The following is a 72,089-nucleotide window of genomic DNA, read 5'->3' on the forward strand; positions in this document are numbered from 1 at the left end:
GAATTGCTCTGGCTAGGACTTCAAGTACAATGTTGAATAGGTATGGAGAAAGTGGACAGCCTTTTCTAGTCCCTGATTTTAGAGGGATTGCTTCAAGCTTCTCACCATTTACTTTGATGTTGGCTACTGGTTTGCTGTAGATTGCTTTTATCATGCTTAGGTATGGGCCTTGAATTCCTGATCTTTCCAAGACTTTTATCATGAATGGGTGTTGGATCTTGTCAAATGCTTTTTCCGCATCTAACGAGATGACCATGTGGTTTTTGACTTTGAGTTTGTTTATATACTGGATTACGTTGATGGATTTCCGTATATTGAACCATCCCTGCATCCCTGGGATGAAACCTACTTGGTCAGGATGGATGATTGTTTTGATGTGTTCTTGGATTCGGTTAGCAAGAATTTTATTGAGGATTTTTGCATCAATATTCATAAGGGATATTGGTCTGAAGTTTTCTATCTTTGTTGGGTCTTTTTGTGGTTTAGGTATCAGAGTAATTGTGGCTTCATAGAATGAGTTGGGTAGAGTACCTTCTGTTTCTATTTTGTGGAATAGTTTGTGAAGAACTGGGATTAGATCTTCTTTGAAGGTCTGATAGAACTCTGCACTAAACCCATCTGGTCCTGGGCTTTTTTTGGTTGGGAGACTATTAATGACTGCTTCTATTTCTTTGGGGGATATAGGGCTGTTTAGATCATTAACCTGATCTTGATTCAACTTTGGTACCTGGTATCTGTCTAGGAACTTCTCCATTTCATCCAGGTTCTCCAGTTTTGTTGAGTATAGCCTTTGGTAGAAGGATCTGATGATGTTTTGGATGTCTTCAGGATCTGTTGTTATGTCTCCTTTTTCATTTCTGATTTTGTTAATTAGGATGCTTTCCCTGTGCCCTCTAGTGAGTCTGGCTAAGGGTTTATCTATCTTGTTGATTTTCTCAAAGAACCAGCTCCTTGATTGGTTGATTCTTTGAATAGTTTTTCTTGTTTCCACTTGGTTGATTTCACCCCTGAGTTTGATTATTTCCTGCCGTCTACTCCTCTTGGGTGACTTTGCTTCCTTTTGTTCTAGTGCTTTTAGGTGTGTTGTCAAGCTGCTAATGTGTGCTCTTTCTAGTTTCCTTTTGGAGGCACTCAGAGCTATGAGTTTTCCTCTTAGAAATGCTTTCATTGCGTCCCATAAGTTTGGGTATGTTGTGGCTTCATTTTCATTGAACTCTAAAAAGTCCTTAATTTTTTTCTTTATTCCTTCCTTGACCAAGGTATCATTGAGAAGAGTGTTGTTCAGTTTCCACGTGAAGGTTGGCTTTCTATTATTTATTTTGTTATTGATGATCAGCCTTAGTCCATGGTGATCTGATAGGATGCATGGGACAATTTCAATGTTTTTGTATCTGTTGAGTCCTGTTTTGTGCCCAATTACGTGGTCAATTTTGGAGAAGGTACCATGAGGTGCTGAGAAGAAGGTGTATCCTTTTGTTTTAGGGTAAAATGTTCTGTAGATATCTGCCAGATCCATTTGATCCATAACTTCTGTTAGTTTCACTGTGTCCCTGTTTAGTTTCTGTTTCCATGATCTGTCCATTGGTGAAAGTGGTGTGTTGAAGTCTCCCACTATTATTGTATGAGGTGCAATGTGTGCTTTGAGATTTACTAAAGTTTCTTTAATGAATGAGGCTGCCTTTGTATTTGGAGCATAGATATTCAGGATTGATAGTTCCTCTTGGAGGATTTTACCTTTGATGAGTATGAAGTGCCCCTCCCTGTCTTTTTTGATGACTTTGGGTTGGAAGTCAATCTTATCTGATATTAGAATGGCTACTCCAGCTTGTTTCTTCAGACCATTTGCTTGGAAAATTGTTTTCCAGCCTTTCATTCTGAGGTAGTGTCTATCTTTTTCTCTGAGATGAGTTTCTTGTAAGCAGCAAAATGTTGGGTCTTGTTTGTGTAGCCAGTTTGTTAGTCTATGTCTTTTTATCGGGGAGTTGAGTCCATTGATATTAAGAGATATTAAGGAAAAGTAATTGTTGTTTCCTGTTATTTTTGTTGTTAAAGTTGGCATTCTGTTCTTGTGGCTGTCTTCTTTTAGGTTTGTTGAGGGATTACCTTCTTGTTGTTTCTAGGGCGTGGTTCCTGTCCTTGTATTGGTTTTTTTCTGTTATTATCCTTTGAAGGGCTGGATTCGTGGAGAGATAATGTGTGAATTTGGCTTTGTCGTGGAATACTTTGGTTTCTCCATCTATGTTAATTGAGAGTTTGGCTGGGTATAGTAGCTTGGGCTGGAATTTGTGTTCTTTTAGTGTCTGTATAACATCTGTCCAGGATCTTCTAGCTTTCATAGTCTCTGGTGAAAAATCTGGTGTAATTCTGATAGGCTTGCCTTTATATGTTACTTGGCCTTTTTCTCTTACTGCTTTTAGTATTCTATCTTTATTTAGTGCATTTGTTGTTCTGATTATTATGTGTCGGGAGGTATTTCTTTTCTGGTCCAGCCTATTTGGAGTTCTGTAGGCTTCTTGTATGTTCATGGGCATCTCTTTCTTTAGATTTGGGAAGTTTTCTTCTATAATTTTGTTGAAGATGTTTACTGGTATTTTGAGTTGAAAATCTTCATTCTCATCCACTCCTATTATCCGTAGGTTTGGTCTTCTCATTGTGTCCTGTATTTCCTGGATGTTTTGAGTTAGGATCTTTTTGCATTTTCCATTTTCCTTGATTGTTGTGCCCATGTTCTCTATGGAATCTTCTGCACCTGAGATTCTCTCTTCCATCTCTTGTATTCTGTTGCTGATGCTTGCATCTATGGTTCCAGATTTCTTTCCTAGGGTTTCTATCTCCAGTGTTGCCTCATTTTGGGTTTTCTTTATTGTGTCTACTTCCCTTTTTAGGTCTAGTATAGTTTTGTTCATTTCCATCATCTGATTGGATGTGTTTTCCTGTTTCTCTTTAAGGACTTCTACCAGTTTGGTTGTGTTTTCCTGTTTTTCTTTAAGGACTTGTAACTCTTTAGCCATGTTCTCCTGTAGTTCTTTAAAGTCCTTCTTGATGTCCTCTACCATCATCATGAGATATGCTTTTAAATCCAGGTCTAGTTTTTCAGGTGTGTTGGGGTGCCCTGGACTGGGCGAAGTGGGAGTGCTGGGTCCTGATGATGGTGAGTGGTCTTGGTTTCTGTTAGTAAGATTCTTACCTTTACCTCTCGCCATCTGGTAATCTCTGCAGTTGTTATAGTTGTCTCTGTTCAGAGGTTGTTCTTCTGGGGATTCTGAGTATCCTCTGTCAGCAGACCTGTACAGACTAAGTTCGGCGGAGTCCCGGAGCCAAGATGGCGCTCCCTGCAGGGCAGGTCACTGTCCTCCGACTGGGAGGGTGCCGGATGTCTGCGGCCCCTAAAGGGTGCTGCCTCAGCAGCTCTGTGGCTCCCGCCTGTCCCAGAAGCCGTCTGCCCCCGTGGTCCCCACTCTGACCTGTAGAGACTAAGCTCGGCGGAGTCCCGGAGCCAAGATGGCGTTCCCTGCAGGGCAGGTCACTGTCCTCCGACTGGGAGGGTGCCGGATGTCTGCGGCCCCAAAAGGGTGCTGCCTCAGCGGCTCTGTGGCTCCCGCCTGTCCCAGAAGCTGTCTGCCTCTGTGGTCCTCACTCTAACCTGTAGACTAAGTTCGACAGAGTCCCGGAGCCAAGATGGCGCTCTCTGCAGAGCAGGTCTCTGTCCTCCGGCTGGGAGGGTGCCGGAAGTCTGCGGCCCCAAAAGGGTGCTGCCTCAGCGGCTCTGTGGCTCCCGCCTGCCCCAGAAGCTGTCTGCCTCTGTGGTCCCCACTCTGACCTGTAGAGACTAAGCTCAGCGGAGTCCCGGAGCCAAGATGGCGCTCCCTGCAGGGCAGGTCACTGTCCTCCGACTGGGAGGGTGCCGGATGTCTGTGGCCCCAAAAGGGTGCTGCCTCAGCAGCTCTGTGGCTCCCGCCTGTCCCAGAAGCCGTCTGCCCCCGTGGTCCCCACTCTGACCTGTAGAGACTAAGCTCGGCGGAGTCCCGGAGCCAAGATGGCGCTCCCTGCAGGGCAGGTCACTGTCCTCCGACTGGGAGGGTGCCGGATATCTGCGGCCCCAAAAGGGTGCTGCCTCAGCGGCTCTGTGGCTCCCGCCTGTCCCAGAAGCTGTCTGCCTCTGTGGTCCTCACTCTAACCTGTAGACTAAGTTCGGCGGAGTCCCGGAGCCAAGATGGCACTCTCTGCAGGGCAGGTCTCTGTCCTCCAGCTGTGTTTATTTTTAATGCTGAACCTAAGGAAAAAATGTGCTCTGAATAGGACTCAGGCATGAATATCATTATCACACAAATAATCTTATGACTCCAGAAGGTAGAAACAGATATGACTATCATTTTCCAGAGGGATAATAACAGAGAGTTCTTTAATCATTCTGGTGGTACATAATACAACCACATCATTTTCAATACACAGACAACTATTCAGCATCTCTGGGTCCTATATTTGAAACATCTATATTGTAACTACTCAGTCTCTATAGTCACATGCAACACATCTGGGCCTCCCTGATGTTAGGCTAAACATTTCTTTCTTTATTCTTATTTATTTGTTTGTTTGTTTTTTTGTTTGTTTTACACTTATATTTCATTCCCCACAACCACCATCCAACAGTATCACATCCCATACCTCCTCTTCACTACCCTGTCTCCATGTGGATGTCCTCACCTCCTACACCACCTGAATTCTAAACTCCCTGGGGCATCCAGTCTCTTGAGGGTTAGGTGTATCCTCTCTGAATGAACACAGACTCAGCAATCCTCAAATGTATGTGTCTTGGGGGTCTCATATCAACTGGTGTATGCTGCCAGTTTGGTGATCCAGGGTTTGAGAGACCTCAAGGATCCAGATTAATTGATAATGCTGGTCCTCATACAGGGTTGCCCTTCTCCTCAGCTTCTTTCAGCCATCCTTAATTCAACATCATGAGTCAGATGATTCTGTCTTATTTCTTAAAGTACAGAATCTGTAACAGGTTTTGAAACATCATTGTAATTAAAACCCAGAACAATTCTAAGCTCTTTCATGACAAGATAATTCCCAGTTTGTATGGCAACTACTTCCATTTGGGATTGATTTCAGTAACTAAATCTATAAAGCCACAGCTTTATAGATAGTTCGGTCATAATATTTTCTTTCCATTCAATGCCATCTAAGCTTTCACTAAGAACCTGTATGCTCAGAACTAAAGGGGAAACATTTTCTCAGAATGTCTTTGAGGGCTTTTACTTTGAGGAATTTTAATAAGTTTCTTTTGCTGCAAACTGAATTAACACAAAATAGGACTGTGAGTACCCTTTTTGTCATAGCATAGTCTACACCTGGCATAAATATGTTCTTTTTTCAAGTGAAGCAGAAGAGGAACCTGGAAGGCAGTTCCATCCTCATACCTAGGATGTCTTTTTCATGATTCACACAATTCCATCCTGTATCATAGTGCTGAGTGGCCAAAATTGGGTTTATTTATATTTAATGAACAAGAAGTAACAAGCTTCTGAGTGGGATTTTCATATTCTAAATCAGTGGATTTACCTTGACCTCACATTAGTCTCCCCCAACCCAGACCCATAATCCTCTTAGGCATACTGGACTATGTGTACTCAGTATCATTTTTTTATGTCTATTGAATTCACACCAGTTTCCCATAAAGTTTATATTTTGATTTTAAAAGAAATATAAAATAAAATTCAGAAACACATGTTGAACTGGAAAATGTAGTAAGCACAGTAACCCATGCTCAGAAGACAAATACCATGTATTCTCTCTCACTTATTGGACTGTAACATCTATGAGTACAACAAATTCAGATTAATTATGTGCAAAGGCCAAGACAGTAGAAAGGGGAATTGAGAAGCATCCCTGGTTTTTGTTTTGTTTTGTTTTGTTTTGTTTTTTTTTGGGGGGGGGGGGTATCATGACCCAGAGGCCACTCTGATCTTATATAGCCTAACTGTCATATGCTTCTCTTTGGTACAAGAACATGTATTATAAGTCTAAGGACTTTTTTCTGCAAAATTAAATCTCTAACTTTGTCTGCTTCCAGTGTTAGAGAATATTTTTTAAGAAAATAGCTGATTACCCCGGGACAGCCTGTGTCTTGGAAGAGCAGGTCTCTTAGAGGCCATCTACAATTACACCTTGCTCAGAAAGTATATATGCTAAAAATGCACTCTGAAATATCTAATCTAAAATTGTTTATTTTCTTTCATCCACAGTCTGTTGAGTGTCACAGAGGACCCAGAGGACAAAATGATCCTAGAAAACGACTAGCTCCTTCAACTCATCATCCTCACAGTCATCACCCTCAGCCAGATCCCAATCATGTACAATTTGGTCTATCACCCTTTCTACCCACTAGTTCAGGATTTGGTAAAACAAGTTATTTTACCCTTTATAGTCCTCCCTTTGAAATAGAAATACATCCTCCTAGTTATATAGTTCATATTCTTGGTAGTATTTTAGGACAAATGAGAACTCTTAGCCCTCAAAGAAATTCTCCTGCCCGACCTCCTCCCACAGTACAAGCAAATACAATACCAGAGACAATAGCTAAATAACTACTGTTACTGCTCCAAATTCCACTGGTAGTTTTTGATGATAGTGGAAAATAATAAATTCCTTTTGGCAGTCAGGATAGTATAAACCTAAGCACTGTGGGATTTGGGAGAAATAATCTTTAAAGGTTTAAGAAACAACTTTTACCAAGCATTATACAAAATGAAAATAAAGAGATGATCACCATTATAAAGCATGTCCTGCTGTCCTCATTGTGACTACCATACCTCCTACTGTGTTATTTGCCTAAATTTAATCCTTCCAGAAACCTAACCTTGTTCCAGAAGACATAGTGTTCCTTAGGGGAAATACAACTATAATATACAATCATGAAAACACACCTCATGAAAATCTAATGGCTATGGGGAAGCAAGTGACAAGAAAGGGTCTGGGAAATCAGAACACTAACTACTACCTGCTTCCTGTTCTCTTGGAAACACAAACCCTTGTCCTTCCCTCTTAGGTTCATGTCATAGATACTTTACAGTCTCCTTCTTTTCCCTTTTGTCTCCTCTTCTCCTAACCACCCAAGGATCCAACACTGCAAGCCACCTGCTCAGCTCACAATGTGGAAGCCACTTCTGCTACAACCACTATGGTTGCCATCACAACCAATTCTTCTGCTTCTGTCAGCAAATGTAGAGATGCCAATGCCATCACTCCTCCTAGAAGCATCCAGCCTGATATTTCCACAAATGTTGTGCAGCTGAGACTAACTCAACTACCAAAGATGATAGTGAGGCAGGAGGCAATACCACATATGCTTCAGATAACATCACTCCAACTTCTACAAACAGTAATCCAACTGCTACAAGTAACAATACTCCAACTGCTATACAAATTACCTTCCAGTGTGCAACAGGTAGAGATTTCATCATACGTTCTGTGAATGGCAGCACTAAAGGGTATGTTTCTCTACAATTTAAGATGGTCAGTATACAGGCAATGGGACAAATTTTAGTTTAAAAAAACTTCCACATATATATTTGTCAGGCTCTGGCAGAGCCTCTCCAGAGACAGCTGTATTAGACTCCTGTCAGGAAGCACTTCTTGATGTCTGCAATAGTTTCTGGCTTTAGTGTCTATATCTGGGATGGATCTCTAGGTGAGGCAGCCTCTGGATGGACTGTCCATCAGTCTCTGCTCTACCCTTTGTCCCTGTATTTCCTATATACAGAAGCAATTTTGAGTTAGAAATTTGGATATGACTGGGTGACATCTTCATTCAAACAGGGACATTGTATATTTTCTGGATATGGTCTCTACAGGTTCTCCCTGCCCTTTGTTGTGTATGTCAGCTAATTTCATCCTTTTTGGGTCCTGGGAGTCTCTTGCTTTCCTGGTATCAGGAACTTTCTAGTGGCTATCCCCAGTTCCCCATTCTCCATTGCTACAGACCTCTGGTCAAACTCCTGACCTTCTGTACATCTCCTCTATCTCCTCCCATACCAGATTCTTCCCCTCTTTTCCCCCTCCCACTCATTTCTTCCTCCCAAATCCCTCCTACCCTCAACCTCTTGTGAGTATTTTGTTCCTTTTAAGAAGGACTGAAACATCCACTCTTTGATCTTCCTACTTCTTGGGAATCATATATTTTATGACTAATATCATGGGTATTCTGAGCTTTTTGCCTAATATCCACTTATCCGTGAGTACATACCAAATACAGATGTGGATGCTTGAAGCCAACCATTAGACTGAGCACAGGAACCCCAGTGAAGGAGTTAGGGAAAGGATGGAAGGAGATGAAGGGGTTTGCAACCCCATAAGAACAACAACAATATCAACCAACCAGACACCTCAGAACTCCCAGAAACTAAACCACAAACCAACAAGTACACATGGGAGGGACCCATGACTACAGGTGCATATGTAGAAGAGGATGTTCTTATCTGGTATCCCCAGTGTAGGGGAATAATAGGGTGATGAGGTGGGAGTGGATGGGTAGATGTGGGGCACCCTAAAAGAAGCAGAGGAAGAGGAGTTGGCATTAGGGAGTTTTGGAGGGGAAACCAGGACAGGAAATAACACTTGAAATGTAAATAAATAAAATACCCAATAAAAATTCCAACATATTTTCTAACTAGATTTCTCCATTCATACACAGTATATGTTTGAGGTATATATGTTCATATGTGCTTTTGTGTCAACAGATTCCTTGGCACAATTAATGAAAAGAAAATGACAGTACCTTGGCACATTATCTAAGTGAGGAGCTCTTGTTAGCCTTTCTATTTGAAAAATTCTAGTCTTTAAAATTCATAGCCACTTTTTATTTATTAACTTGTTTTTTATTAGATATTTTCTTCATTTAAATTTCAAATGCTATCCCAAAAGTCCCCTATACCCTCCCCACACCCTGCTCTCCAACCACCCACTCCTGCTTCCTGGCCCTGGCATTAACCTGTACTGGGGCATATAATCTTTTCGAGACCAAGGGCCTCTCCTCCCATTGATGGCCTACTAGGCCATGTATGCAACTAGAGACACAAGTTCTGGATGGTACTGGTTAGTTCATATTGTTGTTCCTCCTATAGGGTTGCAGACCCCTTTAGCTCCTTGGGTACTTTCTCTAGATCCTTCATTGGGGGCCCTGTATTCCATTCAACAGATGTGAACATAAAATTAAGGCTTATATAAACATTTAAAATATTTCTATTTATTTTTGTATTTCTAACAATTATAATATATATAAAATATAGCTATATAAGATACATACAGATATTTCACATTAACACAAGAGAATATACCTTTTTCACAGTGCCTCACAGAATATTCCCAAATTTGACAACATACTCTGTCACAGAGCAAGTCTCAACAGATACAAGAAAATATTGACATATTACAAACTCATAGAAACTGAACAATTCTCTAGGGAAAGACTACTTGATCAAGGAATAAATAAGAAAGAAGTTAAAGGTTTCCTAAAATACAATGGAAATTAATACAAAATATTGAAACTCAAAGGAAGCAGTGCTAAGAAAATTTACCTAATTCATTTTATAAGGTCATAGTCATCATTATACCCAAACTATACAAAGACTCAACAACAAAAAAATGAAAGAAAGTTACAAACCCATTTCTCTTGTGAGAATGATACAAAAATACTCAATAAAAGACTCACAGGAGCCGGGCATGGTGGTGCACGGCTTTAATCCTAGCACTCGGGAGGCAGAGGCAGGAGGATTTCTGAGTTGGAGGCCAGCCTGATCTACAAAGTGAGTTCCAGGACAGCCAGGGATAAACAGAGAAACCCTGCCTCGAAAAAACAAAAACAAAAACAAAAAACAAACAAAAAAACCAAAAAGACTCACAGACTGAGTATTTTATATATAAAATACCATCCATAAAATATCATCCATCATGATAAATAGGCTGTATTCAGATATGCAGGGATGCTACAACCTATGACAGTTTGTCCATGTAATCCATCATATAAAGGAACTTAAGAGAGAAAAACCACATGATCATCTCATTAGAGGCTGAAAAGCCTTTGACAAAATCCAACACCCAAGAGAAAAGTCTTGGAGATATTGGAGATACAAGAAACATAACTAAACATAAGAAAGGCAATTTACAGAAATCCAATGGCAAATATCAAATTAAATGTGGAGAAACTCTAAGCAAATCCACTAAAATCTGGAACAACACAGGGCTGTCCACTCTTTCCATATCTATTCAATATTGTACTTGAAATTTTTGCTACAGTAGTAAGAAGGCTAAAGGAGATCAAGTAGATGAGAACTATAAAGGAAGAAAAAATATTATTTACAGCTGATATAATAACATACATAAGTGACCCAAAAATTCTACCACAGAACTCCTACAGCTGATAAACACCTTCAACAAAAAAGCTGGACACAATATTAACTCAAAAAAATCAGTAGCTCTCCCAAATATAAATGAAAACTGGGCTAAGACAGAAATCAGAAAACAACACCCTTCACAATATATACAAATAAAATAAAATAAAATATCTTGGAGTGAAATACCTATATAACCAGAATTTCAAGTCTTTGAAGAAAGAAATTGAAGACTATAACAGTAATGGAAAGATCTCCCATGTTCATGTATCAGATCTGGAGAATTAATATTCTACAAAAGCAATGTAGTGATTCAACACAATCTCCATATAAATTCAGACATAATTATTTACAGACCTTGAAAGAAAACTATTTTATTTTATATGGAGAAACAAAATCCCAGGAAATGTAAATTAATACAGTACAATAAAAGAACTTCGGAGATTTCAAGCTGCAGTTAATAAAAAAAAAAAATGCATGCTATTAGCATTAAAACAGAGAGGTAGATCAGTGGAATAGAGTAGAAGACCCAGACATAATTCCATAAACCTAAGGACACACAAGGATAGAATTTGATAAAGATGGCAGACTTTTGCAATGAAAATAAATGGTATTGATCTAACTAGAAGTCTGCATGGAGAAGAATACAAACAGATCTATATCTATCACCTTGAACAAAACTCAACTGCAAATGGTTCAAAGAACTCAACATAAAACAAGATGCACTGAATCTAAAAGAAAGTAGTGAAGAGCATTGAACACATTGTCATCGGAGACACCTTTCAAAACAGAACACCAATAGAGCAGGCAGGAAGAACAACAGTTAATAAATGGGACATCATGAAACTGAAAAGCTTCTGCAAGGATAAAGAAACCATCAGTGGCACAAAATGGCAGCCATCCTACAGAAAGCTAATTTCCAAAATATATAAAGAACTCAAGAAACTAGACATCAACAAACTACAAAATGCTAAACAGGGTTCTCAACAGAAGAATTTCAAATAGACATGAACTGTTAAGGAAATGCTCAATACTATTAGCCATCAGGGAATTGAAAATCAAAACAACTCTGACAGTCTATCCATCACCTGTCAGAATAGCTAAGATAAAAAATTCAAATGACAGCTCATGCTGGCAAGCATGTAGACCAAGGGGAACACTCCCCCAACGCTGATGGCAATGCAAACTTGTACAACCACTTTACTTACCAATATGCTGGTATCTCTTAAAATTAGGAAGCATCTAACTCAAGACTCAGCTATAGTATTCCTGGGCATGTATGCCAAGGATAGTCTATCCTGATTCAAGGACACTTGCTTGACTATGCTCATAGAAGCTTGATTTGCAATAGCCAGAAAGCTGAAACAAAATTTTTGTTCTTCAACTGAAGAATAAAGAAAATGAAGTACATTTTCACAAAAGAGTATTACTCAGCTGTTAAAAATAATTACACAATAAAATATGCAGGTAAATTGATGGAACTAGAAAAAAGTCATCCAGAGAAATGTAACCCTGACATGAAAAACAAACATGATATGTACCCACTTATGAGTAGACATTAATTGTAAAGTAAAAGACAATCATGCTACAGTTCACAAACACAAAGATTGGAATGGGAAGGCGGCCTCAAGAGGGGAGCTATATTTAGGGTTAGGTGTGGAGAGGGGGAGAAGTTATAAGAGGGGTAGGGCCTGATTGCCATAATGAATGAAAGTCTGCAGATTGGGACATAGAGAGAGTATCTCAAAGAAGAGAGAGACCTGGGAGAGAGGAGGTGCCCAAGAATCTATGGAGGTGTCATTAGCTCTGACTCACAGCATTGGAGATATGAAGCCTAAGGAGGTTGCCTTATGTGTCCAGGAAGAAACTCTGGTGGATCAAAAAAAAAAAAAAAACAACAACAACAAACCCACCCACAAAATTCTGACGCAAAACTTATCATGTCTACAAGAATTGCAGGGATTGGGAATAGAGCAGAGACTGGGGGAATGGCAAACTAATAATTAGTCCAACTTGAGACCCATCCCATGGCCAAGCACCAATCCATGACACTATTAATGATACTCTGTTATGCTTGCAGACAGAAGTCTAACATGCCTGATCTCTGAGAGGCTCCACTCGCCTAACTGACTCAGATGGATGCAGACACCCACAGCCGCAGTGGATGGAGCTTGGAGCCTCTTATGGAAGAATAGGAGGAAGTATTGCAGCCCCCTAAGGGGATAGCACCTCCATAGGAAGTCCAATAGAATTATCTAACCTTGATCCTTGGGGATATCAGAGATGGAAGCACCACCAATGAACATTGGCTGGATCTAGACATCCTGCACATAAATAGCAGATATGCAACTTGGTTTTAATGTGGGTTCTGAACAACAGGAGTATACAAAGCTGTTGACTGTCCATGGATTGTGCTTTTCTAGCTGGGCTGCCCTGTCTGACCTCAGTGGGAGATGAAATGTCTAATCTCACAAAGGCTATAAGTGCCAGGGCTGGGGAATAGGCAAGGAGAAATCCATGCACTCACAGAAGAAGAAAAGGAGGGGTGAGGGAAGGAATGATGGCATGGGTGACTGGTAGGGAGGCAGTGAGAAGGATGGAAAGTGATGAGAAAAAATTAATTAATGAAGAAAACTAATAAATGCTGTCTTCAATTCGGAAAAGATATTCTCTGTATATAAGCAGAGAAATGGCCAGTAATCTCTTGAGTATTTATTACATGCAATGCTCAGGTGATTGTGTGTGATCTCATTTAACCCTGATAGTTAAGATGAGAAAATGGCAATTTTTGAGATTAAGATGAAAATGTATATCTAATGAATCTGTGTATTAACTATATTGTTCTTTAATGTAAAAGAAAAGTATTACCTTCAATAACAATGCATGTGATAGAATTTTTTTCCAATAGCAATCTTTCATCATACTTAAACCATTACCTTAATCCACAAATGTGAGTTGAGGTTAGCACCGCAAGTGCTCAAAGTATGAAGAAAATAATAAGCTATAAAGCCACAATTACTCTGATTCCTAAACCACAGAGAGACCCAACAAATATAGAGAATTTCAGATCAATTTCGCTTATGAATATCGATGTAAAAATACTCAATAAAATTCCTGCTAACTGAATCCAAGAAAACATTGAAAAAATCATCCATCCTGAACAAGAAGGTTTCATTCCACGGATGCAGGGATGGTTTAATATACGGAAATCCATCAACATAATCCACTATATAAACAAACTCAAAGACAAAAACCACATGATCATCTTGTTAGATGCAGAGAAAGCATTTGACATAAGCCAACACCCACTCATGATAAAAGTCTTGGAAAGATCGGGAATTCAAGGCCCATACCTAAACATGATAAAAGCAATCTACAGCAAACCAGTAGCCAACATCAAAGTAAATTGTGAGAAGCTGGAAGAAATCCCACTAAAATCGGGTACTAGACAAGGCTGCCCACTTTCTCCCTACCTATTCAATATAGTACTTGAAGTACTAGCTAGAGCAATTAGACAGCAAAAGGAGATCAAAGGGATACAAATTGGAAAGGAAGAAGTCAAAATATAAGTATTTGCAGATGATATGATAGTATATATAAGTGACCCTAAAAATTCCAACAGAGAAATCCTAAACCTGATAAACAGCTTCAGTGAAATAGCTGGATATAAAATTAATTCAAACAAGTCAATGGCCTTTCTCCACACAAAGGATAAAGAGTCTGAGAAAAAAAATCAGGGAAACAACGCCCTTCACAATAGTCACAAATAATATAAAATATCTTGGTGTGACTCTAACTAAGGAAGTGAAAGATCTGTATAATAAGAACTACAAGTCTCTGAAGAAATTAAAGAAGATCTCAGAAGATGGAAAGATATCCCATGTTCATGGATTGGCAGGACCAATATAGTAAAAATGGCTATCTTGCCAAAAACAATCTACACATTCAATGCAATCCCCATCAAAATTCCAACTCAATTCTTCAACCAATTAGAAAGGACAATCTGCAAATTCATCTGCAATAACAAAAAACCTAGGATAGCAAAAACTCTTCTCAATGATAAAAGAACCTCTGGTGAAACACCATGCCTGACCTAAAGCTGTATTGTGATAAAAACTGCATGATACTGGTATAGCGACAGACAAGAAGACCAATGGAATAGAATTGAAAACCCAGAAATGAACCCACACACCTATGGTCACTTGATCTTTGACAAGGGAGCTAAAACCATCCAGTGGAAAAAAGATAGTATTTTCAACAAATGGTGCTAGCACAACTTGTTGGGGCTGGCCTGCAGCTCTCATGTCTGGGTTCGAGCCTGGAAGGCATCTTGGAGTCTGGAATAAATGAGAGAGCCTAGGCGGGTTGAGAAATAATGGAACCAAGACAACTAGTCTGCTCAAGGTTCAAATTTTTAATGGCGGACATGCTTTATAAAAGCAGGGGTAAAGTCCATTCTGCCAATTCATCCTTGGAGCCTGGAATTAGCTGCAGGTGATGACAGATGCAGGATAGATCCAGAATAGCTCTGGGGCCTCTCCGCAGGTAGAAGTATCTTGAAGAGGAACAGCAGCAGTGGCAAAACAATAGAGTGATCTAGGGAGGAAGGCTCCACACTAGATAATCTCCTAAATGGCAGCAAGGTCAAGTTCTGGCTTAGCCTGCTTCAGGCTTATGGGAGGCTATATCTCCTCCCTGTTACTCTGAAGAGGATGATGGGAAATGCAAAGAGGAGCAAAAACAGTCTTTTTAAAGGAACAGTATGCCGGGCGTGGTGGCACACACCTTTAATCCCAGCACTCGGGAGGCAGAGGCAGACAGATTTCTGAGTTGGAGGCCAGCCTGGTCTACAAAGTGAGTTCCAGGACAGCCAGGGCTATATATACAGAGAAACCCTGTCTCGAAAAACTGAAAAAAAAAAAAAAAGAACAGTATTTTTTCTTATGAGTAGCATAAGCAATTGTAACCTCTGAGATATATATTAATAAAGATATAAATTAATACAAATTAATAAAGATATAAATCAACATTTTAAAACACCATCTACAGCACACAATTTAATTATCTCTGTTGAAGCAGGGGTCGCTCAAAAGAATAAACGTGTGATCCAATTCACATATACTTTTCTCCCATAAGAGGGCTGATTTAAAACACAATAATTGGGATGTATGCATGCATGAATTTATAGAGGATACAAAAGCAGGCATAAAAACAATTTTTTAACTTGTCTTTGGGATAATGATTGTTAATTTTGTTTAAAATGATGATATGCAATAGATCAATATTAATATCCTGTAATAACCAAATTAATTGCTGTTTGGAACAAGGAACAGACACTTAGGTTTTTAAGACACAATTTTTGTTATAGTTTTTCTAAAATATATGAATTTATCTTACAATTCATTGTTAGCACCACAGCGGCTTAATAGGATGCTGAAACTTTCCTTTGAGGTAAAGAAGGATGATTTGACATCAATGTTTTCTCTAGCCAAGGAATTGTTGTGGGCACATTTAATAACCAATAACTAAAATAGGCAGCTAAGGTTTAATTACCATTGATTATAATTGATAACAACTATATTAAACTATATTAAAGCTTTCTTTAATTTCTGCAAGGCCTTTTGTTCTTTGCCAGTTAATTTGTGTCTCACTTAATAACACCTGACAAAAGCTTAAGTTCTCCTGTGGTGAGTTTAAGGTGAGGTCTTAGCCAATTAACATCTCCTGGAAGCTTTTGAAAATAAAATTTTGAAGCAAATCAAATTTTCCTTCTTAGATTTTCTGGACCATTATTTTCTAGTATAGGTAAAAACCTAAGTATTGAAAGATATTGCCCCTGAATCTTAAGGAATCTTCCCTGAAGGCAGGGAGAGGTGAGGTTCCCCAGTCACAGTTTGCGAAACAAAAGAAATGCCACACAAACCTCCCTGAGGCTGCTCAGAGCTGAGCTCTGCATCTACCCAAGGGCAAACATTTCCCAATCTGAGCACTCTGCCAGAGTCCTGGCCCAAAGCTTATCCCCATTTTGAAGTATCTTTAAAGACCTGTTTTCCTGGGTTCACTCCTGCCACATGTTGTTTAGAATGGCTCTAACTCTGAGTTACCAATTTTAAACTAACTTTCTCTTACAAGCAAAAGGCTGCCTGACCCTTTAGGAGCTGCATTTGCAATCAGCTCCCAGCAGGGCTTTTCCAGTCACACTAGAACTTCTCTAAATTTTCACATAGCTCTAAACATATACACAAACCACACAAAACAGAAACCAACAGATCCAGACACATGCGACTCTTACTTGTCCTCCATGAGCAAGCAAAAGAATTAGAAGGGTAAGCTTCCATTTCATGAACAAAACTTGGTCCCTCTGACCAATCTCTGGAGACTGCCAGACATCTCTGGCTCTCCCCACTCCCCAGGGCTTCCCCTGGTGAGGTGATGGTCTTCCTAGTGAAAGATCCTGACAGAATGTAAAAGGTCACAGAAGCCCTGAAATTGGCAAAATAGATTTCATTGCTAGCAGAACTAGCTTCACTGATTTAGAAAAATAGAGGTGCACAATGCTCTGGCCACTCCTTGAGCCTGTGTGTCTGCCAATGTTTTGACCATTCCTTGAATCCATGTGTGTGCCCACTGATGAAGCCCATTGCCAGGTGTTTGTGATATTGGTTGCTGGGGAAGAGTCAGAAAATCTCCCCAACAACCATAGCCCTGCCAATCCTGAGATGCTATACCTGCACCAGACTCTTTCCTTTTACCACTCCCATACCCATTTCTTGAGAATAGACATTGTTTAGATCTGGAAATCACTTACTCCACCATTCTCCTTTCCCCCCTGAGGGCCTATAAAAAGTGGGACCTCTTTCCCCTAAAGGTCGACTCCTCTACCCCTGTGTGGGATATGAGTCATCCCCAGAGCTCTGGCTTTCCCGAATAAAGCCTCATGTGGTTTGCATCAAGCTTGGTCTATCCTAAGTTCTTGGGTATCTGCTATTGTCCCAAGGCCTGAGAGAGGGGCTCCTCTCGGAGTCTTTCACTAGCACATCTGCTGACCACAGTCCTCCGGTCCCTATAGCCCTAAGGGACAGCTGCAAATACCAAGTGCATGTTTCAGAAAACCCCATCGTCTATAAACACCAGAGAAACCAAACTCAGCCAGATCTAAACTCAGAATGTGCCATGTTTCAGAGACACGGGACGAAACACAGACATCAAACCAACACAACAAGCACATGTTCCTTTCTGGAAACATAAGACAGACACTCAGAACGAAGACACCGGACAGCACACACACAAGAGGGGATTCCTCAATTTTCTCTCTGTCCCTGGGAGAGTTTCAAAATCTACTTTCCTCCTGCCTGATGCAGTTTCCAACTGCAGCCATCCACCTGATTATAAAATCCCTTTTATTAATCCCTTATATTTCTCTTGCCTAAAAAAGCAGCTTCTGGAAGCTTCAGCCGACTGCCTGCCTGTTGAGTTCCTAGTTCCCAATAACTCACTGCTGAACCTAAGTGAATCCAGCGCACGGGTTTAGTGCTGATCTAGCTTAGCCCGGACCAACCTTCTCTGAAAAGAATTGTCTTTAATTCTTTTCTTCCTCCATAGAGCTCCAAACAAGCAGTGCTTCTTCCAAATGTGCCTTTCTCAGGCCCCGCGTTGGTTTGCCAATTTGTTGGGGGCAGCCTGAGGCTCTCATGTCTGAGTTTGAGCCTGGAAGGCATCTTGGAATCTGGAATAAATGAGAGAGCCTAGGCAGGTTAAGTAATAATGGAACCAAAAGAACTAGTCTGCTCAAGGTTCAAATTTTTAATGGCAGACATGCTTTATAAAAGAGGGGGGAAGTCCATTCCACCAATTCATCCTTGGAGCCTGGAACCAGCTGCAGGTGATGACAGATGCAGGATAGGGCATAGTCTCCAGAATAGCTCTGGGAACTCTCAGCAGGTAGAAGTATCTTGAAGAGGAACAGCAGCAGTGGCAGAACAATAGAGTGATCTACAGAGGAAGGCTCCAGCCTAGATAATCTCCTTAGTGGCAGCAGGGTCAAGTTCTGGCTTAGCATGCTTCAGGCTTATGGGAGGATACAACAACTGGCAGTTATCCTGTAGAAGAATGCAAATTGATCCATTCTTATCCCCTTGTACTAAGGTCAAATATAAGTGGATCAAGGAACTCCACATAAAACCAGAGACACTGAAACTTAAAGAGGAGAAAGTGTGGGGGAAATTTTCATAAATACAACAGCAATGGCTTGTGCTGTAAGATTGAGAATGGACAAATGGGACCTCATAAAATTGCAAAGATTCTGTAAGGCAAAAGACACTGTCAATAAGACAAAAAGGCCACCAACAGATTGGGAAAGAATCTTTACCAATCCTGAATCAGATAGGGGACTAATATCCAATATATATTGAGAACTCAAGAAGGTGGACTCCATAAAATCAAATAACCCCTTAAAAAATGAGGTACAGAGCTAAACAAAGAATTCTCACCTAAGGAATACCGAATGGCTGAGAAGCACCTGATAAAATGTTCAGCATCCTTAATCATCAGGGAAATGCAAATCAAAACAACCCTGAGATTCCACCTCACACCAGTCAGAATGGCTAAGATCAAAAATTCAGGTGAAAGCAGATGCTGGCGAGAAAGAGGAACACTCCTCCATTGCTGGTGGGATGATGAGCCAGTAAAATGACTATGGAAATCAGTCTGTCGCTCCCTGAGAAAATTGGACATAGTACTACCAGAGGATCCCGCAATACCTCTCCGGGGCATATATTCAGAAGATATTCCAACTGATAAGAAGGACGCATACTGTATTATGTTCATAATAGCCTTATTTATAAGAGCCAGAAGCTGGAAAGAACCCAGATGCCCCTCAACAGAGGAATGGATACAGAAAATGTGGTACATTTACACAATGGAGTACTACTCAGCTATTAAAAAGAATGAATTTATGAAATTCCTAGGCAAATGTATGGACCCGGAGGGCATCATCCTGAGTGAGGTAACCCAATCACAAAGGAACTCACACAATATGTACTCACTGATAAGTGGATATTAGCCCAGAAACTTAGAATACCCAAGATACAAGTTGCAAAATCATGAAACTCAAGAAGAACTAAGACCAAAGTGTGGTCACTTTGCCCCTTCTTAGAATTGGGAACAAGACACCCATGGAAGGAGTTACAAAGTTTGGAGCTGAGATGAAAAGTTGGATCATCTAGAAACTGCCGCACCCAGGAATCCATCCCATAATCAGCCTCCAAATGCAGACACCATTGCATATGCCAGAAAGACTTTGCTGAAAAGACCCTGATATAGCTGTCTCTTGTGAGGCTATACCGGTGCCTGGCAAACACAGAAGTGGATGCTCACAGTCAGCTATTGGATGGAACACAGGGCCCTAAATGGAGGAGCTAGAGAAAGTACCCAAGGATCTAAAGGGGTCTGCAACCCTATTGGTGGAACAACAATATGAACTAACCAGTACCCCTAGAGCTCGTGTCTCTAGCTGCATATGTAGCAGAAGATGGCCTTGCTAAGAAAGTGTATATGCTAACAATTCTTTGTGAAAATATCTAATTTAAAGTTGTTTATTTTCTTTCTCCCACTCTCTGGTGAGTGTCACAGAGCATCCAGAGGACAACAAGGAAGGAGAACAAGATCACAATCACCAAAGACAAGAGCCTCTTGAGCAAGGAGGATATTGATTGCATGGCCCAAGAAACTGAGAAGTACAAAGCTGAGGATGAGAAGCAGAGATATGGTTTCTTCCAAGAATTCACTAGAGTCTTATGCCTTGACAGAGGGACAGACAGACAGACAGACAGACAGACAGACAGACAGACAGACAGAGACACAGAGAGAGACAGAGAAAGAGACAGAGAGACAGACACAGAGAGGCAGAAAATGAAACAGGGAGACAGAGAGATGGAGACAGAGAATATGTGACTAGCAATAGAGCAACAACTATTCAATAGTGAGCTTACTGCTCTTTATCTTTATTCTTACTGAATACTTTCTTACAATCACAAGAAAATTCAACTTTTTAAATGTTTGTACTTCCCACATACCATTTATTTTTAAAATAACATATCATAGATCATGAGATTAACACATAAGAAAAGATGTCCTATAAGACCAATCAGAATACAGGAGCCTGATATAGTTGTCTCCTGCGAGGCTCTGCCAGTGCCTGGCAAATACAGAAGTGGATGCTCACAGTCATCCTTTGGATGGAGCACAGGGTCCCCAATGAAGGAGCCAGAGAAATAACCAGGGAGCTGAAAGGGGACTGAAGCCCCATAGAAGGAACATCAATATGAACTAACCAGTACCCTCAGAGCTCTTTGGAACTATACCACCAGTCAAAGAAAACACATGGTGGAACTTGTGGCTCTAGCTATATTTGTAGCAGAATATGGTCTAGTTGGTCATCAATGGGAGGAGAGGCTCTTGATCCTGTGAAGGCTCTATGCCACAATATAGGGGAATGCGAGGACTGGGAGTGGGAGTGGGTAGATTGAGGAGCAGGGGGAGGGGGGAAGTGATAGATTTTTTGGAGGGGAAACTAGGAAAGAGGATAACATTTGCAATGTAAATAAAGAAAATATCTAATAAAAATAACAATCAGAATAAATAACTCATCTCCTTTTTCTTTTTGTTAATATTTTATTTATATTATAAACATAATATAAATTTATATTATATGCCCAAGAGTATTTTGAATCTTCAGGTAGATCTATTTCTAATTTTCTGAGGAACCTCCAGAAATATTTACTTATTTATTTATTTATTTAACACTCCAGATTTTATTCCCCTCATGGGCCATCATCTGACTGTTCCACATCACATACATCCTCCCCGCATCCCTGTCTCCACAAGGATGTCACTACCATCAACCCTACCAGATCTCTAAACTACCTGGGGCCTCCAGTCTCTTAGGGGTTGGTGCATCATATCTGAATGAACACATACCCAGAAATCCTCTGATGTATACATGCTATATATGTATACGTGTTAGGGGCCTCATATCAGCTGGTGTATGCTGCCTGGTTGGTGGTCCAGTATTTGAGAGATCATGGGTGTCCAGGTTAATTGAGACTGCTGGTCCTCCTATAGGATCACCCCCTCCTTGGGTTCTTCCAGCTTTTCCATAATTCAACCATAGGGGTCACCAGCTTCTGTCCATCGGTTGGGTGCAAATATCTGCATCTGAGCCTTTCAGCTGCTTGATGGTTCTTTTCTAGGGCAGTCATGATAGGTCTCTTTTTGAGAGCACTCCTTAGCCTCATTAATAATGACAGGCCTTGGGGCATCTCCTCCAGCTGTATGCAACTTTGGGCCTGTCTGTGGACATTCTTTTCCTCAGACTCCTCTCAATTTCTATCCCTGCAGTTCTTTCAGACAGGAACAATTATTTGGCAGTTTTGACTGTGGGATGGAAATCCCATCACTCACTTAATGCTCTGTCTTTCTGCTGGAAGTGAGCTCTATAAGTTCCTTCTCTCCACTGTAGAGCATTTCATCTAAGGTCCCTTCCTTTGAGTCCTGAGAGCCTCTCATCGCCCAGTTCTCTGGTATGTTCTGGAGAGTCCCCCCAACCTCCTACCTCCCAAGGTTGCCTGTTTCCATTCTTTGTGCCAGCCCTCAGGGCTTTAGTCCTTTTTCTGCACCCAATACAAGATTACATTCTCCTCTTACCCCAACACCTGTCTACTTTCCCTCTCAGATCCCTCACTCCCACCCACCTTGTGATTGTTTTCTTCTTCCTCCCAAATGGAACTGAAGCATTCTCACTTGGGTCCTTCAGCTTGTTAACCTTTTTGAGTTCTGTGGACTGTATCTTGGATATTCTGTACTTTTTGGCTAATATTCACTTATTAGTGATTACATGCTATGCATGTCTTTTGGGTATGAGTTACAGCACTCAGGATGATATTTTCTTATTCAATTCATTTGCCTGCAAACCTCAGGTTGTCCTCAGTCTTACTGGCTGAGTTGTATGACATTGTGAAATGAATCACAATTTCTGTATCCATTCTTCTGTTGTGGGACAACTGGTTGTATCCAACTTCTGGCTATAACAAACAAGGCCTCTATGAGCATAGGGGATTAAATGCACCTGTGGCATGGTGGGGCATATTTTGGGTATATGCCCAAGAGTGGTATTTTGAATCTTCAGGTAGATCTATTTCTAATTTTCTGAGGAACCTCTAGATTGATTTACACAGTGGCTTTTAGTGAAATTGCTTCAAGTGTCTCTACATTTAATTTGATATTGCCTATTGATTTACAGCAAATTACTTTTATTACGAATAGGCATGGGCCTTGAATTCCTGATCTAATACTTTTAACATGAAGGGTGGGGGTTGTGTTTTGTCAAATGTGTTTTCTGCATCTAAGGAGTTGATCTTGGGATTTTTTTCCTTTGAGTTTGTTTATATAGTGGATTACATTGATGGATATTCTTATATTGAACCAACCTTGCATCCCTGAGATGAAGCCTACTTGATTATTGTGAATGATTGTTATGACGTGTTATTGGATTTGGTTTGCAAGAACTTTATTGAGCTATTCCGATTGGCGCCAGCTCCAGGACACCTGGGAAGTAAATTCTGAGGACAGTCCCACCGTCCCCAGAGGACTCTCCACGTGATCTTAGGATCACTGGTGAGTGGAAAACAACATCAGTTCCAATACAATAGCACTAGGCTTAAGTCAGCAGCTCGGAAGCAGAAAACCTGCCTGACCAGGGACACAAATCCCTTCTGGTTGGTGCCAGCTCTGGGTCACCTTGGGCGTGGACTTGGGGGAAGGTCCCACAGTCCCCAGAGGACTCTCTATGCGATCTTAGGATCACTGGTGAGAGGAACACAACATCAATTCCAAACCAATTTTGACAAGCCTGCGATAGCAGGAGCAAGGACACAGAAGCCTTGTTTGACCAGCGGATCAGGTTCCTTCTGATTGGTACTGGTACACTTTGGTTTTGAACACACCAGAAAGTCCCACAGTCCTCAGAGGAGACATCACTTCCCGGTGTTGTAACATGCCCAGGATCTTTGACAACAGGATCCCAGGATAACAGCAGCTTGGTCACATGAGGATCTCAGGGTCTCAGAGGAAGCTTGAGTGCCAAGAACTCTGACACACCCAGAATCTCAGGTTCACAAGAGCCCGGAATCACAGGATCACAGAGAAAGTTAGAATCTGAGGTGTCCTGAATCAACTGGAATTATAGGAAGGACAGGTTCCAATCAGATATATTGAAGGCAGCTGGAGATAATCAAATGGCAGGAGGCAAGCATAAGAACAGAAGGAACAGAAATCAAGGTTACTTGGCGTCATTAGAATCAAACTCTCTCATCATAGCAATTCCTGAATACACCATCACACCAGAAAACCAAGACATGGATCTAAAGTCATGATGATGATGGAGGACTTTACGAAGGAAATACAAATAAGAAGCTTTGCCCCTTCTTAGAATTGGGAGTGGAACGCCCATGGAGGGAGTTGCAGAGACGAAGTTTGGAGCTGAGATGAAGGGGTGGACTGTCTAGAGACTGCCATATCCGAGGATCCATCCCATAATCAGCCTCCAAACACTGACACCATTGCATATACTAGCAGGATTTTGCTGAAAGGACCCTGATATAGCTGTCTCTTGTGAGACTATGCTGGGGCCTGGCAAACACAGAAGTGGATGCTCACAGTCAGCTATTGGATGGATCACAGGGCCCCCAATGGAGGAGCTAGAGAGAGTACCGAAGGAGCTGAGGGGATCTGCAACCCTATGGGTGGAACAACAATATGAACTAACCAATGCCCGCCCCCCGGAGCTCATGTCTCTAGCTGAATATGTATCAGAGGATGGCCTGGTCGGCCATCAGTGGAAAGAGAGGCCCATTGGTCTTGCAGACTTTATATGCCTCAGTGAAGGGGAACGCCAGGGCCAGGAAGTGGGAGTGGGTGGGTGGGGAAGTGGGGGATGAGAGGGTGTGGGGGACTTTTGGGATAGCACTGGAGATGTGAATGAAGAAAGTACATAATAAAACAAATTTTAAAAAGAAGGAAATACAAGAAAACACAGGTAAACAGCTAGAAGCCGTTGAAAAGGAAACACAACAATCCCTTAAAGAGTTAAAGGAAAACACTACCAAACAGGTGAAAGAATTGAGCAAAACCATCCAGGATGTAAAAATGGAAGTAGAAACATTGAAGAAAACCCAAAGGGGGACAACTCTGGAGATAGAAATCCTAGGAAAGAAGTCAGGGACCATAGATGCGAGCATCAGCAACAGAATACAAGAGATGGAAGAGAGAATCTCAGGTGCAGAAGATTCCATAGGGAACATGGACACAACAATCAAAGAAAATAAAAAAAAATTTAAAAATATCCTAACTCAACCCTCCAGGAAATCCAGGACACAATGAGAAGACCAAACCTAAGGATAATAGGTATAGATGAGAATGAAGATTGACAAATTAAAGGGCCTGTAAATATCTTCAACAAAATTATAGAAGAAAACTTCCCTAACCTTAAGAAGGAGGTGCCCATGAACATACAAGAAGCCTACAGAACTCCAAATAGACTGGACCAGAAAAGAAATTTCTCCTGACACATAATAATCAGAACAACAAATGCCCTAAATAAGGATAAAATATTAAAAGCAGTAAGGGAAAAAGGCCAAGTAACATATAAAAGCAGACCTATCAGAATTACACTGGATTTCTCACCAGAGATTATGAAAGCCAGAAGATCATGGACAGATTTTATACAGACCCTAAGAGAACACAAATGCCAGCCCAGGCTACTATGCCCAGCAAAACTCTCAATTACCATAGATGGAGAAACCAAAGCATTTCATGACAAAACCAAATTCACACAATATCTTTCCATGAATCCACCCCTCCAAAAGATAATAAAGGGAAAACTCCAAAACAAGGAGGGAAATGATGGCCTAGACAAAGCAAGAAAGTAATCATTCAACAAACCTAAAAGAAGATAGCCGCAAGAACAGAATCTCAACTCTAACATCAAAAATAACAGGAAGTAACAATTACTTTTCCTTAATATCTCTTAATATCAATGGACTCATTCCTCAATAAAAAGAAGAATTCAGTATTGGTATAAAAGAATTCAGACCATCTAGCTCCAGAAATTTATCACAACCCTTGAGACACCTGAGAAGAAAACAGACCTAAATGACAATGTTTGTTTCTGTCCTAGTTACTGTGGAACACAGTTGCATAAGAGAACGCAGATTTGAGAACATTCATTATACACAAAATGACTTAGCACACTGTTAAAGTTAGTCTATGTATGAAGTCAGGCTTTCATCTTTTCCTCTATTCAATAGGAAGATCTCTCCCTTATCTATTCTTTGTCATGAGAAAATAAATGTGATCAAGTTAAAGTGGTATCATCTCAAATATGACGTTAGAGGAATTTGATGCCATAGAACTGCAATTGTAAAATAAAACAAAATGCACAACTGAAAATGTCCATTTCAATATAATTATTCTTAAGCCAAAGCTTTCTCTTTTAAATCCTCTGTTGCTCAGACTCTTGAAGGACAAATATGCAGCACTTTTCCTCCATCTGCTCACAAGTCGAAACGAAAATTATCTCCATTGTTTGAGAATCAAATGTTATGAGCTAAAAATATTATGTTACTACAAGGTAAAATTCAGAAAGTTATTTTAAGATACATGACACAACATATATGCCACGTCTTGGGACATGTTCCAAATAATGCCATTTCATTTTTAAAAATAATGCTAACCAGCCATTGTGCTAACTTTCAGGGGCTACAGAAAGATGAAGTCACTGTATTTAGTCTTTAACCTCTGGGGTCTTCTAGGATGCTTCCTGGTGAGTATCAATTTATGTTGTGTCCGGCCAGCAGATCACAGGTCTGGGTTCTAGCCTGGAAAGGCATTTTAGAAACCTGGAAGAGAAGAGGGGCTAGGCTGCGTGAGATAAGAATGGAACCAAGACAAGGCTCTTCTCAAGGTTCAATTTTAATGTCAGCAAACACGATTTATAAAGAAAAGGGGAGGCCCATCCCTGGCCAAGCAAAGTTCCTTTGAAGTAGATAGGTCAACCTTTTAGTGGGAACTCTCAAAGATCGAAGTTTGGTGCTAACTCCGGAAAGTCTTGGAAGAGAGGCCTCAGGCAGGTTGGGCCTAGGGCAGGTAGTGGCACATCAAAGGAGCAGCACAGCAGGTGGCTCCGCTTAAGAGGCAGATGGTCACAGCCAGCCTTGCTAGGCTGGAAGGAGGTAACATTTCCCCCCTTTAAAGAATATTAAACAAAATGGACTGAGGCAAAAAAATTATGCTCTATAATTTTGTCTGAATTCTTAGGCTCTAATGAAGAAACCTGTTTCAGTGGGAATCTCTAACTTTTCTCATGGTAAACCCTTATTTGGATAAGACTGTCCTTTCTGTCCTAGTAACTTCTTTGTTGAATTTTAAGTAGGGCGTTGGAACCCTGGTGAAGGTTAACTGTACGAATTTGAAATGTACTTTATTATGAATAACACTGAGTTGATATTCCTCGGCATTTTTGGATGACAGGCAGGGAACAGGGAGGAGGGGGTTATGACTGGCTCCGTAGTACAAGGCCAATTGGCTTTTTTAGGGTGGGAGGCTGTGAAGGGCTTGCCCTTCTAACAGTACGATCACTAAACTCTCTCCCCCACCTATTAATTAAGTTTAATAAGGCCACACTTAACTGAGGTGATCAAACAATTTTCTCATCTGTAGATGAGTGGGCTTTTAACCCTGGCTTGGGTGGAAATTGACTTGAATCCTCCCGTGGGTGCTGTCACGACCCACACCTGTGGCTCTTGGTATCTTTTGGGGAGGGGAGGCAGAGCCTTAGAATGATATTTTTGGTTGTAACTGGAAATAAATACTAACCTCCATCCAAACCGGGTGTATCTCACAGGGAACTTAGAAATGGTCAAACTGGACCTTTTCCTGCAGTAAATCTCTGCACCAAGCGATACCCATACTGTATTTGTATGATCACGAACCAGTATGCACAATTCTGAGTATTGTGCAGCTCCTAAAGAAGAATTGTTAACCTCAGATTTAGCAAGGCCTAGACAAGAATTATGTCACTAGTAACACCACAATTTGTGGCTAAAATAGGAGCTGGAAGTCATCCTCCTCATCTCTGTTATTCCCACAGCCTGAGGAACTAAGGGGACCTTGCAGTAACAGCAAGGGTGGAAAACCAGAGGCCAGCTAAGGGACTAAGCCTGTCTATCAGAATAAAAACCAATCTCTTTTAATATTTGAAATATGTCTTACTAGCCCTCTTAGTAAACCTAAATCTCAACTTAAACCAAAAGTCACAAAACGTGCTGAAATGAAAATAGTAGCTGCCTTCTGTATGCTCTAGGGGGCGGGGATGCATGCCCACTGCAGTCTGGCTAAAGGTGTAGATTGACCTGCTTGAAAGACAAAAATCTTAGACAGTGAAGAGTAACAATACAAAGCTTCTTTTGGGGAAGTTCAGGTACTTTATTCAGTTGCAAATTAGCAAGACACAAGCTCAGTCTCTGGGCTGGTTTTAGAATAGTAAAAAGGCCAGAGACTCTCTGGAAGTGGGGGGTGTACTCTGAATTAACTTTGCTAGGTAGTTTAGAATATAGGAATATCTAATATTGGATTGAATATTAGACCAGTCTAAGATTGAGTTAGAATGACTGGTCACACTGAACAAAAGAGAAAAATCATTATGACTCTATTAAATGACTGATCTCACTAAGTCAGAATATACGGTCTCTGATGTACTATTGTCATAAAGTTAAAAGGCTTGAAGCTAGTCTAAGCTGGAAAAATGGCACGCAAGGATGGATCTAAAACATGAATCTAATTTAGTTTCTTAGTCATTTTAATCAGGACACTGAGTCAACTTACCTGCCAACCCGTCAAACGAATTAACCAATATGCTTTTGCAGCATTCTGTGGAGAGAACCTGTTTTTCCCTTTCCTACTAAGGTAGGTATTTAGGATTAATCTATAAGCCAAAAATGTAGATCCTTTTAAGATACTATAAAGCATTTATTAAATTATTTGACATTTAAATTTCAAATTTTGAAAGTAAAGGTATGATTTAAATAGTGTGCATGGGAAAATACTAAATAGTATGTATGGGGATACAATTTTTCTCTTTTTTGTCTTTTAAGAAGTTAAAGTTCTAAAGTTTTACAATATCTAATTTTTTGAATTAATAACTTGCTGACAAAACATTTTAAATACTTGGCTGTAAAGGGGCAGTGACTAATTGCACTTTCAATCTTTTCTCTTAAGGAGTGGTTGTAACTAGAAAGCTTGAAAAGTTATTAAGAGTCACATGTGCATGATTTATTTATTTATTAACTAGAAATAAGAGCATTTATTTGTAGCAAATTATTAAGTAAAAGTCCTCAAGAATTAACACTATTATGTGGAAACAAGTAGTAACTGAGGACACTAAAGGGAATTATATACATGCACAATTTTTAAGAATACTAAAATATTATCTTAAACCATAACTGTTATGAATATATAAAGAATGAGGTTATATATCTAATCTATTTTATATGGACGGCCTATAGATTGAGATATAAATTTATCCTGGCATTGTTTTAAAAATGTCCAGGCAATTAGGACAATTTAATAAATGTCTATAAGCCGCCTTCTTAAAAGGACAGCATTTTTTTTCTATGAGTTGTATATGCATAAGCAATTGCAAATTTGAGAATTAATAGCATCTGAGGGATGAACAATCTTAAGCAATTGTGAACTCTGAGATATAACATTGACTATACAAATTAAGGTTTGATTGTTCAGCAATTAAAAACACCATCTACAGCACACAACTAGATTATTTGTGCTGAAACAGGGGAAACTGTGTGTCTCAAGGCTCGCCCACAGCAGCTAGTTGGGCCCACATGGACCAACGATCAGCTGGGGGGATGAGAAAAATGATTTTACAACAATGTTTTTTCTGGCCAAAGAATTGTCTTGGGCACAGCTAATATTTAATTACTAATGAATATAATTAATAACAATTATAAAAGCTTTCTTTATTTTTTGTAAAACCTTTTGTAGTAAACTAAAACCGTAAAACCTAAGTAATAAAAGGATATTGTCTCTGAATCTTTTAGGTGAGAGCAAGGATTTAAGGTAAAATTCCCTTGAGAAGCATTAGTTAATAAAATACTTTTCACTTAGGAAACAATATATACTGAAAGATTAAAACTTTTTGTTCCTTGTATAGAAGCACAGACAATAAAAATTTTTCTTACATAATGTAAAGCTACATTAGCCATTACCTAGAGGCAAAATTTTCGAGCGATTACCAGTTCACTAGAAGCAGAACGCTTTGAATTTAAGCATTATTTTAAACATCTGAATAGATCTGTAACACTGTTAAAAAGAAATTTTCTTGAACACAGGGAAAAACTTTCTCAGGCACTGTTTGCAAAACACAAGAAGGCCACAAGCCGCTCTGGGGCTCCCTTGAGCCCTGCATTGACTCAAACGTAAAATATATTTTAATTTGAGCATCTTGGCCCTCCTGCAATAAGGACCGATTCTAGAGGAACAATTTAACTATCTATGCCTCTAATTTTTGATACTCTTTTTAAAGATGATTTACAGTTAAAACGTTTTTCACAACTTTAGTGTTGTGAAAAAATTGCCCATATTGTAGTTTTCTGCCAGGCAGCAACTATAGCCAAACTGATTGTCTGAGGATTTAATCCATGCACAAAGACAAACATAGCTAGGTAACTCTGTCCAAGTTTCGTATGAAGTGAACTGTATTAGCGCTCTCATAAAATGATTACTCCTATAATTATCTTAATTAACAATATATGGGTGAGTAGAAAATCTTAAATTTACAATCAACCTGCAAGTTGCAGTCAATGGAACACTGGCAGTTTTAACCATAATTTTCAAGTTTCTTTTGCAAAGTCAGGATAATATCTACAACCTTGGGAAAGCAAAACCCAAGTTTCAAACAATTTATCATCTTAAAATCAATATTAGAAGCGTTACCATCATATTACGAAGTTTGGCTGCCAATTAATACCTATGAATACATGCAAGCTTTAATGCTTTAATAAAGAGGCATTGCTTTAAATCTTATCTTAAATTTTACTTTTTAAGATAGGAATCACATTAATTATTATCTAAACTAGAAATATCTTTAGAGACCCAGCCTCTTGGCCTGCCTTATGCCACGTGTAGGAAGGACTCTAAACTTGAGTTATCAAATTTAAGACAAACCATCTGTAGCAATGTAACAATTATTAATCTTAACCAACAACTTATCAGCTGAATGTGAAAACACACAGAGCACATTACCAATAAAAAGGAACCAAATGAAGCAGTTACATTTAGACCAATCAGAGAATATTACTTTTTGTAGCTACAATCATAGAATAAAAGGCACCTTATCATTTGTCAAACACATTAATCACGAACCATTTATCAGCTTTTTTAACCCAAAACTAAGAGGCTGTAGACTCGCCCTGTTTTCCTAAAACGAACAGTTTTTCTAGCAGGGACCCTCTTGCCATGTGTCTGATTCTTGGCTGAAGCACGTGGCAGCTCTCAGCTTTGCAGATAAAGTTTTTTATACCATCTTTATTATCCAACATAAAACATAGAACATTCCTTCATACAGACTGGACACAAACATACATGAATTGAACATTGAACAGATTGGTGCACCAGACTTAGACAAGACACAAAAGGGGCAGAGTACTACTGCTGTAAAGCCCAGAGAGAACAAAGCAAGACACTCCTGAAATTTCTCTCTGCTTTTTGGGACAAACGTTCACGCTCTAACTAATTTTTGTGTCAGAATTTTTAACTTTATATATCTGCATTTCCTAAAATATACAAACTGCAAATTACTGATGAAATGCCAATCAAGTGCTTTAATTTCTAATTTGAAATCTGTTTTCATTTAATAATCACAGAGATTATAATAAATCATTAGGAAAATAATAGATATACCCAAGAAAGTTTACGGCATGATACCCAAATCGATATCAGTACATCCAAAAGGAAACACAAAAATATTCAGGGAATTCTTTGTTGCATCAAAAACAAAAATAATGTGAACTATATTTTACTATACTTCATCTCTAGATAATTAATAAGAAAATTCTGAATTACCTTGCATGTAGATCAACATTTAAAATGGAACATCTTGTATCTAATGTCTGCCATGAGTCATTGAACTAATAAGATAGAGAGAACACTAGTAACATAGATATGTCTCGAAATAATATAGTTGATCAATAATATGGATAAAAGTTATACGGCATTAGGAGGAAAGAGACAAAGAAAACTGTGAGGGGCCATAAAGAGTGAGAAAGGCATGCATACTTGACCTTTACTACAGAGATGCAAAGAGAGAACCAAGTTACAGAAAAAGGAGGCAGTATAAAAATCCTGGGGTGTCCCCAATGGAGGAGCTAGAGAAAGTACCCAAGGAGCTAAAGGGAACTGCAACCCCATAGGTGGAACATTATTATGTACTAACCAGTACCCCAGAGCTCTTGACTCTAGCTGCATTTGTATCAAAAGATGGCCTAGTCGGCCATCACTGGAAAGAGAGGCCCATTGGACTTGCCAACTTTGTATGCCCCAGTACAGGGGAATGCCGGGGCCAGGGGGTGGGGGTGGGTAGGTGGGGAAATGGGGGGGGGGAGTGTATTGGGGACTTTTTGGATAGCATTGGAAATGTAATTGAGGAAAATACCTAATAAAAAAAGAAAAAATAAAAAAATTTTTAAAAAAGATGAAGAAACTTTTAAACGTCTGCACTAAACTGTCCCTAAAATACTAGCCTCAAATTATTCCTAGTCCAGAGGAAATTCAATATTTCAGCAATTTCATTTTTAGACATATGAGTACACTTGGCATTGATTGGCCCTAGCCCAAAAATATATTAGGTCTGAAATGCCAGAGGTTTGCAAAAGGAAAAATGGTTTGTCATGTTCTTCCATGAATATTTTATTTTAAGCCCCCAGGATTTCAGCGGCAGGGAATGCTGAATCCACCACACTCTGGGCCAACAGCCACTGGCTCTGCTCTTTGGATGCTTCTGATGCCCTGCAGCTGTTGCACAGCTGCATTGGACCAGTGCTGCTGGAAGGGCAGTTCCTTTCCCCAGAAGGGACAAGCTACTGAACAGGGATGGCAGCCAACCAAGGCCCTTCACATTTCACACCACACATCAAAATAAGTGTTGCCGAGTAGCTATATTTTAAAAACTGATTTTGAGCAATGATTCAAAAACCACAAATTTTAAGACAGGGAGGGTCATCCAAGGGGGCGCTGGTGGACTTTAGGGGGGCTGGGAGGCTTTAGGGTTATATAGGATTCTGAGAAATTCACTCCACAGATTCCTGCTTCAAGTCATTAGACCACATATCTGAACTCCTCTCAGCCTGTGTTTTCCTCTGTACAATGAAGAACACCCTGCCCTCCAAAATGCTCTGAAGGCACATGAGTTGTGTCCCTTAGACTGTTCATGTTAATTTAGTATTACATCATCCACATTGAAGTCATAATATTAACAAGAAGACAGTCCTCCACCACTCTAAGGCTTCTCATGTATTTATCTGCTTCTGCTTTCAAGGTCTTTCTCTCTCTGCTTTTTTTTTCCTACCAGTACTTTATAGGGTAAAAAAAAAAAAAATCCTGGGGTGCAATAATTTTAAAGTACGTATGATGTTACTTGATGTTCATTTTCAGAGGAATGTCTTCAATCTCTATGCAAAGTACTTAAGAGGAAAGCAAAAAATAGAAGGCTCAGTTCAGGGTTTTTTTTTTTTTAGGTCATTATAATGATACAAATGAAAATCAAAAAAGATGAGAGATGATGAGTATAGGCAAAAGAGAACTGAGAAGTGGGTACAAAGCTCTGGGATGGTGTTCAATGATTGGACATACCTGTGATTCATTTCTTTTTTTTTTATTATTACGAATTTTCCTCAATTACATTTCCAATGCTATCCCAAAAGTTCCCCATAACCTACGCCCCACTCCCCTACACACCCATTCCTACTTTTTGGCCCTAGCATTCCCCTGTACTGGGGCATATAAAGTTTGCAAGTCCAATGGGCCTCTCTTTCCAGGGATGGCCTACTAGGCCATCTTTTTTTTTTTTTTTCATTTTTTTAATTAGGTATTTTCCTCATTTACATTTACAATGCTATCCCAAAAGTCCCCAATACCCACCCACCCCCACTCCCCTACCGACCCACTCCCCCTCTTTGGCCCTGGAGATCCACTGTACAGGGGCATATAAAGTTTGCAAGTCCAATGGGCCTCTCGTTCCAGTGATGGCCTACTGGGCCATCTTTTGATACATATGCAGCTAGAGATAAGAGCTCCGGGGTACTGGTTAGTTCATATTGTTGGTCCACCTATAGGGTTGCAGTTCCCTTTACTTCCGTCGGTTCTTTCTCTAGCTCCTCCATTGGGGGCTGTGTGATACATCCAATAGCTGACTGTGAGCATCCACTTCTATGTTTGCTAGGCCCCAGCATAGTCTCACAAGAGATAGCTATATCTGGGTTTTTTTCAGCAAATTCTTGCTAGTGTATGCAATGGTGTCAGCGTTTGGAAGCTGATCATGGGATGGATCTCTGGATATGGCAATCACTAGATGGTCCATCCTTTGTCACACTTCCAAATTTTGTCTCTGTAACTCCTTCCATGGGTGTTTTGTTACCAATTCTAAGAAGGGGCAAAGTGTCCACACTTTGGTCTTCACTCGTCTTGAGTTACATGCGTTTAGGAAATTGTATCGTATATCTTGGGTATCCTAAGTTATTGAGCTAATATCCACTTATCAGTGAGTACATATTCTGTGAGTTCCTTTGTGATTGGATTATCTCACTCAGGATGATGCCCTCCAGGTCCATCCATTTACCTAGGAATTTCATAAATTCATTTTTATTAATAGCTAAGTAGTACTCCATTGTGTATATGTACCACATTTTCTGTATCTATTCCTCTGTTGAGGGGCATCTGGGTTCTTTCCAGCTTCTGTCTATTATAAATAAGGCTGCTATGAACATAGTGGAGCATGTGTCCTTCATACCGGTTGGGACATCTTCTTGATATATGCCCAAGAGAGGTGTTGCTGGATCCTCCGGTAGTACTATGTCCAATTTTCTGAGGAACCGCCAGACTGATTTCGAGAGTGGTTGTACAAGCTTGCAATCCCATCAAAAATGGAGGAGTGTTCCTCTTTCTCCACATCCTCTCCAGCATCTGCTGTCACCTGAATTTTTGATCTTAGCCATTCTGACTGGTGTGAGGTGGAATCTCAGGGTTGTGTTGATTTGCATTTTCCTGATGATTAAGGATGTTGAACATTTTTTCAGGTGCTTCTCTGCCATTCAGTATTCCTCAGGTGAGAATTCTTTGTTCAGTTCTGAGCTCCATTTTTTACTGGGGTTATTTGATTTTATGGAGTCCACCTTCTTGAGTTCTTTATATATATTGCATATTAGTCCCTTATCTGATTTGGGATAGGTAAAGATCCTTTCCCAATCTGTTGGAGGTCTTTTTCTCTTATTGACGGTGTCTTTTGCCTTGCAGAAGCTTTGCAATTTTATGAGGTCCCACTTGTTGATTATCAATCTTACAGCACAAGCCATTGCTGTTCTATTCAGGAATTTTTCCCCTGTGCCCATATCTTTGAAGCTTTTCCCCACTTTCTCCTCTATAAGTTTCAGTGTCTCTGGTTTTATGTGGAGTTCCTTGATCCACTTAGATTTGACCTTACTAGAAGGAGATAGAAATTGATCAATTTGCAATCTTCTCCATGATAACAGCCAGTTGTGCCCGCACCATTTGTTGAAAATGCAGTCTTTCTTCCACTGGATGGTTTTAGCTCCCTTGTCGAAGATCAAGTGACCATAGGTATGTGGGTTCATTTCTGGGTCTTCAATTCTATTCCATTGGTCGACCTGTCTGTCACTATACCAGTACCATGCAGTTTTTATCACAATTTCTCTGGAATAAAGCTTTAGGTCAGGCATGGTGATTGCACCAGAGGTTCTTTTATCCTTGAGAAGAGTTTTTGCTATCCTAGGTTTTTTGTTATTCCAGATGAATTTGTAGATTGCTCTTTCTAATTCGTTGAAAAATTGAGTTGGAATGGGGATTGCATTGAATCTGTAGATTGCTTTTGGCAAGATAGCCATTTTTACAATGTTGATCCTGCCAATCCCTGAGCATGGAAGATCTTTCCATCTTCTGAGATCTTCTTTAATTTCTTTCTTAAGAGACTTGAAGTTCTTATCATACAGATCTTTCACTTCCTTAGTCACGCCAAGATATTTTATATTATTTGTGACTATTGAGAAGGGTGTTGTTTCCCTAATTTCTTTCTCAGCCTGCTTATTCTTTGTGTAGAGAAAGGCCATTGACTTGTTTGAGTTAATTTTATATCCAGCTACTTCACTGAAGCTGTTTATCAGGTTTAGGAGTTCTCTGGTGGAATTTTTAGGGTCACTTATATATACTATCATATCATCTGCAAAAAGTAATATTTGGACTTCATCTTTTCGAATTTGTATCCCCTTGATCTCCTTTTGTTGTCGAATTGCTCTGGCTAGGACTTCAAGTACTATGTTGAAGAGGTAGGGAGAAAGTGGGCAGCCTTTTCTAGTCCCTGATTTTAGTGGGATTGCTTCCAGCTTCTCACCATTTACTTTGATATTGGCTACTGCTTGCTGTAGATTGCTTTTATCATGTTTAGGTATGGGGCCTTGAATTCCTGATCTTTCCAAGACTTTTAAAATCAATGGGTGTTGGCTCTTGTCGAATGCTTTTAATATTCTCTCTTTATTTAGTGCATTTGTTGCTCTGATTATTATGTGTCCTGAGGAATTTCTTTTCTGGTCCAGTCTATTTGGAGTTCTGTAGGCTTCTTGTATGTTCATGGGCATGTCATTCTTTAGGTTTGGGAAGTTTTCTTCTATAATTTTGTTGAAGATATTTTCTGGCCCTTTAAGTGAAAAAATCTTTATTCTCATCAACTCCTATTATCCGTAGGTTTGGTCTTCTCATTGTGTCCTGGATTTCCTGGATGTTTTGAATTAGGATCTTTTTGCGTTTTGTATTTTCTTTGATTGTTGTGCTGATGTTCTCTATGGAATCTTCTGCACCTGAGATTCTCTCTTCCATCTCTTGTATTCTGTTGCTGATGCTCGCATCTATGGTTCCAGATTTCTTTCCTAGGGTTTCTATCTCCAGCAATGCCTTACTTTGGGTTTTCTTTATTGTGTCTACTTCCCTTTTTAGGTATTGGATGGTTTTATTCAATTCCTTCACCTGTTTGATTGTGTTTTCCTTCAATTCTTTAAGGGATTTTTGTGCTTCCTCTTTAATGTCTTCTACCTGTTTAGCAGTGTTCTCCTATGTTTCTTTAAGTGAGTTATTAAAGTCCTTCTTGATGTCCTCTCCCATCATCATGAGATTTTCTTTTAAATCCGGGTCTAGCTTTTCCAGTGTGTTGGGCTGCCCAGGACTAGATGGGTTGGGAGTGCTGCGTTCTGATGATGGTGGGTGGTCTTGATTTCTGTTAGTAGGATTCTTTCATTTGCCTTTCCCCATCTGGTAATCTCTGAAGCTAGTTGTTATAGTTGTCTCTGGTTAGACCTTGCTGGTGTCTGGAAACTCCACGTGCAATGAATCCCAGTGCTGTAGTGGGCCCGAAGGGAATTGTGCCCTTGATCAGGCCAGATTATCTGCTTCCCTAGTTAATGCAGTCTTTGGTCCGGCTTGATTGGATTGGAGCAGACGCTGTGTTCCACTCACCAGAGGTCTTAGGATCCCGTGGGGGATCCTGTGTGGGTCCTTGCAGGTTTCTGGAGACTCAGCGGGCAAGGCACCCTGGTGCTGGAGTGGACCGGAAGGGCGTGTGATTCATTTCTAAGTGAAGTATAGTAGTTGCATAAAGTGACATACAGTTACGGAGGGAAAAAAACAGTCAAGATCCAAGGAAACAAGAAAGAAGTCCTTCTCTTAATTCATAAGATATTTTACATACTACATGGTCTAGGACAGGGGAGATCATTCCTACCTACTGCAACCTCTTTGTGATGTAAGAAGGGAGCCATCTGCAGATAAATATGGGGGCTCAGAATGAGGTAGGAAACTGAGAGAAAGATGATGTCAACTAGGATCATTATAAACATCTACAAAACTGGAGAGGGCAGACCAAAGAAATGTGAGAGGATTAAAAGAACATTCCTAAACATATAAAAGAACGGGCATAGATGGCCCGCAGTACCTTGTACCGCTGCTCACAAAATTAACCTTGAAGGGACAAGTTTTTAGAGTTAATCTAAACTTTGGAATTGCTGATGGCAATGTGTCAGATGACAAATTAGGAAATGAACTCAAGAGATGAGTGAATGAATGGGTATTAAAATATCAGCTTGACCAGCTTGACTTAGGATCATCAGCACAGGAACAAGAGCACATACTGTCCCTCTGGCTGACATGGTCCTTTGTGTTCTAAAATCTCCCTACCTCATTTCAAAGACTTCCCTGCCACTGAGGCAATTCTTAACCTTTCATCTATCCAAAGCACTCCAACTTCCTACTGCATTGGTTTGCCGCAACACTTTTCAGCTGTGTTCATTGTTAATATGGAAGCTTAGGAAAAAAAATCACTAAACTGGGGGTTAGCCTAGCACATGAGACATTGAGTGCTCATCAAGTGCTGTATCTAGGCAAGCACTGCCTAGACGTCTAGGCAACATTAAATAACTCACAATGAATGGGCTCAGGCATGAATATCAGTATCACACAACAAATCTTATGTCTCCAGGATATGGAAATACATATGATTGTCATCATTCTAAGGACCAAAAAACCCAGAGTTTTATTTAGTCATGCAGGTGTTACAGGATACCACCACAGCATTTACAGTACAGAGACTACTAATCTGCCTTTCTTTGGCCTATATTTGAAACATCTGGCAGTATAACTACTCAGTCTATACAGGCACATAAAACACATCTATACCTCCCTGCTAAACTTATTCTTTCAAGTACAAACTCTGGAACATATTTTGAGACTTATTGGAATTAAAACCCAGAACAGTACTAAGATCTTTAGTGACAGAGACATTTCCAAATATTTATGGCAAGTACTTCCATTTGCAATTCATTTCAGTGACCACACCTACAAAGACCCAGTTTAATAGTTTGTTCATAACACTTTCTATCCATTCAATGTCATCTAAGCTTTCACTAAGAATCTGTACACTCAGAAGAAAGGGGAAACATTCTCTCTGAGAGTTTTGAGGACTTTTACTTAAAAATATGTTACAGGTCTCTGTTGAGGCAAAATAAATTACCACAAAATAGGACTGTAGGGAACCTGTTTGTCATAGCATAGTCTATACTTGGCATAAACATTTCCTTTTCTCAAGTGACTCAAGAGGCAGAAGAGGAACCTGGAAGGCAGTTCCATCCTTATCCCAAGGCCATCCTTTCACACTTCATAAAATTCCATCCTGTATCATAGTATTAAGTGGCCCCAATTTTGTTTATTAATATTTAATTAACATGAAGTAGCAAGCTTCTGTGTGGGATTTTCATATGCCAGTTGATGGATATTTGCTGACCTCACACTAGTCTCCCCCAACACAGATCCATGATCACCTTACCCACCAGTTTCCCTTCAATTTTATTTTTGATATAATGTGAAATTTTCAGAAATGCAGGTGGAATTAGAAAAAGTAGTTAGCACAGTAACCCATCCTCAGAAGTCAAATACCATGTATTCTCTCCCACTTCCTAGACTATAATGAAAATGAGTATATCAAGGTCAGGGACAATATGAGTAAAGAACAATATTAGTACAGAAAAAATATGACTAAATATGAGTAAAACTGACCAAGTATGAGTAAAGACAAAAGGGGGCCATAAGAACCATCCCTGCTTTTTGTGGGTCATGAGCCAGAAGCCACTCTGATCTCATATACTGATATGTCACATGCTTGTCTCCACTACAAGGAACTTTATTACAAGTCAAAATACTTTTTTCTGCAACATAAAATCTCTAACTTATTATGCTTCAAGTGTTACAGAATTTTTTAAAAGAACACAGCGGATAAATTCAGGCCAACATATTTCTTGGGAAAGTAGGACTTTTAGAATCCATCTAAATTTACTCCTTTTACAGAAAGAGTATATGCTAATAATTCTCTGTGAAATATCTAATTTAAAGTTGTTCATTTTCTTTCTCCCACAGTCTGGTGAGTGTCACAGAGGCCGCAAAGGACAACATGATCCTACAAGACCACTCTCTCCTTCAAATCCTCCTTCTCATCTTTATCCTCAGCCTGATCCCAATCATGTACAAATTGCTCAACCAGGCAATATCCCCATTTTCATATTTAGACAACCACCTCTTGTTCCTGTTCCTATTCCTTCTTTGTACAATGGACCAGAATTTGATTAACAACCTCCCACTACTGAATTTGATTATCATTATATACCAATTCCTCCACATCCTAGATCTCCAAGCAAACCTATTCAACCTGTTTCCAGAAAAAAAAAAAAATCAAATGCAATGGCAGCTGCCAATATCTCTATAACACCTGCTACTGCCGCAAATTCTACTGATACCTTTTGAAGATGCTGGCAAATAAAAATGTCCTTTTTGCAGATGGAATAATATAAACCAAAGCTCTTTAGAATTTTGTGAGAAATAATCTTTAAACGCTTAAGAAACAACTGTTATCAAAGCATTATAGGAAGTGAAAATAAAAAGCTGAGCAGCTTTATAAAGCATCTACTGTTGTCATCATTGTGACTACAATATCACCCACTGTACAATTTGTATAAAAGAAATTCTCCCAGAAACCTAACCTTGTTCCAGAAGGCAAATTGTCATTAAGAAAAATAAAACTGGAGACTGCATTAGTTAGGGAAGCAGAAAACCGGCCTGAGTAGGGCCACGGGCCTCTTCCAGCCTGAACAGCAACGAGGTAGCTAGAGCTCAGGGTCGGCTGACACCCACCAGCTACCCACAACACCCGCCACAGGATCTTAAGAATTCTGGTGAGTGGAAGACAGCTTCTGCTCCAATCCAATTGCACGCAGGACCCGAGACTGCATTAGTTAGGGAAGCAGAAAACCGGCCTGAGTAGGGCCACAGGCCTCTTCTGGCCGGACCAGCACCGGGGCAGCTAGAGCGCAGGGTCGGCTGACACCCACCAGCTACCCACAACACCTGCCACAGGATTTTGAGACTTCGGGTGAGTGGAACACAGAGTCTGCTCCAATCTTTAAACAGTGACAACGATAACAACTAACCCCAGAGATTACCAGATGGCAAAAGGTAAACGAAATAATCTTACTAACAGAAACCAAGACCACTCACCATCATCAGAACCCAGCACTCCCACTTCGCCCAGTCCAGGGCACCCCAACACACCGGTAAAGCTAGACACGGATCTAAAAGCATATCTCATGATGATGGTAGAGGACATCAAGAAGGACTTTAATAACACACTTAAAGAAATACAAAGGAACACTGGTAAACAGGTAGAAGACATTAAAGAGGAAGCACAAAAATCCCTTAAAGAATTGCAGGAGAACACTGCTAAAGAGTTAAAAATCTTTAAGGAAAAACAGGATAACACAAACAAACAGGTAGAAGTTCTTAAAGAAAAACAGGAAAACACATCCAAACAGATGATGGAAATTAACAAAACCATACTAGACCTAAAAAGGGAAGTAGACACAATAAAGAAAACCCAAAATGAGGCAACACTGGAGATAGAAACCCTAGGAAAGAAATCTGGAACCATAGATACGAGCATCAGCAACAGAATACAAGAGATGGAAGAGAGAATCTCAGGTGCAGAAGATTCCATAGAGAACATCGGCACAACAATCAAGGAAAATGTAAAACGCAAAAAGATCCTAACTCAAAACATCCAAGAAATACAGGACACAATGAGATGACCAAACCTACGGATAATAGGAGTGGATGAGAATGAAGATTTTCAACTCAAAGGACCAGCAAACATCTTCAACATAATTATAGAAGAAAACTTCCCAAACCTAAAGAAAGAGATGCCCATGAACATACAAGAAGCCTACAGAACTCCAAATAGACTGGACTGTACCAGAAAAGAAATACCTCCCAACACATAATAATCAGAACAACAAATGCACTAAATAAAGATAGAATACTAAAAGCAGTAAGAGAAAAAGGCCAAGTAACGTATAAAGGCAAGCCTATCAGAATTACACCAGATTTTTCACCAGAGACTATGAAAGCCAGAAGATCCTTGACAGATGTTATACAGACACTAAAAGAACACAAATTCCAGCCCAGGCTACTATACCCAGCCAAACTCTCAATTAACATAGATGGAGAAATCAAAGTATTCCAAGACAAAGCCAAATTCACACATTATCTCTCCACGAATCCAGCCCTTCAAAGGATAATAACAGAAAAAAACCAATACAAGGACAGGAACCACGCCCTAGAAACAACAAGAAGGTAATCCCTCAACAAACCTAAAAGAAGACAGCCACAAGAACAGAATGCCAACTTTAACAACAAAAATAAGAGGAAACAAAGAACACATCAAAACAATCATCCATCCTGACCAAGTAGGTTTCATCCCAGGGATGCAGGGATGGTTCAATATACGGAAATCCATCAACGTAATCCAGTATATAAACAAACTCAAAGACAAAAACCACATGGTCATCTCGTTAGATGCGGAAAAAGCATTTGACAAGATCCAACACCCATTCATGATAAAAGTCTTGGAAAGATCAGGAATTCAAGGCCCATACCTAAACATGATAAAAGCAATCTACAGCAAACCAGTAGCCAACATCAAAGTAAATGGTGAGAAGCTTGAAGCAATCCCTCTAAAATCAGGGACTAGACAAGGCTGTCCACTTTCTCCATACCTATTCAACATTGTACTTGAAGTCCTAGCCAGAGCAATTCGACAACAAAAGGAGATCAAAGGGATACAAATTGGAAAAGATGAAGTCAAAATATCACTTTTTGCAGATGATATGATAGTATATATAAGTGACCCTAAAAATTCCACCAGAGAACTCCTAAGCCTGATAAACAGCTTCGGTGAAGTAGCTGGATATAAAATTAACTCAAACAAATCAATGGCCTTTCTCTACACAAAGAATAAACAGGCTGAGAAAGAAATTAGGGAAACAACACCCTTCTCAATACTCACAAATAATATAAAATATCTTGGCGTGACTCTAACTAAGGAAGTGAAAGATCTGTATAATAAAAACTTCAAGTCTCTGAAGAAAGAAATTATAGAAGATCTCAGAAGATGGAAAGATCTCCCATGCTCATGGATTGGCAGGATCAACATTGTAAAAATGGCTATCTTGCCAAAAGCAATCTACAGATTCAATGCAATCCCCATCAAAATTCCAACTCAATTCTTCAACGAATTAGAAAGTGCAATCTGCAAATTCATCTGGAATAACAAAAAACCTAGGATAGCAAAAACTCTTCTCAAGGATAAAAGAACCTCTGGTGGAATCACCATGCCGGACCTAAAGCTCTACTACAGAGCAATTGTGATAAAAACTGCATGGTACTGGTATAGTGACAGACAAATAGACCAATGGAATAGAATTGAAGACCCAGAAATGAACCCACACACCTATGGTTACTTGATCTTCGACAAGGGAGCTAAAAACATCCAGTGGAAGAAAGACAGCATTTTCAACAAATGGTGCTGGCACAACTGGTTGTTAACATGTAGAAGAATGTGAATCGATCCATTCCTATCTCCTTGTACTAAGGTCAAGTCTAAGTGGATCAAGGAACTTCACATAAAACCAGAGTCACTGAAACTTATAGAGGAGAAAGTGGGGAAAAGCCTTGAAGATATGGGCACAGGGGAAAAATTCCTGAATCGAACAGTAATGGCTTGTGCTGTAAGATCGAGAATTGACAAGTGGGACCTCATGAAACTACAAAGCTTCTGCAAGGCTAAAGACACCATCAATAAGACAAAAAAACCACCAACAGATTGGGAAAGGATCTTCACCTATCCTAAATCAGATAAGGGACTAATATCCAATATATATAAAGAACTCAAGAAGGTGGACTCCAGAAAGTCAAATAACCCCATTAAAAAATGGGGCTCAGAACTGAACAAAGAATTCTCACCTGAGGAATACCGAATGGCAGAGAAGCACCTGAAAAAATGTTCAACATCCTTAATCATCAGGGAAATGCAAATCAAAACAACCCTGAGATTCCACCTCACACCAGTCAGAATGGCTAAGATCAAAAATTCAGGTGACAGCAGATGCTGGCGAGGATGTGGAGAAAGTGGAACACTCCTCCATTGTTGGTGGGATTGCAAGCTTGTACAACCACTCTGGAAATCAGTCTGGCGGTTCCTCAGAAAATTGGACATAGTACTACCGGAGGATCCAGCAATACCTCTCCTGGGCATATATCCAGAAGATGTCCCAACCGGTAAAAAGGACACATGCTCCACTATGTTCATAGCAGCCCTATTTATAATAGCCAGAAGCTGGAAAGAACCCAGATGTCCCTCAACAGAGGAATGGATACAGAAATTATGGTACATTTACACAATGGAGTACTACTCAGCTATTAAAAAGAATGAATTTATGAAATTCCTAGCCAAATGGATGGACCTGGAGGGCATCATCTTGAGTGAAGTAACACAATCACAAAAGATCTCACACAATATGTATTCATTGATAAGTGGATATTAGCCCAAAACTTAGGATACCCAAGATATAAGATACAATTTGCTAAACGCATGAAACTCAAGAAGAATGAAGACCAAAGTGTGGACACTGTGCACCTTCTTAGAATTGGGAACAAAACACCCAGGGAAGGAGTTACAGAGACAAAGTTCGTAGCTGTGATGAAAGGATGGACCATTTAGAGACTGCCGTATCCAGGGATCCATCCCATAATCAGCTTCTAAACGCTGACACCATTGCATACACTAGCAAGATTTTGCTGAAAGGACCCAAATATAGCTGTCTCTTGTGAGACGATGCCGGGGCCTAGCAAACACAGGAGTGGATGTTCACAGTCAGCTATTGGATGTATCACAGGGCTCCCAATGGAGAAGCTAGAGAAAGTACCCAAGGAGCTAAAGGGATCTGCAACCCTATTGTTGGAACAACATGATGTACTAGCCAGAACCCCGGAGCTCTTGTCTCTAGCTGCATATGTATCGAAAGATGGCCTAGTCGGCCATCAATGGAAAGAGGGGCCCATTGGACTTGCAAACTTTATATGCCCCAATATAGGGGAATGCCAGGGCCAAAAGAATGGGAATGGGTGGGTAGGGAAGTGGGGGGCGCTATGGGGGACTTTTGGGATAGCATTGGAAATGTAATTGAGGAAAATATGTAATAAAAATATTTAAAAAAAATAAAAATAAATGAGGGAACAATAAATGGAGCAAAGACTGAAAAAAAAAATGCCATCTAGAGACTGCCCCACCTTGGGATCCATCCCATCTGCAGACACCAAGCCCAGACACAATTGCTTATGCCAAGAAGTGCTTGCAGACAGGAGCCTGGCTAGCATGTCTGTCCTCTGAGAGGCTTTGCCTAAGACAAACGCAATACTCATAGCCAACCATTAACCTGAGCCCAGGGATAAGGGGAAAAGCTGAAGGAGCTGAAGGGGATTGCAATCTCATAGGAAGAACAACAATATCAACTAGCTGGACCAAAGAGTATGCATGGAGGGACCCATGGCTCCCACTGCATATGCAGCAGAGGACTGCCTCATCTGTGCCAGGGGAGGTGTCTGGTCCTGTGACAGCTTGTTGCACCAGTGAAGGGGCATACCAGAGGAGTAAGGCAGGAGTGGCTGGGTGGGTTTGGGGAGCACCCTCCTAGAGGCAAAGGGGAAGGTGATAGAGTGGGGGGCTTGCAGAGGGGAGGCCAGGAAGGAAGATATTTGATATGGAAATATATAAAATAATTAATAAAACAGAAAAAAAAGAAGAAAAGAATGCTGATATTGGTATGGGTGGGGATATATAACAAAAGCAATTAATTCTGAGCATGGATTATGAGGAGAGCAAGAGTGGAGTGTAGGCAGGCATGGAGCCACATGCCTATAATCCACACTTTGTGGAAAATAAAGCGGTAAGATCATATGTTCTAGTCTAGCCAGAAAACATCAGAAGATCCTGTCTCAAAAAGGAGCATGGTAAATTCTATTAAGAGTCTTGGTGAGAGACAATAGCTGATCTCACCTAGCTTCCTGTTAGATATTTCTTTCCCTGATCCTCAATGCTGCCTTGTTACATTTGCTTCATAATGGAAGCATTGTGAAGCTATGTTTACTGTGATATCAGCTATCACCACCAGTTACAGATGTAGCAAAACCAGATCAGATGTGGCTTCAGAATATCTCCCATATGCCCCAATCATGGCTGCAGCTTGAGGAATCATACTGATGGAGTGGTTATGGAATTTTTAACTGTCCAGAAAATCCTTTGTGAGCATATATCACAGAAACTCTTACAGAAATACTTACTAATTAACTTCAAAGACCTTAGTAAATTCCTAAAGTCAGGAAAATATTGGTCAAAGAAAAGAATTTTTCAAAGAGAGACAGGAAAGGGGGAAGAAGGATACTTTGAAATATCCCTGTAATATTTTCTGACAGCTCCTTGGTGTTTGGTGTATCATCACAACTGAAATATTAATTAGCACACCTAATTGTGCTGAGGCCTTACCTCTTCTTTGATATCATAAAGCATACATAGACAAGCGGTGGAGAGGGTGCTCCTAAAACAGAGAAGCAATAATTGATCAGTAATTTCCATTCTGCTTCTTTCATGCCTACTCTTGGGGAGAAATGAATGTCCAACAACAAACTAAAGAAGTCATTCCAACTCATTCTAGCTGCCTCACTGAAGCGAGCACCAAAAAGCCCCATGGATGGAATCCTCCCTTCAGTGGACCTTCTACCCACCTCCACATTTCCAACCAGCATTCAACATACTGCATGCACCCCAGGATTGCTATGAATGGCGCTCAGCACAAAATTGTAAACTTGCTTAACATATCATTAGGACTTTTTTATTTTTTTATTTTTTGATAATTAGATGACACAATTCTCAAAGCATAAACTTTTACACAGAAGAGTGTTGAGTCAAGAAGAAGGAGGAAGAGGAGGAGGAGGAGGAGGAGGAGGAGGAGGAGGAGGAGGAGGAGAAGGAGAAGGAGAAGGAGAAGGAGAAGGAGAAGGAGAAGGAGAAGGAGAAGGAGAAGGAGAAGGAGAAGGAGAAGGAGAAGGAGAAGGAGAAGGAGAAGGAGAAGGAGAAGGAGAAGGAGAAGGAGAAGGAGAAGGAGAAGGAGAAGGAGAAGGAGAAGGAGAAGGAGAAGGAGAAGGAGAAGGAAAGGACGGTGGACTTTCCCTTTAACTCTAGCACTTCCCAAGAAGACCACATGCAGCTGGGGCAGAATTAAGTATAGCTGAGAGAGGGGCATAAGCAGAGGGGTGAGGAGCTGTAATCTCTGGTCAAATGACCCTCTACCACACTCAGTCTATGATAGTCTTGTTAGCTATTAGTAATCAAAGCTCTGTTAAAAATATATTGGAAAAATTTTGCCCAAAGAATCAAGATTCACTTGATGTTGATTCAGATTTATAAGGAAAAAAATGTTATCTACTAACTGATCATATTTACTAACAACAGTTAGACTTTATCAACAGCTTGAATTTCCTGTGCTAAAGGTAGCTGCCACTATAAATACTGTACTTTCAGAGCCAATTTTAATTAAAATTACTTATGAGTAATGGCCTTTGTTTTTAATAAAAAAGTGTGGTTGTGCCTAATCTTTTGTTTCCTGTGACCCATGAAGAAACTATTTCAATCTGACAGCACTCATCCTATGTCCTCCACAATCAGTGATCCATACAATCATAAGTCACTTTAAAACATTTGGCAGAAAATGTATCCAGGCATCAAAACAATTTCTACACCAAGCACAAAGAAGGGCTGTTTATCTTTTTAATAAAACGGCCTTGTGACTAGAGGACACACTGTTCGGGACATCCGCAGTGTTGGCTTAGAAGGTCATGGAAACATACAACCAGGTCAGGCAAAACAGTCTTCAAGCCAGCAACCTTGCTGGAGTTCCAGATGCCACCTTTCCCATTAGCAAAGCTCCAGCAAGTCAGGGGAAGTGTGGAGCTAAAGATCAATTCTAACTCAATTCTTTCCTATAGTGATCCCATAATTTTATAGAGGTTGTTACAAGGTTACATGAGCTAACCCTTCATGAGTTGATTAGGATAGTCTCTATTCTGGTGGGGTTAAACAGGTTTAAGCTGTTGGAGAATGAAGTCTAACATTCAGCAAAAAGGGATTTTCTCCCAAATAAGCAGACTGCATTGCATATGACTACCTCCCTTCAGTACCTGGATTTATTTTAAACATAAAATTGTGTAAAATTCTATGATCTCTAAACGTAAATTTAAATTGGATTAGACAACTTTTCTGTAACTACCCTCTCTCTTAGGCTAGAGAGATTATTATGCATTGGATCTATTCATCTTTTTCAGATATTGAAAATAGCAAGTGTTTACAGAACCTAAAATACATTTACTATGCTTAAAAAACTGTCACTAGCTACAGAAAAACATGTGTACAGTAATCCCCATCTTATCCATTTCAGTGACTCAAATGGGTGTGCATACTTTCTTTAAGTAAAATTATACCTCTAGGAATGGAATATAAAATTAAGGTTAGTAAACAATGTCTTTTATTGATTTTTTTCATCTCCCACAACCAAAGTCTTTCTGCTGTTTTCAAACCTTATTAGTTTCCCACTCTTCAAAATCCTTTCTCCAAAATAAATGCCTTCACAAATAAAACAACTCATACTGTTTGTGTCAGATCTAATACATAAATCTAGCCATGTGAAAGCTCTAGGCTCAACAACATGGTATAATATATCACAAATAAAAATGTAACTTGTAACACTTGGGCTGTTTATAAAAGGTGTTTTCTCAAAATCTTCTGGAATGGGGCTTGAGAATGAAATATTATAAATATCCCCCACATAATAATGATCTCCATGTGAACCCCCTACACTGCAGAGTTCCAACCTGCTGGACAGTGCTGGGTAACAGTGCCGTGGGTGGAGTTGCCAAGGTGAGAGCTTCAACTATCACTTCTTTGTTTTAGTAAACATTATCAATACATCTTATCTTCTGTCAATCTTACTGTCTATTTACTAGGATTCAGAGACTAGTATTTAAGAAGGGATGTGCTATATGAAAGTTCTCTTTCTTCCTGAATTTTCAACAGTATCTAACCAAACTGAATATTTGGCAAAAGTAAGCTTAAGCAACAACTGACTGTTCCAAAGGAGAATCTCCTACCCAGGTGAGTACTTGCTTGTAAATACATAAGGATTTTTGACTTTACAGTTCTGAGTTTTGCTCTTATTATGAAGCATTCTTATGGTTTTTAAGAGAAAGAAACATGTTACCCCAAAATTGCAAATATATTTTAAGGACGAAGTATTTTAGGTGGTAGAGCATACTGAATAAGATATGAGGGAGAGGGGATATGAAGACCTGGATAACTGCACAATGGTCACCCAATTTTTACAATCTGATGGTTTCTCAGCTGATGTATTTTAGTGCTCTCTACAGTAAATTATGAGTATAAGAACTTTGAAGACATAAACATAGATTGGCGTTGCTGCTGTTCCTGTTAGAGTTACATTTCTTATGTAACTTAAGCTACTTTTAAGGCAGCACAATAGCAGTTTACAGAGACAATAACAGCTGCTGCATCTGTAGACTGCTCTTCCTATACTAACAGAGGGCAAAAAGATGACAAGAGCCCTTGTCGACATAATATTAGTAGTTGAGCTTTGCATTCTCAGAATCATTTCCACAATACTAGGATACACTCTGGCGTTATTGTTAGTTTAAAGTCCAAACTTTTACACCCAATTCACAGGCTGATTAGCCACAATTGGATTTTGAGAATCGCTTGAAAACAAGGCATATGAGAGCAATATTCATATCATTCAGTAGACTGATACGAAGAATGAGAGTGGTGATGATAATACCTCAATAGTTTTACCAAAATATTATTTTCACAATAATCTATCCACACTGACAATACCTAGACTCAAATATATAGCAATCTATAAAGTTTACTAGCTTCAAGTAAACATCTCCAAAGTACAAAGAAACTATTTCATCCTAAAGTACTTGTCCTAAAAGTAACAAGGATCGTTTTAATATACTTTTACATGAGAGCAGTCCTTTAAATAACTATTTGAGTTATCTTACAAAAAATAAGGTAATACTATTCTGTTATACAAGACCACAAACATAACAACATTATTGTGTATATACATTGTTATCTTCTCTAAAATGCATGAGCATCATGAAATGTGGTGCCAGCATTTGTTCACCATGTTACATGACTAGGGTCAGAATGCCTTCTAAGATTTCATTTTAAATTAAGAAAAATGCTGTCTACTGACATGACTAACTGTGTGCAATCACTGACCTTTCAGGAGCAACATTAAGAAATGAAAAATGAAATGTTCATCTTGGGCCTGTTGGCTCTGACTTCATATTTCATGGTAAGTTCCCCTAGAGGCAAACATCCCTGACTCACTTATTTGTAAAACTTCAAAAGACTTCTTATATTTTTGTTTTTGTTTTTTAACTAGCAATAGCCTTTTTCACTTCAGACATGGTGTCAGGCTCATGTTCACTATGGACATGCTTTGATTTCTCCTTCTGTTTCATGTGTGTTTACAGATTGTGAGGCCAGCAAGTACAGCAAGGAAGGAATATGAACATAAAGGAACAAGATAGGCCAGGTAGCTTTGGAAGGAGCACTCTAGCACTTATCTAGAAATATCTCTTCTTTTTTATTTTCAAATAGTTCAAGTTAATGTCTCCTGAATGTTTTGAGACTATAATAATGGTAACATAAATAAGTGAACTCACATGATAAATTCCCTGAAAGGGTAGCATGCAGTACTGACACAAATTAATGATTATTGCAATAGTTTGTAATGGAAACACATGAATAAAATTAAAGAGCATCTCTGATTCCTGAAAATGTGCTGGCCATAGATAAAGCATTCCTATTAAATTACTTAAAGTAAATATAGAAACAAAAATCCTAAGTGAAGAGTTTGACTGACTGGACTTTCTCCTCAGCACTATCATTCACTTAATAAACAATGTTAATTCAAACTGTTGAAATTTGGGTTAAGCTCTGAAAAAATAAAAAAAACCTACAAACAAACACCCTAAAAACATATAATATAAAATGATTGGCAGGTCATAACGAGAACACACACAAAAACATCAGTAGAGTTATACAAATCTGAGAGAACAGTGTCCTCAGTATATAGTGTCATAAACTAGAGTATAGAGAAGACAGAATTTGGAAGGCTGAGGGTCTGTTTTGCATCTTAGCAACTGTTGAGCAAATACTGTGTACTGAGCGTAGGGCTGGATAACAGAAGCACTATTGTTGATTTTAAAATGGAGATCTTTATTGAGTCTTTATTAGATACTATCCACCCAAGAGAAGTATTTCAGTATCCATATACATTATACAATAGACAAAGGTCAAGTAGCAATCTAGTCATATGAGCTAAGGAGTATTATGCTTTGAAACGTCCTGTGACATTTAGATGACTGTACAGATGAGGTTGAAATAGAGGGGTGTTTTATTCCATAGGACAGCTCTCTCAGAAACATTTGCTTTACTATTAAAAATAGACATCTCTGGACCCTATCTCAGACCTGAGAAAATAAAGCCTAGCAATGCAGCAAGGCTGCATAGGTACCTTATGTATGCTGGAATCCAAGACAATTTGAATCAATTTTCTTAAGATTAAGTTGGTATAGCATCATAGCTTCATAAGGCATATAAAGAGACCCCTTAATATAATTCAACTAAAAGTAATACACCATATGAAAAAATCTAACTGAATGATTGCCAAATTTATTCTGCTGAACTAAACTACATTTGGTAGCAATCCCTCAAACATAAGTTGCATTATTAAGTTTTGTCTGAGCTTCCAAAATGTTAGTAGAGCACAAATCAAATACCCACAGACAAGTAAATGGGCAGACAGAACACAATGGATCAGAGTGTCCAACAGTGCCTGCCAGGTATCAATAAAGGAGATGGTGGCATTGTACTCTCTTTATCAGTCCCTATCCCATTAGTAGATAGACAATGTTTGGGGAGCCTTGCATGGAGCATTGGTCTTGAGAAGTCTTGACAACTGTATATTTTTCATGATTTTAATTTTAATTAGCATATGAAAAGACTGGTTTCCTCAAAGCACATTCACTGTAAATTTTTACTGTGCAAACCCAAGCTATAGGCAAGTGCTACTTAAAACTATGTTTCTGGGATTTTTTCTTTTTTTTTTTATTAGGTATTTTCTTTATTCAAATGTTATCCCCTTTCCTGGTTTCCCCTCCAAAAACCCCCTGTTTTTCTAGTCTAAAAGACTATAGAAATCTGTTATATTAAACCAGATGGTTCTATGTATTTAAAAGTATCAATTTAGAAGATAATTTTTCATATAAGAATAAAATATTCTTTGATAAATAAAAATCTTAAAACATAACTTTTAAAATTATACTAGCAGCAATCTCTTATTGTATTCATTGCTTGATGGAGAGGGTTCTCAGATGTCTATACTTGTTAAGTTAAATTTTTGCCACATTAAGAAAAGCTGTAATCCTCCATTTCCAGCCCATATCCTTCATCTCTAGCCCAGGTCCTCCAGCTCCAGTACAGATCTACCATCTCTATCACAGAGAATGTGGTTTGCAGCAATCTCTAGCCACTAATACACTGACCATTTCTCATTCTCAAGAATAAGAAATAGAAGCCTAAAAAAATAAAGCTTAACACATGGAACTATAATTAAAACAGAATATGGAATTAGCTATGTTTAAAAGTAAATAAATAGAACCAAAAGGGATATGGTTGGTGGCAGTGGCACATGATTTTAACCCCAGCACTCAGAAGGAAGAGGCAGGGGATCTCTGGGAGTTCAGAGCCAGCCTGGTCCACAGAATGAGATCCAGGACAGTCAAGGCTTCACAGAGAAACCCTGTCTTGAAGAAAACTGGAATGAATTAATTAATTAATTAATTAATCCCTTAGTATTCTGAACTATATCAAGTATATATACTTAAATAACATGAACCATACAATGTGTCAAGAGTCTACGAATTCAATATATGCTAATAGGAATATTATATATAGGGACTGGAGAGATGGCTCAGTGGTTAAGAGCACTGCCTGCTGTTCTAGAGGTCCTGATTCAATTCCAAGCAACCACATGGTGGCTCACAACCATCTATAATGAATTCTGATGACCTCTTCTGGCATGCAGGTGGATATGCAGATGGAGCACTCATATACATTAAATTCAAAAATAAATCTTTAAAATATTTTTTATACTAAAACCTCTTTGAACTTACAAAACTCTGACAATCATTCAAATCCCCTGAAGATTTTGTGCATGGCCACAAGATTCTAAGGTTTCGTCGGGTTCTTAGATAATTCTGATGCTAATGCCATTGGAAACAAAATCCTGAGTATCTAGTTCTTGAGATCCTCTTAAGGTTTTTAAAAATGTCCCCCTAAAATCTCTATAGTGACAAAAGAACTGGAACTTTGAAATAAAGTAAGAGAACCTGTTTGTCACTGACGTATGCAATTCACTGACCCCAGAACACTTACATGATCACCCACTACTCATCAGTCTATTCCATAAGCATAACAACTGTTAACAACAACAGCAGTAAACACATACAGCCAACAGCATCAAGAAGCATGGGGAAGATAGGCCATAAACTAAATCTGCAATCCAGGATGGGAATGGGGAGTGTTTAGAGGATGTGACAGAACACATTTGCCATTGTATATGAGGTTGAAAGATATACAATGGCACGTGATTAAAGATACGGTGAAAGAAAAGAGAAAAAAACACACAAGCAGAAGAAACAGTGTCAAAATCTGAAGGAGGTAATATATCTGTCTTTATAGGCACTAATATACACAGGATGGAGTGAGTAAATTCATAGGGTTTCATGGTCTTTCTCTCTCGGTAATGGGTAATAATGTACTGAGTCAGTTCACAACCTCGGAAACATAACCGCAACTAGGATACCTTCTGTTTCATACAGAATACTTAGTGAGAGAAACAGAGACAGAAACAGAGAGAAACTTCTAATGTATTTGAACATTTGAAATTCTCATTTGCTTAATTCCAGTTACTTATTAAGTCATACTAGGAGTACAAAGAAGAATAGATAAATACAACATCTGATTTCAGGGAGCTGATGGCCTCATTGAAGACACTGAATGGATTGGTAATAACACCCAGCCCAAGAGTCAATAAACTGAAACTGTGATAGACTGTGCTCCCACCAGCAACTGGTCATCTGGGCCAATGAAGCTCCTAATTTAACATAGCTATGTTTCAATAAAACTCTACCAAAACAAGCAAGTCAGAATTGGCCCACAGCTTAGTTTTGTCTATTCTAGGCCTACAGAAACTCTTAATAAGGCAATAGGGGACACACACACACACACAAAAAAAAAAAAAAACCAAATACTTTGCTGAAAAAGAATGATTGACTTAACTCATCATTAGAGTTTGCAAATGTGAGCTTTAGGTTTTATTAAGCAATATGCATTGCCAAATAGCATGCTGAGTTACTGAATTTCATTAGTTCTCCTAAGATATTCTTATAGCCTCTGTTTTATAAATGAGAAAGTAAAAACACAGATAATAAATAACTTACCCTAGTTCTCATAGTATGTCAATCATAAAGTAAGATTTTAACTGTTTTTACTTACACACATATGTCCTGTCTCTCGTTACACAGAACTAACGATAATCACCCCTGTTCTAAGAGCAATGCCTCAAGTGCTGCAAACTATCACACTCCTCTCCCCTATGAATTTTCATCCTGCAGTTATACACTCTATATAACCTATAAGCTTCAAGGTTCTCCTTTCTCTATTGGCTATTTCCATTAGCATATGCATGTGTAGTAACATCACCTTAATGTTTGTTTAATTCTCCACTAGACTTATACTCTTCTAAAAATGGCTACTGACCTCTGGAAAGAACTACATCTGCACTTATTATATGGCTTTCTCCTAAACCTTTCTCAGGCTGACTTTGCTCTCATGATTTGGAATAAATTACTCTTGTCAAACAGTTGATTGTCATTTCTCATGATGGTGATACTAATGGTATTTAATATGACCATTGTCTCCTATATAATACTAGATCTTTAGTTTTACTCCATTCTTCTGGCTGTTGGTTTTTATGCCTACCTGAATGAACACTCTCTGTTTTCTGCTAGTCCAGATATATCTCCTCTTTATGAAATTTAAATGTCAAGAGTACCCCAGGTCACTGTCCCTACACCATTTTCTTCTCCATCTTTAGCTACAAATCTACTTACATATGTCAAAAATACTTTGTAATCATCCTTCACTCTATCGCTTTCCAGACACACTACTTCAGCAAATGCTATCTTCAAATCATAACTTGATGTTAACCATGTCTGATCACCCTCCTGTTACAGGTCTAAACCAAACACCATAATTCCTCACCTATTCTGCAGCAGTATCTGCTTCAAAAATTTACTTTAGAAAATATACAACTAAACTTTCATTTAATCCAATCTGGTAATTGAATGAATATCTCTTAAGGATAAATAGTCAGTGGTATTCATATTCCTGTATTCTGTATCTCCATATCTCAATGCAAAGCATTTTAGATCCCTCCTCCTCTCTCAAGAACTCATGGAAAGATTGATTACCCAAGAGCACATGTAATGATCTGACCTGGAAACTACTTGTACTAACTTCTCAGATTTAGTGAGTGTCTACTCTTACACTTTTAAAATATTCTAAGCATCAGGAACTAGCTTTTGTTGTTTATGGCTACTTAAGGGTTAAAATAATGGTAGATGATAGAAAATTCTTTACTCAACAATTAAGCAATTTTAAACAATTCCATTTACAACTATTTTCTTAAAGTTACTTTAGACCAATGTATTCATTCTTTACTCATTAGTTTTGAGCTTCTACCACATATCAATCATTACTCTACATATTTTAATTATAATAATAAATTCTATAAAAATCTCAGTCCCCAAGGGTACATTGAATCATGCTTAAGAATTTAAAGTCATCAAATATTGAAGTTACAGGGAAATATATTTGAATGGAGACAAAATATATAATAGTAATAGAAGTGATAGTCAAAGCTCCCATTTTAAGAACTAACTGTATAATAAAAATAAGTTGGTGTTTTACTCAGCAATTAAGTATAACACCTATAGTATTGTGACTATTCTCTCATAAATAATTTTAAAAACACAAGTGTTTGATTTTTATTATATTCTAATAGGCCTACCCTTTTAGTGGTATATTAATTAAAGAATGGGTTTATTTAATATCTGGGCTTTTAAATGCTATTAGACACTAAAATAATGTAGCCAGAGATAAAAGAGAAACTTAAGGATTTCAAACATCAAGTTGTCAAAGGGGAGGACTAAGGATGAGAAATAAAGAAGACAGATAGCTAGGACTGGGAAGTTGCTGATGATCATACCAAGCAAGTGTATTAAGAAGTACAGCATCTTGGGCTGGAGAGATGGCTCAATGGTTAAGAGCATTGAGTGCTCTTCCACAGATCCTGAGTTAATTCCCTGCAACCACATGGTGGCTCACAACCTTCTGTAATAGAATACAATGTCCTCTTCTGACGTGTCTGAAAACAGTGACAGTGTACTCACACACATAAAATAAATAAATCAGAAGAAGAGGAGGAGGAGGAGATGAGGAAGAAGAAGAGTAATAAGAAAAAGCAGTGAAATTGGTAGCAATAAGAATAGTAGTAATCATAGTAGTAGTAGTAGTAGTAGTAGTAGCAGAGCATCTTAGACAGTACTTGTAGAGGGATAATTGGCAGTCAACAGAAAGCTAAATCAAATAATGTGGCAAAGAGAACACAGGATAGAGGCCTCAAACAACATCTGCTGCCTTGGGTCTGATAACCAAAGCCCTCAAAGGGAGAAAATGAGGCTCTCAGGAATGAAAACTGCAACCTTCAAGGCACAGGCTCTAGCCCCAGACTGGACCTTAACATGTCTGCTCTAGAACAAGGACATGGAACTAGTGGTCACTTTGTCCTTTAATCAAGGCCTCCAAGAAAGTCTTGGCAAGGTCTGGTTACCAAAACTGGAGCAGTTGGTGAGAGCTTACATTTGATCCACAAGCACAAAATAAAGAGAAAGAAACCTAATTGGGAATAACAAGCATTTCTGAACTGTCAAAGCCAGCCCCAACAAGGACACACACCAGCAAGGCCACACCTCCTGATTCTTTCCAAATCATTCTACCAACTGAGGGCCAAGCATTCAAATAGATGAGCCTGTGGGGGCCATTCTCATTCAAACCACCACACAGAGCTTACTTTCTAGGCTCTTGTCTACTTTGTCCTGGATCCCACACAAATACACATGAATTAAAACCTAGAATCTGCATACAAGAGAGTACATGTAGTATTCGTTTTTCGGGGTCTAGGTTATCTTACTTAATATAATTTATTTTTCATTCTACTAATTTCTTGTAAGTATATAATTTTACATAGATACAATGAAATCTTATTCAGGTATCACATTTTCATTATTCATTCAACAGTTTATGGACATCTAGTCAGATTCCAGTTCCTTGTTATTGTTAATTATAGCGGCAATTTGAGTGCAATTAATACAACAGCAATAAATATGGATACCCATGTGTCTCTGTGGTAACACTGAGATTCTGTAGAAAATATTTGCTCTAGGATTCTAACCTGCCTTTGATCTTTCAGTTCCCAGATAGAAGAAACAACTTTTATTCTTTACATTAAGCCTTTATCAGCACTAAAGCTGGGCAGATATATAACCTCTATGCTATTAAAATCTATTTCCGATCAATAACCCCAAGTTACTACTCACTATGTTTCATCTGGGCTGCTCTTAATTCTAACTGGACAGCACTCATGGCCATGCTTTCTTTACTCCTATTTCATGGTGTCTTTCTTCTTTCCTCTCTCTCTCTCCTTCTCCCTCTCCGCTTCCTCTCTCCCTTCTCCCTCTCTCCCTTCCCTTCTCCCCTCCCTCTACCCCCCTCTCTCTCCCCCTCCCTCTCCCATCCCTCTCCCTATCCATCTCCCTTTCCCTCTCCCTACCTCTATCCCTCTCCCCCTGTCTATCTCTCCATGGTCTCTTCTGATCACACACACACACCTGAACCCCAAACTTCACCTATCTCAATTCTGCCTAGATATAGGCTGTAGGCTGATTACTTACTAGTAATAAATAACTTGGATTGCAAGATCACATAGCCTCACTTACGTCTATAGTTCAGACACTTTCCTCTCTGGGGCAACCACGCTTTGGGGGCCTGCACCTAGCATTATAATATATAACAACAGACCAAACCTCAAGATTCCTTTGATTATATGCCCAGTAATAGTATATCTAGGCCCCACATTTTTTAATTTACTGTAATTTTTTTTTACTTATTCACCTTACATCCTGTTCACTGCCCCCTCCTGGTCACCCCCTACCATGATCCTTCCCCCACACCCATGCCCTTCTCCTCTGAGAGGGTGGAGGCCCGCTGGATATCCCTCAACCTGGCACTCCAAGTCTTTGGGAAGCTAAGCTCTTCCTCTCCCACTGAGACCAAAGCAGCCCAGCTAGAACATATCCCACAGACAGGCAACAGCTTTTAGGACAGCCCTACCTCTACCTTCACCCTCCAACCCCCCTCCAGACATTCAGAACCCACATGAAGATCAAGCTGCACATCTGCTACTTATATCCAGAGGTGCCTAGGTCCAGCCAACATAGGTTCTCTGGATAGTGGTTCAGTCTCTGAGAGCCTCAAAGGTCCATGCTAGCCAACTCTGCTGGTCTTCCTGTGGAGTTCCTATGGCTATAATCCTTCCTCCTACTCTTCCATAAGAGTCCCCAAGCTCCACCCACTATGTGTTGAAATAAAATAAAATAATCACAAAACATATTTATACATAATAAAATAATAAGTTTTAATGTTCTACAGCACAGAGGTGACTATATTTTATAAAAACCAAATATATACTTTATGAATAACTGAAAGAGAGGTGCTCAAAGTCTCCAAAAACCAAACATGTGATCATTGTGTGGATTGAGGATTGAGGTATTGCCTATATTTCACAAATATATGCTATATAAATGCATATATAGATATATAGATATACACACACAGACAGAGAGTTCATCAAAATATTCTTAAATGTTTAACATGAAAATATTAACTACCCTTATTTGACCATTATGTGTTGTATACATGTATAGAATAATACTTTATCCCTCTAACTTATACAATAAAAATAATAATTAATACAAATATAGTTACATATGCTAAAGTTTGAAATTCAAATAATGGGATTTAAAAGATTCTTTTTTCTTTTATTGCCACAGCCTGGTGAAAGTCATTACAAGTCAAGAAGTTCACGATTCCCTGCCAGAAAATATCCACAAGCCCCAAATAATTACCCAAGATATCCAAGACCACATTATTCCTATATTTTCATTCCAAACTCTCCAAAATTTTCAAAAAACAATCAATGGCATAAGATGTGCCCTCCAGGAACTACCATAATGCTGATCGGTCGCCATTTTCGATGCGTTCCTAATAACCAGTTTATCTCTGATAAAACAAAACCAAATGCAATCACACCAGCACCAACCAACATAACTACCACAAATGCAACCACACCAGCAACAACCACAAATGCAACCACACCAGCAACAACCACAAATGCAACCACACCAGCAACAACCACAAATGCAACCACACCAGCAACAACCACAAATGCAACCACACCAGCAACAACCACAAATGCAACCACACCAGCAACAACCACAAATGCAACCACACCAGCAACAACCACAAATGCAACCACACCAGCAACAACCACAAATGCAACCACACCAGCAACAACCACAAATGCAACCACACCAGCAACAACCACAAATGCAACCACACCAGCAACAACCACAAATGCAACCACACCAGCAACAACCACAAATGCAACCACACCAGCAACAACCACAAATGCAACCACACCAGCAACAACCACAAATGCAACCACACCAGCAACAACCACAAATGCAACCACACCAGCAACAACCACAAATGCAACCACACCAGCAACAACCACAAACGCAACCACACCAGCAACAACCACAAATGCAACCACACCAGCAACAACCACAAATGCAACCACACCAGCAACAACCACAAATGCAACCACACCAGCAACAACCACAAATGCAACCACACCAGCAACAACCACAAATGCAACCACACCAGCAACAACCACCATATCTACAACAACTAACTCTGCAAATAGTACTTCCTCTACAACAACTAGTACTACCATCCAAACTACAACTCCGACATTTGCAGAAAGGTTTTGGAAGATGTTTCAGCAGCTCTTTGGGTTAAAGAAATGATGGGATAGTCTCCAAACTTTTCTGATCTCTTAGGATAAAAAAGCTTCAATGATGATTTTGAAGAAATCAACCTGATATAACTGGAAAAATCAAACAAATAAAAATAATTTGAGCAAGGAAATGCGTCTCTTGTTGCTCTGATTGATGACTACCATGCTACCTTGTGTTTTATGATTTATCACCAATGCTAAACAGGTTTCCTAGAAAAAATTAGGGACTTTTTGGTAAAAATATCTGTATGCATACACAGATGTATACATATTTCTATTTTAAGTTGAATGAGTTTAACAAAAAAAAAAAAAACAAGAACAATTAAGACACTCAGACTTTTTCCAATGAAGCTGGTAAGTTATTTAGGCATGGTCAGGCAAAGAGAATATAGAAATGAAATGAAATGAAATGAAATGAAATGAAATGAAATGAAATGAAATGAAATGAAATGAAATAAAATAAAGCCTAGAAGAAAAGCAGAGAGACCCAGCTTCCCTGTTTGCTGAGCAACCTACTATCCCAGGGAGACCTCCATTCTTCCCTTACCTCTCCTTTCTTCTTCATCAGACCTGTAGATCCTGAGCCATACAGGTAAGTTTCCCTTCCCCACCCATCTTCCCTGCTTGCTGAGTCCTCTGGCCATTCCAACCTGTTCTGAGTACCCTGCTATCCCAGGTGGACTTCCAATCTCCTGCCATCTCTCTACCCACCTTCATTGGACCTGTGGCTCCTGAACAATACAGACCTGCAGATCCAGAACCATATCTGACAAGGATACCTGTCAGAGATCTGCCACAACCACCGGGTCAACCTCTTCCCCGGACCTGCAGGGACAATCAGTGGGGACCCAGGGCAGGAGAGAGAGAAAGAGTGGGAGGGACAAGAGACACAAAGAATGAGAGCAAGTCAATCATACTGATCAAGATCTGAAAACTTTATTCAGAAGTGACAATATAAGCATAAGAAAGAGGAGGCTCCAAGGGAGGAGGGAAGAGCCCAGGGGCTCTCTTCAGCTCCTGGATCCAACGGTCACAGTGTCCTCTTTTCTCACAAACATTCTTACTGTTATGACCACAAATGTTCTCTCAGGATTGTTTATGGAAGCTAGAAAATATCCACAAGGCCATGGCTGAGGCCATGGCTCCCAGCAAACCTCCCTCAAAATACCCACTACAACAGGAACATCCAGGGACCAACGCCATTCAGGTGGCTAAAGGTCCTCAAAAGAACACAATCAACAAAAGCTAGGGCAATATGACACCTTCAGAGCACAGCTACCCTACTACACCAAGCCCTGGATATCCTAACACTACCAAAACACAAGAAAATGACCTTAAATCCGATCTGATAAAAATGATAGAGGTCTTTAACGAAGAAATTAATAAATCCTTTAAAGATATATAGGAAAATACAATTAATCGGGTGATGGAAATAAATAAAACTGTGCAAGAAAATCAGAGGGGAAAAAACAACCTCCAAGACTGTGTGTTGCACATGGATATAACTACTACTAAATAATATGGCCCTCAGCAATGGAAAAGAAGACAGAACTTCTAACGTGCACACACCCTGTGTTTTATCACAAAAACTCAAACAAAAGCTCACAGGCAAGGAAACCCACCTGCTATAGTTTATATGGTTATCCACCCAGCATATAGAACTAACTAGAGAAACAAGCTATTGAATTGTTAGCAAAAGTGAGCAGCTTGTGGACAAATAAGCACCCAAGGGAAACTGTAAATGTTCTTTTGCTTCCTGTGTAGAAAATGTCAGAAATAAGAAAAGAATAAGTTATATCAGCATGTTATTTACCTTTCTAAGAAGATTAATATATCATACAGTGTTGCGTGTAGTTTTATGTTCTACCTGCCTTTAGCTCTGAAAAGTGACCTCGATACCAGCCCCCTCCCAACTTCCCTTAAATCTGCAGGTAAAAGACACTCATATAGTTTTTCCTTTACAACTTGCCTTCTTGGCACAATTTCTGGACACTACTATCTACTGCCTGAAAAAGTGTGCCCTTACCAAATTTCTTATCTCTGTCTCTCCTACCTGCCCTAAACTTCAGTGAGCCCCACCTAGCCCCTGACAAACATCCCTGACAACCTGCCTGTAGTAGTGGCCACAAGATCCTGATCCTCACATGACCTCACATGGCTGCTGGCTTCTTCTCCTTCCAAAGCATGGCAAAAAAAAAAAAAAAAAAAAAAATCCTTTCTTGTCTCTGCCTTTTCCTCCTGGGGCCCAGAAGTCCCAATGGTATCTTCCACCCAGCAATTAACACACACCCTTCTTTACTGACAAATCAAGTACCAATTGGGGAAGGTGACCTTCACATCAGAGCCTCCCCCTACATTAGGGAAAAATAGATGTGATAATGTAGATGTCTTCTAAGAGGCTCTACCAGTGTCTGACAAATAGAAGTGGATACTTACAGCCAACCATTGGACTGAGCACAGGGTCCCCAATGGAGGAGCTAGAGAAAAGACCCAAGGAGCTGAAGGGTTTTGCAGCCCCTTATAGGAGGAACAACAATATGAACTAATCAGTACACCTCTGAGATCCCAGGGACTAAACCACCAACCAAAGAGTACACATGGTAGGACTCACGGCTCTAGCTATATATGTAGCAGAGGATGGACTTGTTGGTCATCAATGGGAGGAGAGGCCCTTGGTCCTGTGAAGGCTCTATGCCCCAGTGTAGGGGAATCCCAGGGCCAGGAAGTGGGATCAGGTAGGTTGGTGAGCAGGGGTTTTTGGAGGAGAAACCAGGAAAAGGGATAACATTTGAAATGTAAATAAAGAAAATACCTAATAAAAAAAGAAAATGTAAGAAAATTATAGAAAGGAAAATAAAGGAAACACTACAATATATATTTACTTAGGTAGAAAAGTACATAAATATGCAAATAACTACAAATAAATAGGAAATGAGATATATGGTGATGTCTTAATAACAATAGAATTTATAAATATAAAACATGAGAGAAGCAGAGACATCAAGGTAACAATTTGAATAATTGAAAAATAAAACACATCTTTCCAAACGCTAAGGAAATGATGTGGCAATCATACTGCCTGAGTATAAAACAGAAATAAGAAAATGTTCGAGAGAGGACGCACCTTTCTCTCTTACCCACAATGCCCATCTCAGGACTTTAAGAAGCATAATGGAGAGAAAGAAAATATCTATTTAAAGGGAAAGGGAAATGAACACAGGAGTCTGACTTTTCCGCAAATTCTAAGCCTGCCACATACCCAATACCAGAGGATGGGAATTCAGAGTAATTTTCTAGACCTACCATGGCCCTAAGCCAGTACCCACACCTACAGATCCAGTCAACAAATCCACACATGTAGATCCAGGCCTAACCATCTGCTGAATCAGGCATTAGGCAACCTGAGAACTTGGGCAGAAGAATCATTCTTGAATCAGAGCAGACAGCCTGCTCAGAATCTATGGAAGTATGAACGTTAGAAGTCTTTCAAGGAGCTCATAAAGCCCCACATAGACCCAAGGAAGTATTGGAAACTGATGACCACTAAGAAAGGGAGAACCTGCTGAAGAAATGGTTCTGCATCTATGTACTATCCATGAGATTTTTTAAAGTAAATAAAATAAAAAGGCACATGAACTTTGGAAGAAAAAGTTAGGGGAAAACAAAGAAGGGATTTGATCAAAATAATTATATACATGTACACAACTTTCAGACAATTAAAAGGGTTAAGTCCTTCACACACTGAACTAATCTGAAAAGACTGGAGAAGTACCCACTTCTTGAAATGTACAAACTACCAATTCAAGACAAAAGGATTGAGGATACTTGAGGCCAGGCAGATGGGACAGTAGCTGAGGCTGCCTAGACATCATCTCCTCAGAGACATGCCAGAATATTTTAGATTTTTATTGTTTAATAATTTATATTTTAAATATTTATGACTTACAACATAATTATTCAACTATATTGAATTGTTAGATTGAGTATAGGCTTTTGTAGTAGGTTCTGATGATTTTTTAAAAATTTCCTCAGTTTCTGTTGTTATGTCACCCTTTTCATATCTGACTTTCTTAGTTTGGATACTATCTCTGTGCCCTTTAGTTAGTTTGGCATATCTAGCCAATTTTCTCAAAGAACTTCTCTTAGCTGTACGACAAAGCAAATGTGATAAAAAAAAAAAACTGCATGGTACTGGTACAATGACATTTTCAACAAATGGTGTTTCAACAATTGGCGGTTATCATGTAGAAGAATGGGAATTGGTCCATTCTTATTACCTTGTACTAAGGTCAAGTCTAAGTGGATCAAGGAACTGCACATAAAACCAGAGACACTGAAACTTATAGAGGGGAAAGTGGGGGAAAGCCTAGAAGATATGGGCACAGGAGAAAAATTCCTGAACATAAGAGCAATGGCTTGTGCTGTAAGATCGAGAATTGACAAATGGGACCTCATAAAATTGCAAAGCTTCTGTAAGGCAAAAGACACTGTCAATAAGACAAAAAGACCACCAACAGAAAGGAGAAGATCTTTACCAATCCTAAATCAGATAGGAGACTAAGATCCAATATATATAAAGAACTCAAGAAGATAGACTCCAGAAAATTAAATAACCCTATTAAAAAATGGGGTACAGAGTTAAACAAAGAATTCTCACCTGAGGAATACTGAATGGCTGAGAAGCACCTGAAAAAAATGCTCAACATCCTAAGTCATCAGGGAAATTCAAATCGAAACAACCCTGAGATTCTACCTCACACCAGTCAGAATGGGTAAAATCAAAAATTCAGGTGACAGCAGGTGCTGGCGAGGATGTGGAGAAAGAGAAAAAATCTTCCATTGCTGGTGGGATTGCAAGCTGGTACAACCACTGGAAATCAGTCTGGTGGTTCCTCAGAAAATTGGACATATTACTACCTGAAGATCCAGCAATTCCTCTCCTGGACATATAACCAGAATATGCTCCAACTTGTAATAAGGACATATGCTCCACTATGTTCATAGCAGCCTTATTTATAATAGCCAGAAGCTAGAAAAAACACAGATGTCCCTCAACAGAGGAATGGATACAGAAAATGTGGTACATTTACACAATGGAGTACTACGCAGCAATTAAAAACAATGAATTCATGAAATTCTTAGGCAAATGGATGAATCTGGAGGATATCATCCTGAGTGGAGTAACCCAACCACAAAATAATACATATGATAGGCACTCACTGATAAGTGGATAATAGCCCAGAAAATTAGACTACCCAAGATACAATTTGCAAAACACATGAAACTCAAAAAGAAGGAAAACCAAAGTGTGGATATTTCATTCCTCCTTAGAATTGGGAACAAAATACCCATTGAAGGAGTTACAGAGACAAAATTGGGAGCTGAGACAGAAGAAAGGACCATCCAGAGACTGCCCCACCTGGGGATCCATCCCATATATAACCACCAAACCCAGACACTATTGCATATGCCAGAAAGATTTTGCTGACAGGACCCTGATATAGCTCTCGCTTGTGAGGCTATGCCAATGCCGGGAAAAGTAGAGAAGTGGATGCTCATAGTCAGCTATTGGATGGAACACAGGGCCTCTAATGAAGAAGCTAGAGAAAGTCCCTAAGGAGCTAAAGGGGTCTGCAACCATATAGGAGGAACAACAATATGAGCTAACCATTACCCCCCCCCAGAGCTGTGTCCATAGTTGCATATGTAGCAGAAGATGGCCTAGTTGGCCATCATTGGGAAGAGAGGTCCCTTGGTCTTGCAAACTTTATATGCCTCAGTACAGGGAAACACCAGAGCCAAGAAGTGGGAGTGGGTGGGTTGGAGAGCAGGGCGGTGGGAGGGTATAGGGGACTTTTGGGATAGGATTTGAAATGTAAATGAAGAAAATATCTAATAAAAATGTTTTTAAAAAAAGAAAAGAAAAGAAAATGTGGTACATTTACACAATGGAATACTACTCAGCTATTAAAAACAATGAACTCATGAAATACTTAGGCAAATGGATGGAATTAAAAAATATCATCCTGGGTGAAGTAACCTAGTCACAAAACAACATACTAGTTTGTACTCACTGATAAGTGGATATTAGCCTAAAAGCTCAGAATACCCAAGATATAATTTACAGGCCACATGAAGCTCAAGAAGAAGGAAGACCAAAGTGTGGGTGCTTGGGTCCTTCTTAGAAAGGGGAACAAAATACTCACTGGAGCAAATAAAGAGACAAAGTATAGAGCAGAGACTGGAGGAAAGGCCATCCAAGACTGCCCCACCAGGGGATCCATCCCATATACAGTCACCAAACACAGACACTATTGTGTATGCCAACAAGTGCATCTTATCAGTGGCATAATATAGCTGCCTCCTAAGAGGCTCTGTCAGAGCCTGACAAATACAGAGGTGGATGCTCATAGCCAACCATTGAACTAAGCACAGGGTCCCCAATGGCATCCCAAATGGAGGAGTTAGAGAAAAGACTGAAGGAGCTGAAGGGGTTTGCAACCCCATAGGAAGTATAATCATATCAACCAACCAGAATGTTCCAGAGGTCTCAGTGTCTAAACCACCAACAAAGTTGTATACATGGCTCCACCTGCATATGTAGCAGAGGATGGCCTTGTCAGGTACCAATGGGAGGAGAGAGGCCCTTGGTCCTGTGAAGTCTTGGTGCCCCAGTGTAAGGGAATTTGAGGGGGGCAGGCAGAAGTGGGTGGGAGGGGAGATGGGATAAGGGGTTTGTGGGCAACCTGGGAAAGGGATAACATTTGAAATGTAAATTAATTTTTTTTAATTTTTTAAATAATACCTCATTACATTATAATGACATTACAATGCTATGCTTCTACCCAGCAATGATACTGAGCCTTCATAATGCTGTATTGTGATTCACTGCAACATCACAATGGTCCTTTGTAAAATCACAAGTGCTACACTGAGACATCACAGTGCTCCATTTTTAATTAAAAAAAAAATTTTTTTAAGAGCTGCTATTGACAATGTTTCAATAGTTTTGAAAAAAAGAAGTGAAAAAAAAAAAAACTCTAGCAAAAATAGGAAACCAGAAGCCAAAACATATGTTCTTTGATTGACAATAAGCTCTGTCACAGTACAATGTGAGTAAAACCAGTCAAAGTTCAAAAGTGTATATGTTTAATAGAATCAACATTGTACATTATAGAATACTGTTCTTATTTGCACGATTGAGTGCTGGTGATCCTGTTCCTTAGCCAGCATGCAAACTAGAAAAGGAGGAACACTCAACATCTGAAGTATGATTTCTGCTGAAAGACAGCATTCTAAAGGAAAACAAAGCAACAGACTAACCAACAAACCAACCAACTAGTCAATCATCTAACTAACCACAACGCAACTAAAAAACCAATGAACTAACTAAATGAATAAATAAAATAAATTAAGAATTCCAACCATCACTAAGAAAAGGATCTGATAATGTTGTAGTTATAAAATATCTTCGTGACATCCAGGCACCTTCCCTGCAAGAGGAGAGGTGTCTGGCCCACCCGGGAGGGCTTTGCCAGAGCACCTGGGGGAGCAATCTTGGTTCCGGGATCCCGTCAAGACTAGTATGAGCAGGTGAGAGTGTGGACTACAGAAGCTAACAGCTTATGGTACAGGCAGAAGCCACAGAGCTTCTGAGGCAGACCCTGATTCAGGTTCCAGACATCCGGGCACCTTCCCTGCCAGAGGAGAGGTGTCTGTCCAGTTCAGGAGGGCTTTGCCTGAGCACCTGGGGGAGCCATCTTGGTTCCCAGATCCCGCCAAGACTACTCCATGCAGGTGAGAGTGTGGACTACAGATGCTAACATCTTCTGGGACAGGCCCTGTTTCGAGCCTTCATCTTCTGCCAGGAGGCAGGTCCAAATGCCAGATATCTGTGCACCTTCCCTGCAAGAGGAGAGCTTGCCTGCAGAGAGTGCTCTAAACACTAAAACTCCGGAGAGAGGTAGTCTCCCAGGACTGCTGATAGAGGCTAACAGAATCACGAGAGGAACAAGCTCTAACCAGAGACAACTATAACAACTAACTCCAGAGAATACCAGATGGCAAAAGGCAAACGTAAGAATCTTACTAACAAAAACAAAGACCACTCACCATCATCAGAACCCAGCACTCCAACCTAAGCCAGTCCTGGATAACCCACCACACCTGAAAAGCTACAGCCAGGTTTAAAAGCACATCTCATGATGATGGTAGAGGACATCAAGAAGGACTTCAATAACTCATTTAAAGAAATACAGGAGAACACTGCTAAAGAGTTACAAGTCCTTAAAGAAAAACAGGAAAACACAAACTAGAAGGACTTAAAGAAAAACAGGAAAACACAACCAAACAGGTGATGGAAATGAACAAAACCATACTAGACCTAAAAAAGGAAGTAGACACAATAAAGAAAACCCAAAGTGAGGCAACGCTGGAGATAGAAACCCTAGGAAAGAAATCTGGAACCATAGATGCGAGCATCAGCAACAGAATACAAAAGATGGAAGAGAGAATCTCAGGTGCAGAAGATTCCATAGAGAACACCAGCAAAACAATCAAAAAAAATGAAAAATGCAAAAAGATCCTAAATCAAAACATTCAGGAAATCCAGGACACAATGAGAAGACCAAACCTACAGATAATAGGAGTAGATGAGAATGAAGATTTTCAACTTAAAGGGCCAGCAAATATCTTCAACAGAATTATAGAAGAAAACTTCACAAACCTAAAGAAAGAGATGCCCATGAGAATACAAGAAGCCTACAGAACTACAGAATTAATAAGAATTACAACAGATTTTTTACCAGAAACTATGAAAGCCAAAAGATCCTGGACAGATGTTATATAGACACTAAGAAAGCACAAATGCCAGCCCAGGCTATTATACCCAGCCAAACTTTCAATTACTGTAGATGGAGAAACCAAACTATTCCACAACAAAACCAAATTCACACGTTATCATTCCATGAATCCAGCCCTTCAGAGGATAACAACAACAACAAAAAAAAAAAAAATACAAGAACAGAAACCACATCCTAGAAAAAGCAAGAAAGTAATCCTTCAACAATCCTAAAGGAAGACAGTCACAAGAACAGAATGCCAACTCTAACAACAAAAATAATACGAAGCAACAATTACTTTTCCTTAAGATCTCTTAATATCAATGGACTCAATTCCACAATAAAAAGACATAGACTAACAGACTGGCTACACAAACAGGACCCAACATTCTGCTGCTTACAGGAAACTCATCTCAGAGAAAAAGATAGACACTACCTCAGAATGAAAGGCTGGAAAACAATTTTCCAAGCAAATGGTATGAAGAAACAAGCTGGAGTAGCCATTCTAATATCGAATAAAATTGACTTCCAACCCAAAATCATTAAAAAGACAAGGAGGGGCACTTCATACTCATCAAAGGTAAAATCTCCCAAGAGGAACTCTCAATTCTGAATATCTATGCTCCAAATGCAACGGCAGCCACATTCATTAAAGAAACTTTAGTAAAGTTCAAAACACACATTGTACCTCACACAATAATAGTGGGAGAATTCAACACACCACTTTCATCAATGGACAGATCATGGAAACAGAAACTAAACAGAGAAACAGTGAAACTAACAGAAGTTATGAAACAAAAGGATGTAACAGATATCTACAGAACATTTTATCCTAAAACAAAAGGATATACCTTCTCATCTCCTCATGGTACCTTCTCCAAAATTGACCATATAATTGGTCACAAAACAGGCCTCAACAGATAAAAAGTATTGAAATTGTCCCACCCATCCTATCAGATCAACATGGACTAAGGCTGATCTTCAACAAAAACATAAATAATAGAAAGCCAACATTCATGAAGAAACTGAACAACTCTCTTCTCAATGATACCTTGGTCAAGGAAGGAAAAATGAAAATAAGAACTTTTTAGAGTTTAATGAAAATGAAGCCACAACTTACACAAACATATGGGACACAATTAAAGCATTTCTAAGAGGAAAACTCATATCTCTGAGTGCCTCCAAAAAGAAAATAGAGAGAGCACACACAAACAGCTTGACAACACACCTAAAAGCTCTAGAACAAAAGAAAGCAAATTCACCCAAGAAGAGTAGATGGCAGGAAATAATGGAACTAATGGGCAAAATCAACCAAGTGGAAACAAAAAGAACTATTCAAAGAATCAACCAAAGAAGTGCTGGTCCTTTGAGAAAATCAACAAGATAGATAAACCCTTAGCCAGAATCACGAGGAGGCACAGGAAAAGCATCCTAATTAACAAAATCAGAAATGAAAAGGGAGACATAACAACAGATCCTGAAGAAATCCAAAACATCATCAGATCCTTCTACAAAAGGTTATAATCAACAAAAAGGGAAAACCTGGAAGAAATGGACAAAATTCTAGACAGATACCAGGTACCAAAGTTAAATCAGGATCAGGTTAATGATCTAAATAGTTCTCTATCCCCTAAAGACATAAAAGCAATCATTAATAGTCTCCCAACCAAAAAAAGCCCAGAACCAGATGGGTTTAGTGCAGAGTTCTATCTGACCTTCAAAGATCTAATTCCAGTTCTGCACAAACTATTCCACAAAATAGAAGCAGAAGGTACTCTACCCTATTCATTCTATGAAGCCACAATTACTCTGACACTTAAACCACAGAAATACCCAACAAAGATAGGGAACTTCAGAACAATTTCCCTTAAGAATATCGATGCAAAAACACTCAATAAAATTCTCATTAACCAATTCCAAAAACACATCAAAGCAATTATTCATCCTAACTAAGTAGGTTTCATTCCAGGGATGCAGGCATGGCTTAATGTACAGAAATACATCAATGTAATCCACTACATAAACAAACGCAAAGACAAACCACACCTGATCATCTCGTTAGATGTGGAGAAAGCATTTGACAAAATCCAACGCCCATTCATGATACAAGTCTTGGAAAGATCAGGATTTCAAGGCCCATACCTAAACATGATAATAGCAATCTACAGCAAACCAGTAGCCAACATCAAAGTAAATGGTGAGAAGCTGAAAGCAATCCCACAAAATCAGGGACTAAACAAGGCTGTCCACTTTCTCACTACCTATTCAACATTGTACTTGAAGTCTTAGCCAGAACAATTCGACAACAAAAGGAGATTAAGGGGATACAAACTGGAAAGGAAGAAGTCAAAAATATCACTTTTTGCAGATGATATGATAGTATATATAAGTGACCCTAAAAATTCCACCAGAGAAATCCTAAACCTGAAAAACAGATTCAATGAAATAGCAGGATATAAAATTAACTCAAACAAGTCAATGGCCTTTCTCTATACAAAGAATAAACAGGCTGAGAAAGAAATCAGGGAAAGAACAACCTTCTCAATAGTCACAAATAATATAAAATACCTTGGCGTGACTCTAACTAAGGAAGTGAAAGCTTTGTATTATAAGAACTTCAAGTCTCTGAAGAAAGAAATTAAAGAAGATCTCAGAAAATGGAAAGATCTCCCATGCTCATGGATTGGCAGGATCAACATTGTAAAAATGGCTATCTTGCCAAAAGCAATCTACAGATTCAATGCAATCCCCATCAAAATTCCAAATCAATTCTTCAACGAATTAGAAAGGGCAATCAGCAGATTCATCTTGAATAACAAAAACCCTAGGAAAACAAAAACTTTTCTCAAGGATAAAAGAACCTCTGGTGGAATCACTATGCCGGACCTAAAGCTCTACTACAGAGCAATTGTGATAAAAACTGCATGGTATTGGTATAGTGACAGACAAGTAGACCAATGGAACAAAATTGAAGACCCAGAGATGAACCCACACACCTATGGTCACTTGATCTTTGACAAGGGAGCTAAAACCATCCAGTGGAAAAAAGACAGCATTTTCAACAAATGGTGCTGGCACAACTGGCGGTTATCATGTAGAAAAATGGGAATTGATCCATTTCTATATCCTTGTACTAAGGTCAAATCTAAGTGGATTAAGGAACTCCACATAAAACC

General features: G+C 39.4%; 2 protein-coding genes and 1 pseudogene across 2 annotated transcripts; all 3 read left to right on the forward strand.

The window, feature by feature from the left end:
* Positions 1 to 6,200: 6,200 nt before the first annotated feature.
* Positions 6,201 to 6,593, forward strand: LOC110294886 (submaxillary gland androgen-regulated protein 2-like). Its single transcript, XM_085836367.1, has one exon. The coding sequence runs from the start codon at positions 6,201 to 6,203 to the stop codon at positions 6,591 to 6,593; it is 393 nt and encodes a 130-aa protein (XP_085692493.1).
* A 593-nt stretch (positions 6,594 to 7,186) lies between these two features.
* Positions 7,187 to 40,088, forward strand: LOC147005197 (submaxillary gland androgen-regulated protein 2-like; annotated as a pseudogene).
* A 9,956-nt stretch (positions 40,089 to 50,044) lies between these two features.
* Positions 50,045 to 60,083, forward strand: Muc7 (mucin 7, secreted). The gene is made up of 3 exons (XM_085836206.1): positions 50,045 to 50,098; positions 59,046 to 59,521; positions 59,618 to 60,083. Exons 1-3 carry the CDS (start codon positions 50,045 to 50,047, stop codon positions 60,081 to 60,083), a joined length of 996 nt encoding a protein of 331 aa, XP_085692332.1.
* Positions 60,084 to 72,089: the final 12,006 nt, after the last annotated feature.

The sequence above is a fragment of the Mus caroli genome, unplaced genomic scaffold, assembly GCF_978045245.1.
Source record: "Mus caroli unplaced genomic scaffold, Mus_caroli_1 scaffold_4, whole genome shotgun sequence".
NCBI lineage: Eukaryota > Metazoa > Chordata > Mammalia > Rodentia > Muridae > Mus > Mus caroli.

What these genes read in the sequence shown, in the direction of transcription:
- LOC110294886 (XM_085836367.1), top strand. Translation starts at nt 6,201, where the DNA reads ATGCACTCTGAAATATCTAATCTAAAATTGTTTATTTTCTTTCATCCA.
- Muc7 (XM_085836206.1), top strand. Translation starts at nt 50,045, where the DNA reads ATGAAAAATGAAATGTTCATCTTGGGCCTGTTGGCTCTGACTTCATAT. An exon ending in CTCTGACTTCATATTTCATG is followed by an intron (nt 50,099 to 59,045) that starts GTAAGTTCCCCT and finishes TTATTGCCACAG; the next exon opens with CCTGGTGAAAGTCATTACAA. An exon ending in ACACCAGCAACAACCACAAA is followed by an intron (nt 59,522 to 59,617) that starts TGCAACCACACC and finishes AACCACACCAGC; the next exon opens with AACAACCACAAATGCAACCA.